General features: G+C 36.4%; 1 protein-coding gene, 1 long non-coding RNA gene and 1 pseudogene across 7 annotated transcripts; all 3 read left to right on the top strand.

The window, feature by feature from the left end:
* Nucleotides 1-5677: 5677 nt before the first annotated feature.
* On the top strand, nt 5678-9939 carry LOC114311090 (uncharacterized). Of its 6 annotated transcripts, none has more exons than XR_014347370.1 (8): nt 5713-5879; nt 6148-6238; nt 6374-6487; nt 7171-7218; nt 7863-7964; nt 8167-8247; nt 8943-8971; nt 9743-9939. It is a non-coding gene; the product is annotated as an uncharacterized LOC114311090 (long non-coding RNA). The 6 variants fall into 6 exon arrangements; XR_014347369.1 differs by having other exon boundaries at nt 5723-5879; nt 6378-6487; XR_003646375.2 differs by lacking the exon at nt 8943-8971 and having other exon boundaries at nt 5678-5879.
* Nucleotides 9940-32807: 22868 nt separating this feature from the next.
* Nucleotides 32808-33299, top strand: LOC145803943 (uncharacterized). Its single transcript, XM_082897324.1, has one exon. It carries the CDS (start codon nt 32808-32810, stop codon nt 33297-33299), a length of 492 nt encoding a protein of 163 aa, XP_082753450.1.
* Nucleotides 33300-47234: 13935 nt separating this feature from the next.
* LOC145803942 (uncharacterized) lies at nt 47235-50425 on the top strand (annotated as a pseudogene).
* The last annotated feature ends 21664 nt before the right edge of the window (nt 50426-72089 follow it).

Below are 72089 nucleotides of genomic sequence, written 5' to 3'. Positions count from 1 at the left end.
ATGCCACGTGTCCTGGTCATGACGCCGAGTTTATCTACAAAGATACCAAAATCCGAGATGAACGGATAAGCTATAAGAGTCCTAGAATGGGGGAGGACCTCAGCCTGGATAATGATAAAGCTTTTAGGGAGTTTAACTTTATCTATTGGAGAGTCCAGGATGAGTATTGGGCCAGAGTCCAAGAGAAGTTAGGCTTCTACTAAGATCAGGTCAGTGTTGACTATAAAAGAAAGGCACCCTTGTGGATCTAAGGTACGTTTCTTGTATTCTGGCTTGTGAGTTAAGCACAATTGGTTATCTTTGAGAGATATTGAGTACTGACTTGATCGTCGGAGTACCCCCGAGTAGATGAACCACCGCTGGAGTCTTATCTTTCTGTGACAGGTCATTCGGGCGCAATCTATTCTGCCGGTGCTCCCCAGCTGGGTACTTGTTTGGCAGTGTGGTCAGAAAACAGCACACACAATATTCACATCATGTAATTAACAACACAATGACAAAAATTCATTTTCAAATTAATGTGAATATAATGATAGTCAACATCCTGATGCATGAGAATTACCAAAACATAATGACAATCAACATTAATTATCAACATTAATGGAGGCATGAGAGATTGAGGGTGTTTTGGTCTTCTTATCTCAAATAGGACCTAATGGAATAGTCAAAAAGAATATGAGTTAGATAGAATAAAACTCTTAGAAAATGGGATTTTATCAAACAAGCTCTTTTTCATGTCTTGGTACAAAACAAACTCAATTGGGCCGAGCATGGCCCATCTAGTAATTTCTCATTAACTCTCATATTAAAGTTTAGATGAACTTTAACAATTTTATGAGGTTTGTGAAAGCACTCAGAAGGGGTCTTCATGGCCCTTTCAAACAATATTGATAGGTGTAAACGATTCAGTTTGGTCAGTAATGAAAGAAAGGTTAGTATCAAAATAAAATTTTTTATTTTGATTATTGAAAAATTGACATAGACAATATGATATGGTTTCATTTTGGGCAAATTACCAACGATCCCCTCAATGTTTGACAAAAATACAGATTCCCCTCTGAGGTTTGAGAAATTACAAATTGCCCTATGAGGTTTATATTTGCATAACAAATGAGTGGACAATTTGTTATGAAAATATAAATCTCAGGGGGCAATTTGTTATGCGAATATAAACCTCAGAGGGCGAGATGTAATTTCTCAAACCTCATGGGGGAATTCATATTTTAGTCAAACCTCGAGGGAGGTGTTGGTAATTTACCCTTTGATTTTATTCATTTGGTTTAGAAAAATAATTTACATGAAATTTTAAAGAATTTTTAAGAATTTTATAAAAACTTATAGAATTTCCAAATTCTAACACTATCAGCCTTTAAATATTCACTAATTTTTTCTCTACGCCCACTACAGGCATGGTAACTTTTGTGCCTCTCCAAGAAATCCTTATTTGGTTAAAAAATATGAGTTAAAAAAAAAAATCAATTAGGAATATACTAAAAATACTATTGACAAAGTGACATGACGACAATGTCATTTGCTAAAAATAAAAATTCAATAAGGAATATACTTTTAGACAATGAAATCTGTCACACTATTATAGTTTGGTTTTAGAACTTTTCATGGCTTAGCTGTTCATACTAATTACAACAAGGGAGTGATTTCTCTCCCGTTCTCATCTGGATTGGAGAGACGTTGTTTAGATCTATGGGACTCACTATACATTATATTTCAATGATCTAAATTGTTCGTTTCTTAGAATTCTTTATGTATGCTATCCATAAAAAAAATTAGATAAATCTAATAATCGTAACATATTTATTTTATTATGTTGTCACTAAATAAATAAATGGCAAGTGTATTTTTAAAAATAGACCATTCATTTTTTTAAGACAAAAACAATAAAAAAGATGTTACAATTATCAAATCGACTTAATTTTTTTTATGAATAATATATACGAAGAGTTTCAAAAAATTAATGGTTCAAATTATCAAAACAAGGCACGTAATAGATTCCATGAGTCCCAACAATTTTTGTCTAGTCCAAATGAGAATTGGAGAATCCCTTAGAACATATGTCGATTTATATATAATTCAAATTTCATAGAGAATAGTATTAATTTCCATATATATCACATTAGTTTTTATTGGCCCAGGTTCTTAACTATTGGCACATGATGTGTCATTATCACTTTTCTCTAGGGGTGTAACTTGGGCGGGCTCAACTCGAGCAACCTAAATCTAGCTCGGATTTTTTTTAGAGCTTGGACAAGATATTTTCAAATTCGGTATGAGTTTGGACAAAAATTCAGGAGCCCGAATTAAATTTGGAAAGGCTTGGGCAAAGACGTCAAACAACCTGAGCAACCCGAAACCCGAATTATACATATATAGATATATAAAAATATTAAATTTACATATAAATTATTAGCCATTACATGCTATTAAGGTAATTTAGTTATTAAATCATATTGAATATATATTATATATACAAATAACATAAAATCTTTTTTTTTTTATTTTCACTTATAAATTGTAAAAACTACAATAGCGGCATCTCTCTTACATTATATAAATTATTTGTTTTGATGGTATTAATGATTTTCTATAAAAAAAATTGTAAATAGAGTCAAATTTTAATAATTTAATAATGTAGTTGGAAAAAAAAAATTGAAATTCATTTACAATTCGGACAACTCAAGCAATTCGGATTTAACTCGGGTTGGGCTTAGGCAAGCAATCTCAAGTTACAATTCGGGCTTAGGCATGTCTCAGCACAACTTGGGTTGGGCTTGGACAACCTCCAAACCCGACCGAACCTGACAGAGTTGAACCCCTACTTTTCTCTGCCCCTATAGCTTCAAAATCAGATGTTACGTATCAGAGCCATTCATTTTTATTTTTATTTTTATTTTTTTTAATTTTGCAATTCCCTCCATTTTAGGGAATTTTTACAAGGATGGATCCAAACTATGGCAAGTAATATCGAAAAATAAATAAATACTAGAATGGTGTACTAAAATCACAAGTGGCTGATTAAAGTAAGAACCAACCATTACATTTCCTCGTTGGCCCAAAAAAAACAAAAAAAACAATTACATTTCCCCATCACAGTTCAGAAAGTTTATGGGTACCAGAAAAATATTTAAATTGATGGAACATATTTTAAAATTTTGTTGTGAGGTAATATTTTAAGTAAATCTTGACCACTGATATTAAATTCTAAATATTTTTCTGGTTTTTTTTTTCTTTTTTAGGATGGTAGGATTACTATAAAAGTGTAAATAACCCTTTAGAAAATGATGTGATATGTCGATGGGATGAATTTCACTATTTTTTTTTTTCTCATCTCTTAAATGAATTAATTCAATGGGTATATGTAAAATTTATCATAATTCAAAAAATAATGAAATACACCATTATTTTTTTGAATATTATATGAATCTAAATAATAATTAAAAAAACCATATCACACCCTGCTTGAACAAATTCGGAATAAAAAAAAATTAAAAAACAATGTTGAAATAGTTATAATAATATTCCTTTATATCACTAGAAATTTTTATAGTCTAAAAGTAACACATACTTTTTTCTTATGCTATATTTGGAGTATGAATTTAGAAAGTGAATGAGAAATGAAGGGGAAACAAAAACTTATAATTCATTCATATTTTTCACATTTTCTCCGTCTTTTTCTAAATTTATACTTAAATTTATAATTCAAAAATTATCTTAGAGAGAGTGGAAAGATTCAATAACCAGATAGGAGAAGTGAGTGAAATTAACTTTAAGCACTTAGAATTAAGCACAAGTTAATTTGAACATCTGATTATTACCCCCCCCCACACAAAAGGAGTGAAATTAATATATGTGAACAATTTATTGAACAATTTGGTATACCTATCTCAAATTAGAAGACCTTCAACACATTGCACAAAGTACAACATATATTAACAAGAACTCAGATGCCATATGATCAACTGGAATCTTTCAAATAGAAATCACCAACTATATATATTACATGAAAGTGTCATTTTCCATAATTTGAGTCATGACTCCATCTTATTCAATATTCTTATTATGAAGTAATTCAAGTATCAGAAAAGATAGTTGTACAAAATTAAAAACACAAAAAATTTACAAAAATCACTACAATAAAAAGAGTCTTTGGAGACGAAAATTAATGACAAAAATAAATTTTGTTACGAAAGACGTACTTTTTAGTGAAGAAAATGATATTTCGTCTCCAAATGTATCATTTTTAGAGAGAAAAACAAAAATTTGTCACCAATCTACATAAATAATAAAAAAAAATTAGGTGACAAAATTATTTTTCATCATTATTTTTAGTTTTTTGTCACCGAAAATTTTCTCGCTAATTTTTTTGGATAGTGCCAAAATTTTGAGACTTTTGGTGAGGAAAAAATTGGTCACCAATTACAAAATTATTAGTGACAAATATATTTTCATCACCAATAATTTTTAATATTTTGATATCATTTAGCGAGAAAATCTATTTTCGTGGTCAATTATTTTGTCTTTTGGTTAGAATAATTTTGTCACCAATTTTGGAGGGAAAATTGAGAGGCAATGAAAAACAAAATAGGCTATTATTTTTTTCCCACTATAATTACCCAAAATTTAAAAAAAGAAGAAGTCAGTGCATAAATTAATGGGTAAATTACACTGGCACCTTCTGAGGTTTATATTTATTATAGTTCCCTCCTTCACCTTTTGAAAATTACATCTCTCTCCTTAAGATTTAAAGTTTCATTATAGATTCTCCCTCAGCAATTTAATTTTTTTAAATACCAATTTTGCCCTCACTGAGTAAATTACATTGACACCTCACACATTTTAAAAATTACAATCCCGTCCCTAAGGTTTAAAGTAGCATTACCAATTGGCCCATTGGTTAGTATTAGTTGAAAAAAAATCCATTGAAAAAAAAAATTAATTGGAAAAAAAATTAATTGAAAAAAAAATGTTGTTTGTAAATTTTTTAAATTTCTCTTTAAAAACCAACGTAAATTTATTTTTTGAATTTATGTTTTTTCCTCAAATTTACAAACTGAGACAACCATTTATAAACTAAAAAATTATTAAACAAATTTTTATGACAGTTTTTAAAATTTTTGTAAATAGAAATTGAAAACTGAAAACGAAATGGTTACCAAACAGGATTCAGATGATAAAAATGTCGTAAAATTAACAAATAATTAAATAAGTTACCAACGTAAGCAATGACTTATCAAAAGATTCTTAGGCTATATATGGTTTGATTTTTAAATTTTTTTAAAAAAAATTAAAAATTAATTTGGTTAAGAAATAAGAAATAAAAAATAAAAAATAATTATCATTTTTATTGGTTACAAAAAATGACAAATTGGTTTTTTGGGAACTTGATTTTTTGGTTTTTTTCACTAAAAATAAATTGGTTATAAAATAAAATAAAAAACAAATTCAAACAAAATATTACATCAAAACCCATAATTATTTAACTTTTTCTCTCACAAACATCCCATCTAATCACAAAAAAACCCAACTATCTTTCCAAACACAAAAATTTTTTTGTCCAATAATATCTTATAACTAAAAAGCCTACAAAAAAAAAAAAAAAAACAATTTCCCAAATACCCACAAAAATTATTTTGTCCCAAAAAAATTTATTACCCCTGAAAAGAAAAAAAAAAAAAAAATCAGTTTTGTTGAGAGAGAGAGAGAGAGAGAGAGAGAGAGAAAGAAAGAGAGCGCTCTCTCTGAAGCAGATAGAAGAAACGACACAGAGGGAAGAATCCGGCTGGAACGGGAACGACGGAGAGAGACGACAGAAACGAAATCACGGCGGAGGGACTTGACGAAGAAAACTCTCTCCCTTCAACCAGGTTTGGAACCTATTTGTTCTAGGGTTAAGATATGGAGATTTGAAAAAAAAGTGTTTCTGATTTGGAGATTTCAATTGAAAAAATGAAGTTTTGATTGAGGACCTAAAAAATTAGTTTTAGGTTCTGATTGTATAAAAGAAATTATTTTGTTGAATCGAAAATTTTAGTGTGGTTGAATCTAACTGTGAGAATTTGTTTAGTTGAGGTGCCCTACATGTGAATTCTTGCTTACATAGTTTCCCCTGGCATGTACCTTTACGAGAATTAGGTTCATTGCAGAATGCCATGGAGAAAGCTATTAAAAGCAAAGTTACTAAAGCAGTTGTTCCAGCAATTGATGTCATGTTTCAAGCTTTAAGGTTAGCACTTGGCATATTTTACCATTTGAAAAAAAAAGAAAGATAGCAGAATGTGATGTTGATTTTTCTGTGTTTTGCTGATTTTGGGGAATTCTGTATTTTGTTTTGTTTCTAATTAATGAATTTGGGGCAAAGATAGTACCCCCTAAAAGAATTTTGAAGATGCTGCCTGAACTCTTTGAGCTTTGACGTTGGATTGGAAAAGAACCAGTGAAATCAATATTGTTTGAGAAAATGCGGGATACAATGGTATGCTTATTTTAGTCAGCTTTAATCTTTGGTTTGTGCATTTACTTCTAGATGTATACATTTTTTATGGTTTTGCCCTTTTTTTTAAATTTTTTATTTTAAATCAGAGAACCATACACACAATATTCTCAATTATGTTTGATGTCACATATGAGTGTATTTCTTTCTAATGGATCGGGAATGCTATTTGATATATTGACTCAGAATTTCTAGTAAATCAATATATGTGGGAGTTTTGCAGCCTCAACTCTATTTTAGTGTCCCAGCAAAGATGCCTATTCCCTTCTTAGTTTTTGGTTACTTATTAAATTACGTATGTATATACATTGCATCTCTATTTTCTTTTTCTCTTTTTTAACGAACCCTTGTCACATGGTCCTCTCATCAGTTTCATAAATCTCTGTTCATAGTCTATCATAATTGGATTGGATAGTGAACAGTTTTGGATTTTTCTTTCAGAATACAAATCTTTTCAATTTTGTTTATGGAATTAGTGAATTTATGAATTTGGGAGGTATTCAGATCGATTGTTTCATGAGAGTCTAAAGAACATCTAGATTCATGTAGTTCACCAAGCTTGCTAATAATGTTTAGGAAGACGTCTTATTTGGTTTGCTTTTAGTCTTTCTTTCTTTCTTTTTTTTCTTCCTGTACATATGGCTAATGTGCATTATTTGATGCAGGTTCCATCTTACATTGGTTCTTATTGCAACAGTATGCTGCTGGATGATGTAAGTCTGATTTTTAGTTGAGCTTTCTTCTTTTAGTAGCAAAATCAAAACATGAATTATTACTTATCAAACAAAAAATAAAAATATCCAAACATGAATGTCAAGTTTAAAACAATAAATTCGTGTTTCATGTAGCTAATTATGGAGGATTGCAGTACATATGCATTTAGGCTCTGATTGCATGAGACATAACAATCTTAGAACTTGAAATTAATGTGATGCGCATAGCAGAGCCACAGGGGCTGACAATTACAAGATAACAATCCATAATTCTATTTAGGAAATTTAATTGACTAAGATTTTGAACCACAAAAAAGAAAAGGAAACCTCCACATCATTGAGGCATAAAGACTCAAGATCAATAACCTTTTCATTATGGAATCCTATTTATTTTATGATGAATACATACGTATCAACACAGATACTAGAATCAGAAAATACTTAGTATAGCTCATTTTCATCAAAGTGCATTAGAAAATCAAAATTCATAATTCATAAATATCTCAACTTTCTCTTTCTCTCCTCATTCACTTGATTTTTTCCTTTTCTGTTTTATTTTAATTATACATTGAATCTGATTTTTGAAATGGGAAATGAGTTTGAATTTTTGAAATAGCTATTTGCAATCCATTATATTTTTATAGGTTTGCAGTGACTCTTCTTCATATCAATTTGTCAAAATGAGTTAGGGCTTTGATCATCCTCTGCATCTTCAGCTTCGCCATTGGGACCCTTTTCACCAACAGGTTGCTCTTCTTTCTCTCTTTCTCTCTTCCTCTCTCTCTCTCTCTCTCTCTCTCTCTCTCTCTATTCTTTTGGACTGTTTTTGTTTTCTCAATTGAAATTTCACCTCTTTCAAAACGGAAAAAAAAGAATAAGAATAGAGGATTAGTTTTTATTTTTTGGGTTGAGCTGATATTAAAGAAAATTTGGTTGTTGATGTCATAGATTGTGGGCTCCTCTTCCTGAATCCAATGGTCAGACCATCTCACGGCCGTGACATGATCAAGAATTGCAAAAATGCAGAAGGTTAGATTTTTAGATTGTGTTTTCTCTGTTTTCATTCTCTTCGGATTTTTATTTATTTATTTATTTTTTTGTGGGGTCAATGCAATAACACTAGCAAGTGTGCTTGGTTTGTTTTTCTAGAACTTCCTAGAACTTGAAAAATCTTTTTTGTTTTCTAATGGATGGGATGATGGATAGAATTGCATTTTGCATATAGCTACACTTGCACTGTGAGTGATTTATACCTTGAAACCAACCTAAGTAACCAACCCAAAGTTGGAGATATATCGATGTTGGCCTCTCTTTAACTTCCAGCTTTCTTTTCCAGCTATTATGAAAAGTAATGTCTCTTATATTTTTCTTTTGGTTTATGTTTTCCCAGATTATTCACATAATATGGTTGTTGCTATATTTTAGTAATGAATAACGACAAAATACTAGAGTTTAGCAATGTTGCTTCAGTAGTTACTTTGCTATTTTTTAGATTTTTCTCACAAAACATCAAATAAAAAATGTTATATATGGTGTTGCTTCAATAGTAGCTTTGCTTTTGTTAGATTGTGGCTTCACAGCATTGGTTTTTAAATGATGGTTTGCAAATCCTTAGCTGCTATATTTCATAGTTTTTGAAGCAAATTTCATGCCTTTGTCTTTGGCTCTTCATGACAGTGTTGAGTTCACTGATTTTTGCTATTCTTCTAAATAAACAAATGCAGAAAATTATCATCCATCATGCTTGCTATAGGTATGATTTATAGGTATATAATTGAACACGATAAAAACACACACACACACACATATATATATATATATGTATATATTTTGTGTGCCATATGTCATGTGTTAATGATGAAATAAAAAAATTATACCTACAAATTCATTTGATGAATGAATGTGTTAATAGTTAGGATTTGTATAGGTATGATTTGTAGGTATATAATTGAACACGATAAAAATACACACACACACACACACATATATATATATTTTGTGTGCCATGTGTCATGTGTTAATGATGAAATAAAAAAATTATACCTACAAATTTATTTGATGAATGAATGTGTTAATAGTTAGGATTTGTATAGTCAAGTTAGACAACCATGGCTTTAAATTTAACATGAAGATCCCGAGGTTTTACTTACATGAGAAAAATGGACATTTAATTCTATTGAATGTTTGGGATGGTGATGAGTTTTGCAAAGAATGTAATTACATTACATTGATATAGTATGTGAGTTAGAAATGATTAAATTGATGAAATCACGAATCCGTTTTTGTGTTGTATGCTATTGATATTGATGAACCTATTGCTTAGAGGTTTTGTCCTTGGTAACCGGTAGAGAGTTGCATTGTTGGTGATAGAATGATATGGATTTAGGTTGAAATTTTCATTTTTTCTCTTCTAGGTTGCATGTTAACATATTTAGTCAATGGTTACCTTAACCTTTTATTGTTGTTGTTGTTGTTGTTGTTTTTTTTTTTTTTTTTTTTTTTTTTTTTTTTTTTTTAATGGCAGATTGGAGATGAATGAATTTGGTAACTTGCATAGCAAGAGCTTTTTGTTGATATTACCAGACACATATCCATCATAGTGTAGTTGTACTTTTTTTTTTCCCCTTTGTTGTTGCTTTATGCAAATGAATAGGTTTTGTAATGACTTGTAATGGATATTATATTGAACATGTTATTAAAATGCACAAGTTATTTTGATTGTGTTGTGGTTTTTTATTTTACTAGAATAGATGTTATAGTTTAGATGTTATAGTTTAATTTTTAGATACTATGAGACATTTATTATTAAAATGAACAGGGATAGTTTATTGAAAAAAAAACATATTATTAGCGACAAAAAAAAAAAAAAAACGTGGCTATTAGTTTTCAAACAACAGGACGAATAATTTTGCCACTAATGATATAGTTCCAAACAAATAATTTCGTGACATTTGTTGAATATTTCATCGTTAAATTGAAATATTGGGCAATAAAATGTTTTTTGTCATTGAAGAATTTTGTTTTGTACTCATTTTAGTGTCAAATTTTTTTTTCACCTTAATCTATATCATTGGTGAGGATAAATTTCGTCAACTAAACCTCTATCTTCATATTTTGTGACGAAATATTTCGTGGCCAAATCAATTAAAATAAAATATTATCTAATTCTAGTGACGAAATTGATGTTATAGAGGACGAAAAACGCTACATTTAGAGACGAAAAATTTCGTTGCCAAAAGTGAAAAATAGGCGACAAAAAGATTTTTCTTCACCTGCTATTCTCAGCAACAATGTATAGGCGACAAATGTGGTGACAAAATTATTTCGTCGTAGGTTACTTTGGTGACGAAAATTTTATGTTTGGAGACAAAATAAATTTGCCACCAAAGACCTTTTCTGTTGTAGTGAATTATAATAAGCAATTTGACAACTATCTTGAGTGTTATGTGAGTCTGCTCATTACGTTTTAATTTTGTGCATATAACATTATTGTTTCAATAAATCTCATATTCAATTCTCATGAGACATAAACTACTTAATCTTAATATATGTGTAATTTGAAAATGATCATGCGTATCTCGAGTTTATTTGCAATTCTCCATCAATAACTAAAATAAAAAAGTCTAAAAAAAATGTTTGATAATCAAAATGCCCCCTTTTATTGGTAAGATGGTCACATGGCACCCAAGACACTTCATCTGTTCCTTACCAAACCTCTAACTAAAAATTGACCTCTAACAATTTTATATACTTCAGAACATCCATATCAATATAGGATAAGCCAAAGTTCAAAACCACTGCTCATTAAATAATAATTAACTGCATTCTAAAATGCACACATAATTGCAAACACACTATTCACACATAATATATTATATTATTTTACAAGTCAAAGTTTTTAGGTCTCTCAAGCACATGAAATGAGTTCACCATCTATTAAAAAAAAAGAACGCACATGAAATGAGTATACACTGTGTGGGTGAAAATCTGACCACACTGCCCGTTTAGTGATCAGCTGAAGAGCACAAGCAGAATAGATGGCTAAAGTAACCTGAAACAGAAAGAAAAAGCTCCGGCGGTGGTTCTTCCACCCGGGGGCACTCCGACGATCAAGTCAGTATATCTCTCAAAGATAATCAAGTACTAAACTGAATACTCAAAGTATAAGTCACATACCTTAGACCCATGGGGGTGCCTCTCTTTTATAATATACTCAATCCAAGTCCCACTAGAAGTATGACTTCTATGGATTCTAGTTCACTGTTTACTCTGGACTCTTTTAAGTGATATAGATAAACTCCTTTAGAGTTTTATCCTTATCTTGGTTCAATCCCCTTTGTGCCTTAGGACTCTTGCCCCATATCTCGGATTCCGATATCTTCGGAGATGACCTCGGCTTCTCCGAGATTACCTCGGCTTAACTACCAGGGCACGTGGCACCTCGGCTGATACGTCGGCGTCACCATGCCACGTGTTGGTATACAGAAAATATATCCCCACAACTGCCCCCTAGGTTCTATTACCTCGGCATTCTGAGGTGATGGAACCTATTCCGAAATTTTATCGCTTTTTTCCTGAGTAATGGCTCAAAAACTATTTTGCCAAGTTTATCTACTTTCAGCCGACGTGTTCTCTTCGGAGAACAAGGCTTTGATCGTATTCTCCCATGCGCATGAGCTGTCGTGCATCTCTAACTGTTTCTCTTACGTGTTTCGTCTTTATTGGAGTGTGTTAGTGACGCGCCTGAAGCTGTCTGTTCATTTCGTCTGCGTCGTCTGACGCGTGCGTTACCCTAGGCGTAATGATTGCCCTAATTTTGCCGCCGTTTCACATTTTTGACAAAAACTTTCCTTTTGCCTCTTATCTTTTCTTCACTTTTTCATTCCATCTTCTTGTTTTCTCTCTCTGAAAAGCTTATTCTTCTTCGAATCTGCCATTGCCTCATTCTTTCTTCTGGAACTGCTCTTAATCCCTCATTCTTGCAAAAGCCCTCTTTGCTGTTGCAATCAATTTCTGAGTTCGGCGAGCACAGCCTTGGCTTCATTTGTCTTGGTAAGATCTTCTTCTTTAATTTTTCCATTCTCTTTATGTGCTTTTGTCTGTCTGTTGCCATTACTGATCTTGTTCGAGGTCTTGGATTTATTTGTATCTTGAATTTGTGGCTTTTACCTTGAACTTCTACGCTTTTTCATCATTCTCTTTGCCGATGTCCTTGATTTTTTCTGTATTTCTATTGTTTCTGAAAACTATACCTCTGTTCTTGAATCTGAAACTTCATCTTTGTTTTCTCTTTTTTGTATCTGCCCCAGATCTGTGCTCTCGATTCTTATCTTCATACCTTATAGATTTGGGATTTGTTTGTAGAACCCTTAATCTTTAGGGAAACCTGAAAAACGCCCACCTTCTGAAACATATTCCTCTTAGTTTAAGCCAACATAATGGGTATGTGGAGGCATAGGGTGAATACCCCAACAAAACTTGAATACTTTAGGCAAGAATTCTCGATCCCAGCCGACGTTCATCTTAAATTGGCTGGGGATAATGATACCATCGTGCCCACAGATCATACAATGCCCTTTCCAATAGTTGCTTTTACCGAATGTGGACTTCGGCTTCCACTCGATCCCCTTTTTCGTCAAGTTCTCCATTTCTATAAGCTGAACCCTATGCAACTTACTATCAATTCCTATAGGGTAATTAACGGTATTATTGCCTTAGCTAGGCAATAAAACCTTAGAATCACCCTAGCCGACCTTCAATATTGTTATACCATGTGCCCTCTCGATCTGAAGGATAGGGGTTTTGTCTATTACCTTAAGCCGAGATCCACTCAGTACAAAATTATAGCCGACCTCCCAGACTCCAACAAGGGGGCTAGAGATGATTTTCTCATTGCTTCTGGAAATTGGGAATTTGGCCCAGATGAAGATGTCCACCTCTACCCTCTTCCTCGAACACTTACAGAGGGCAAGAGTAAGAGTCCTGAGTCAACACTTAGTTGTTTTTACTTAAGACTTTAATACTTTATTTCTGACGTCTGTTTCTTTGCAGATCTTCATCAGCCACCGAAAAATTTTCGCCAATCCTTCTTCCCAGGAACAGATCTGAAAACACTTCTTGGCCTCCCAATCCATAAACGAAAATCCCCAGTATTACTAAACTTCATCCCTACATACAAATCCACCTTACCCGACGTCCCAAGTAAAAGGAAAAAGAGCCTTTCTCCACCTACAGCCACAACCTTAACTGCTTCTACATCCCGAACAGATCAAGAATCCACATCCGACCCAGCCGATCTTCCATCAACTTCGGCCCCCTACTTAATACCAATTCCAGAACGTAAACGCCGAAGAAAACTTGTAAAAACAGCCGAAATGGTTCGTCCAAGGCCTGTCGTCCAAGATCTTCTTGCCGACATTCCAACTGACGCCGAAGCCGCACCAACGCAAACAATGCTTCTACCCAAACTGAAGAGGGTAAAAAAGGCTCAGCCTAAGGCCAAGGCTACAGATGCCGAGGCTGAGGATGCTCTACCGATTTCGAAGTTAGCTGAAAGCAAAAAATCAGCCTCTACTTCAGCCAAAAGGTCTGCTGAGGGCCAACCCTCAGGGTCTACACAAACAAAGAGGCCAAGGTCATCGTCTGCGACGACCTCGGCTTCGAAGAAGCCCGACGTCCCCTGGGCCCCTGATCTATCCCTGGAGGATAGGCCTATCATGGCTAGTGAAAGTGCTGATGAAATCAACGTTGCTGTCGCCCTTAGCACTGCTCTTCTTCTACCAAATGACTTGGAGCGAAATGCCAAGTTTAGTGAGTATGAAAATTACGCTCTGATGCTCCAACACTCTGCTCAAGTAAGTATTTCTGTCTGTACTTGTGATTCTTTCTTCCATTCTTCACTGAGAGTACTGTCTCACATTTCTGTTCTTTTTGCAGGCCATTCAGCATGCCCACTCATTTTCCATGCAAGCCTTTGAAAATCGTCAAAGGTTGGTTGATATGAAGAGGGAAGCATCTTCTATGAAGAGAGAGATCAGGTCTCTTGAAGCAAAAATGAAAAAATTGGAGGATCAAGCCGAGGCTGCAACTAAGGTTCAAACTCTTGCTCTTGAGAAGGCCGAGGCTGCTGAGGCCGTTAAAAAGGTTGCTGAGGCCGAGAAAAGAGAGGCCGAGGTTCAGAAGGCTCAAGCGGAGAAAGAACTCCAGCAAGCTCTGGCCACTAAAGAGGCCGAAATCAAAGAGGCCGATGAAAAGGCCTATGCTCAAGGTATGGCCGACGTCGCAGAGGACTACAAGCTTCAAGTCAGGCAGGCATGCAACAGGGGATTTTCCCTTGGTTGGATGTCCTTGATAAAGAAGCTTGACCTTCCTGCTGACTCGCCATTGCGTCAGGCCGACGCTATTCCGTTACCATTTCCTCCACCTCCTCCTGAAGGTGAATCAGAGTCCGAGGCCGAGGAGGAAGATGAAGAAAAAGATGATGGTGAGGCCTTGGTGAGAAAACCCAAGAGTGTTGCCGAAGTCAAGTCCCCTCCTCCTGCTGAGCTGGTTATGGACTTAACTCAAGATGAGGGGGGTGATGATGCTGAGGAAGTGCCCAGGGAGTCTGTTCAAGGGTATCTATCATCTGACCTCCTTCTGACTGAAAGAAGTCTTGACACAACATTGGCAGAGATAGATGCCGAAATACAAGCGGAGACAGTGGCCGAGGAGATTCCACCTGAATCGTCCGAGGTCCCTGTTCCTGCAGTGGCTGATACTGAAGAATCTTGAAAATGTTTTTTGTACTTTTTTTTCCTTCTTTTTTCTGTACTTTGCACTTTGTACTTTCTGGGTAATGCAGAACTCTTTTTTTTTGGCCGACGTGGCTTCTTCAATATGTAACTACAACAGTTCTTTCTTTTGAATGTTTCAATCTTGTGATATATAGTCTTGTGCTTAGAAAATTTTTGCATATTTCCTCATGTTGCTTTCTTTATGCAATCTCCTCGGGGTTTCATACCTCGGGTATAACCATGAAACTTTTACTTCGGCAAGATACTGTCCTGCAGTCTTTTCATAGATTTCAACAAGTATTAAATAGTAAGCTTAGTCCTACCTACTTGTAAATTGCTACAAATTTCAACAAGTAATGAACAATATACTTAGCCTTTATTTTAACCTGTAACTTACTGTATACCTCGGCGGGTGATCATACGTCGGCTTAACATAAACTTGTAAATTGCTACAAATTTCAACAAGTGTTAAGCATCTTCCCTTGGGTTTAAACGACCCACATATTGCTATGAGAACTTAAGCAATAACCTCGGCCTATCTTCAACTTGTAAATTGCTACAAATTTCAACAAGTGAAGATAAGGAATCAGCTTAATTCCAACTTGTAAATTGCTACAAATTTCAACAAGTGGATTAAGGCATAACATCGGCTTAACTTCAACTTGTAAATTGCTACAAATTTCAACAAGTGAAGATAAGGAATCAGCTTAATTCCAACTTGTAAATTGCTACAAATTTCAACAAGTGGATTAAGGAATAACATCGGCTTAACTTCGACTTGTAAATTGCTACAAATTTCAACAAGTGAAGATAAGGAATCAGCTTAATTCCAACTTGTAAATTGCTACAAATTTCAACAAGTGGATTAAGGCATAACATCGGCTTAACTTCGACTTGTAAATTGCTACAAATTTCAACAAGTGAAGATAAGGAATCAGCTTAATTCCAACTTGTAAATTGCTACAAATTTCAACAAGTGGATTAAGGAATAACATCGACTTAACTTCGACTTGTAAATTGTTACAAATTTCAACAAGTGAAGATAAGGAATCAGCTTAATTCCAACTTGTAAATTGCTACAAATTTCAACAAGTGGATTAAGGAATAACATCGGCTTAACTTCGACTTGTAAATTGCTACAAATTTCAACAAGTGAAGATAAGGAATCAGCTTAATTCCAACTTGTAAATTGCTACAAATTTCAACAAGTGGATTAAGGAATAACATCGGCTTAACTTCGACTTGTAAATTGCTACAAATTTCAACAAGTGAAGATAAGGAATCAGCTTAATTCCAACTTGTAAATTGCTACAAATTTCAACAAGTGGATTAAGGAATAACATCGGCTTAACTTCGACTTGTAAATTGCTACAAATTTCAACAAGTGAAGATAAGGAATCAGCTTAATTCCAACTTGTAAATTGCTACAAATTTCAACAAGTGGATTAAGGAATAACATCGGCTTAGCTTTGAGTTTGATATGTCTTCAAAAACATCCATGCATAACTTTATCAATCGATCATGTTGAAAGGATTCTGAAAAGATTTTATTGATAACATCGGCCAAACAATGATGTTTTTCTAATGATAGAAAAATTTCAAATTACAAGTATTCCAAGGTCTGGGCAATGCTTTGCCCTCATTGTCCTCAAGCCGATATGCTCCATTCCCAAGTACTGAAGTAACTCTGTAGGGTCCTTCCCAGTTTGGGCCAAGCTTGCCCTCCCTGGGATCCCTCTTGTTCCCGACGACTTTTCTTAGGACTAAGTCGCCAACTTGAAAATCTCTTGGATTGACTCTCTTGTTGTAAGCTCTGGCAAGCTGTTGTTGGTATACTGCGAGCTGAATTGCAGCATTCTCTCTTCGTTCTTCCAATAAATCCAGGTCTTGGGCTAAGAGTATGTCATTGGTGCCATTCTCTACTCCCTGGGTTCTGATCCCTGGGATGCCGATCTCCAATGGGATGACTGCTTCTGTGCCATATGCCATGGCGAATGGGGATTCTCCTGTTGATCTTCTCGGCGTAGTCCGATATGCCCAAAGTACGTTGGGCAATTCGTCCACCCACTTTCCTTTGCTGCCTGGAGCCTCTTCTTTATTCCATCCAGGATTACTTTGTTGGATGCCTCTGCTTGCCCATTGCTTTGAGGAAAACTTGGTGTTGAGAAATAATTCTTGATCTTGAATTTTGCACAAAAGTTTTTGATAAGTTTGCTGTCGAATTGTGTTCCGTTGTCGGCAACTATAGCTCTTGGAATCCCAAATCTGGTGATTATGTTTCTCCAAATAAAATTCTTGACATCCACATCTCGGATTTTGGCAAGAGGTTCTGCCTCTATCCATTTTGTGAAGTAGTCTGTTGCTACCAGCAAGTATTTTCTCTGCCCAGTTGCCTGGGGAAGTTGTCCAACCAGATCCATGCCCCATTGGGCAAACGGCCAGGGGGTGGATACTGGGTTTAGGTCGGCAGCTGGCTGATGTATCAAAGGTGCAAACTTTTGACACTGTTCACACTTCTTTACATAAGCTTCGGCATCCTTTTGCATGTAGGGCCACCAATACCCCTGGGTAATGGCCCTGTGGGCTAACGATCTGCCCCCTGCGTGGCTTCCACAAATTCCTTCATGAATCTCGTAAAGGAAATCTTCAACCTGCAAAGGATGTACGCACCTTAAAAGTGGTCCAGTGAAGGACCTCCTGTAGAGATGGCCTTCCTCTGTTAGACTGAATCTGGCCGATTTCAGCCTAATTTTATGTGCTTCTTTATGGTCTTCTGGCAGCTTTCCCTCTTTTAGGAATGCAATGATTGCATCCATCCAACTTGGTCCAAGGCCCACGCACATTGCTTCTTGTTCAATGCTTTGTTTATCTATGCTCGGGGCCGACATGTAGTCGATCATAATTGTCCTTATTTTTCCAGTTTGAATTGAGCTGGCCAAGTTGGCTAATGCGTCGGCGTGGGTGTTGTCATCTCGGCTTACTTGGAGTAATCTGCAGTTTTGGAATAGGGCTGCCAGTCGGATGACTTCCTTTGCATATGCCGACATTCTTTCGTCCCTGGCTGCAAATTCCCCTGTTGACTGGTTAACAATCAATTGTGAATCACAAAAAACAATTACCTCGTCTGCCTCTGCTGCTGCTACTAGCTTTAGCCCTGCAATTAATGCTTCATATTCTGCTTCATTATTGGAGGCTTTGAACCCCAGACGGATGGACTGTTCTACAATTTCTCCATCTGGAGATATCAGCAGTACTCCTGCTCCTGCTCCCTGGCGGTTTGAACTTCCATCGACGAATAGTCTGAATGAATCGCCGATGTAGATGCTGCATGGTCTGAGCTTCTCTTTCTCTTGCTTTTTTGTCTTTGACTGGGATTCTTTTTGCTTGTCGGGGCAATGTTCCTCTTGGCTCGACGGAGCCCGAGGTGTGATGGCTTCAGGTGTGAGTTCTGCGACGAAGTCGGCCAAAACTTGGCCCTTTATTGCTGTTCTTGGCCTAAATTCTAGGTCAAACTGGCCTAGTGTTACTGCCCATTTTGCTATTCTTCCTGTTAAGTCTCCTTGATGTAATAAGGACTTCAGTGGGTGCTCTGTTAGAACCACAATCTTGTGTGCCTGAAAGTAATGGCTCAATTTCTTTGAGGCCATTACCAAGGCTAGCATCAATTTTTCCAGTGGTAGGTACCTTGTTTCCGCGTTAGCCAGAGTTTTGCTTATGTAATAGACAGCTTTTTGCTCCCCTTTTTCCTCTCGGATTAGCACTGCACTGACTGCGTGTTCAGAGACTGCTAAGTACAAAAACAATTCCTCCCCTGGGATTGGGTTAGAAAGGACCAGGGTTGTGGTCAAGTACTTTTTTAGGTCGGCTAAGGCAGCTTCACATTCTTCCATCCACAGGAAGTCTGTGGCTTTTTTCACCAGGTTAAAGAAGGGTCTGCACTTGTCTGAGCTTCTGCTGATGAATCGGTTTAGGGCTGCGGCCCTTCCAGTGAGCACTTGAACTTGCTTTGCCGATGTTGGGCTCTGTAGTTCCAGGATGGCCTTGATTTGGTCTGGGCTGGCTTCAATGCCCTTTCTTGTTACCAGATATCCTAGGAATTTACCTGACCCAACTCCGAATGCGCACTTTGAGGCGTTGAGTCGGAGCCGATATGTTTTGAGTATGTCAAAGATCTCTTTTAGGTCGGCAAGATGACCTTTTGATTCCTTGGTCTTTACGACCATATCATCGATGTAAACTTCTACCGTTTTGCCAATCAGGTGTCTAAACATCTTTGTCACTAACCTCTGATAGGTTGCTCCTGCGTTTTTCAGCCCAAAAGGCATTACCCTGTAACAGTACAGGCCTTTCGGGGTGATGAACGCGGTCTTCTCTTCATCTGGAGGGTACATAGCAATCTGGTGGTACCCTCTGTATGCATCTAAAAAACTCATCCTTTCATGTCCCGAGGTGGCGTCTACCAGTTGGTCGATTTTGGGCAGAGGAAAGCTGTCTTTCGGGCAAGCTTTGTTGAGGCTAGTGAAGTCTACACAAACTCTCCACTTGCCATTCTTCTTTTTTACTACTACTGTGTTGGACAGCCACGTTGGGTACTGGACTTCTCGGATGGCCCTGGCTTCAAGGAGTCTGTCTACCTCTTCCTCGACTGCTTCGACGTGCATTAACGTCGGCCTTCTGGCTCGTTGAATCACAGGTTTTGCCGATCTGTCGACATTCAGACTGTGGCAAGTGACCTCGGGGTCAATGCCAGGCATTTCATAAGGTGTCCAGGCGAATGCCTCTATGTTTGCCCTTAAAAAATCTTCCAGTTCTTTTTCTTCTTCTCTGGCTAAGCCTGAGCCAAGAAGAAAAAATCGTTCTTCGTCGCCCTCCTGGACGAGGATTTTCTTTAGCGCTTCTTCGCTTTTCTCGGCTGGCTCTTTCCCAACATCTTCCAGGACTTCCATGTCCTCATCTTCAACTTCTGCTTTCTTTGGTTCCTGTACACTACAGGTGGATTTTATTGCTGCCATGGAGCAATTTTTAGCTTGTAGTTGATCCCCTCTGACTTCTTCAATCCCATTCTCTGTTGGGAACCGGAGTAGTTGATGCAATGTCGAGGGGACTGCCCCCATTGCATGTAACCACGGCCTTCCCAGGATGATGTTGTATGGCGAGGGTGTGTCAATTACCAGGAATTCCGTTCTGATCTTCTTAGTGCCGGCTTGTACTTCTAAGCTTGTTGCACCCAGTGGCCATGTCGGCGTTCCGTTAAAGCCGACCATCGGGCCGCTTGATTGTTCTAGGTCATCGGGGTGAAGGCCTAACTCTTTGTAACATCTGACATACATGATGTCACAGGAGCTGCCTTGATCTATTAGGATGCGTTTTACTTGGCACTCCCCGACCTGTAGGGATACTACCAAGGCATCATTATGCGGGTGTTGGACCAGTTCTAGGTCGGCTTCAGTAAAGGCTATTATTGGCCCTTGGCATTCTTCTGGCCGATGTCTCTTTTCCCCGACTTGATAAATATGCTGTAAATGTCTTACCCTCTGGGTTTCTCCTCTGATTTCGTTTTCATTGACCCTTGAGTGGATTACATTGACCACCCTTGGTTCTCCTGCTTGTGGTAGCTGTGCTAGGGGAAGGGGTGCTGCTGGTGCTTGGGGCAGCCTTGCCTGCTCTTCCTTTGTTCTGGCCTCATCGACCAGGTCCCTCAGAAGGCCTTGTCTTACTAGGTCCTCCAAGTGTGCTTTTAAGGCTCTGCAACCTTGAGTTGGATGCCCTTCTTCATTGTGGTAGGCACAACGTCTACCAACGTTTCTTCCCATGAATTCCCCTGGTGCTCTTGCCGGAGCCCTGAAATAAGGTTGATTTCGAATCCAATCCAAGATTTTATGGATTGGGATCCGGAATACTGTGGTTACCGCCTGTTTATTTCTTAATTCTATTTCTTGTTTGGTCGGCCCATTGTTGATTCGGCCTCGCGTTGGCGAGCCGTTTCCCTTTTCTTGTTTCACCTCTTTGTTTCCCGATGTATCTTTTTCGGCCCTGGCATATTTCTCAATTCTTGCCATGAGTTCTTCCATGCTTTTCGGCAATGTTTTTGCCAAAGACTTCCGTAGAGGGCAGTCATCTTTCAGGCCGTTCTTGAAGGATACGACTGCTACTTCCTGGTTGCATTCAGGTATTCGGTTGAACACCTCGTAGTACCTCTTCGCATAGGCCCTGAGGCCTTCTTCCTTGGTGATTCGTAGAGCCATCAAAGCATCAACCCTCAGGGGTTGCAGCTTGTTGGTCACGAATCTGGCCACAAACATCTCGGCCAAGCCTTCCCATGTCTTTATACTTCCTTTTGGTAACTTGTGGAACCAATCAGATGCAATTTCCCCAAAGGATGAGGGGAATACTTTGCAGAGCAACGGCTCGTTTCCGCTGTATAGCGCCATTGAATTTAGGTATAACCCAACATGAAAGTTTGGATCTGATTTACCGTCATAGATTTGAAACCTCGGCATACTGAATCTTTTGGGCGGTTCGAATTTGTCCAGTTCCGCTGAGAAGGCTGTCTTTGGTTTCACTGGGGAGTTTACCTCGGCTTCTCCATTCTGTTGCCTCCTCTTGAGGTAGTCCCTCAAGTCTTCTTTGCTCCTCCCTGGAGCTCGGCTGTCTTTGGATTTTAGTCTTTTTGGTACACTGCTTTCGGCCTCGTGGTGGGGTCGTTTGGATCTTTCTTCGTGGGATGTGTCAAAATGGAGTACTTGCCCCTGAACATGTCGATGTTCTTTGGGGTCTGGATTCTTCATGTGGTGTGTCCGTCGGGACTCCTCTTGCCTCGGCTTTTCCCGTCCGACTTCCCTGGAAGGCCGGTGTGAATGCCTTCCGCTTCTGGTATGCTGGGGGACCTCGGGAATTGTTCTTCTTACCTCCTTCTGAGTGTTGTTCGCTGGCATCGGCGTATCTTGCAGCGGGTATGGTGGCTGCATAACATTATTCTGTATCATGAAGTTGACGACTGACTGGAGGTCCGCCAATTTGTTTGCTAGTTCTTTTACTTCCTCATCCCTCCGTAGGCACCTGTCCCTCCATACCTGGAGGTTATCTTCATTGTAGTATTTTCCTTGGTTAGCTCTTTTTGATGTGTCGCCTTCTGGGATGACGTCGTTCTCTCTGTGACCCTGGTCACGGGCTTCTGCATTGCGGTTATCTCCTTCGATATCAAGATCAATTGGGCTGTCACTCCCAGTGGGAGCGTCCTCCCCAATATTTTGTTGTCCGTTACTGGCCATCTATTCTTCCTTCGTTCCCACAGACGGCGCCAAATTGTGTGGGTGAAAATCTGACCACACTGCCCGTTTAGTGATCAGCTGAAGAGCACAAGCAGAATAGATGGCTAAAGTAACCTGAAACAGAAAGAAAAAGCTCCGGCGGTGGTTCTTCCACCCGGGGGCACTCCGACGATCAAGTCAGTATATCTCTCAAAGATAATCAAGTACTAAACTGAATACTCAAAGTATAAGTCACATACCTTAGACCCATGGGGGTGCCTCTCTTTTATAATATACTCAATCCAAGTCCCACTAGAAGTATGACTTCTATGGATTCTAGTTCACTGTTTACTCTGGACTCTTTTAAGTGATATAGATAAACTCCTTGAGAGTTTTATCCTTATCTTGGTTCAATCCCCTTTGTGCCTTAGGACTCTTGCCCCATATCTCGGATTCCGATATCTTCGGAGATGACCTCGGCTTCTCCGAGATTACCTCGGCTTAACTACCAGGGCACGTGGCACCTCGGCTGACACGTCGGCGTCACCATGCCACGTGTTGGTATACAGAAAATATATCCCCACATACACATATAATTTGACTAATATAATGCAAATAACAACAGTGCTAGGGTCTCGACAAATTGAGGCTCAAATGCTTTGATTTTTTATTTTTTTATTTTTTTGGGTTTTTGTTTTTGTGAAAGGGTAGTTATGTGTAGGGGTGTGCTAAAAAACTAGGCATCTCACACTAACTCAGCCTATGTGGTTTGATAAGGTGAGTGAGTTGGGTTGGATTGGTTGAGTGACAAAATTGACTGATCAGTTAGGCTGCTGGTTAAAATTTATTAATTTCATATGATTTTGTACGAGTCCTTGCTATATTTTTATTTTAAATCAGGAAGACTTGGAGGAAATTCAAATGACTTTGGTATTGTTTATGTAGAAAAAACAACAACAACAACAACCAAACCAACACAACCCAACAAATAGGAAGGAAAAAAAAAATCGAGGCATTCCAGCCTCAATTTGTCGAGGCCCCAAACATTAGTCTACAAATAAATATATATATATTCAAAAAAATTGTACAAAGTAACGTAATAATTCAAAATATGAGCTCATTTGGGAAGTTGGGTTTGGGGTTTTTTTTGGTTTAAATAGTCACAAAAAAAAAAACAAAAAACAAAATAGGCTTTTTAGCGCAATAAAAAAAAAACATCACATCCAACCCATAATCATTACATTTTTTCTCTCACAAAAAAGCCAAAAAAGCCAATAAGCCTTTTCCAAATGAGGCTTTTTAACCCAGGCCAAAAAAGCAAAAATGTCAACCCACTTCCCAAACGAACCCTAAAGCTTCGTTTGGGATAAGTTTTTTGGCTTTTTTGACTTTTGTAAGAGAAAAAAATGAAACTACTATGGTTTGGATGTGACATTTTGTCTTATTGTACTAAAAAACATATTTTGTCTTTTTATGACTATTTTTACCAAAAAACCCCGTTTAGCTTATGCCAAACGAATGCTTTGATTATTATTATTATTACTGCTACTACTTTTAGAATTTTTTATTCTAGAATGTAAATAAAAAATGTCACTAAAGTTGTAAAAAAAAAAAACTAATCCCCACTTGACTTTTCTCAATAATTAAAAATTGTCTAATCCTTCGTTTTAGATGTAGGTTTGCTTTTTAGCATTTTAATTTTCTAGTTTGGGGTTAAAAAGTCTCGTTTGGAGTAAATTTTTTAGATTTTTTGATTTTTATGGGAGAAAAATTGAAATGATTATGGTTTTGGATGTGACATTTTGTTCTATTTGACTAAAATAATCAATTTTGTCCTATATGGCTAAATTAGCTCAAACGGACATGCCAAACAGAGCCTAAGGCATCAATTTCTTTAACAACAAGATCTTTATATTAAAAATAAAAAAAAATAAAATGAATTCATAGATTAAGACCTTTGAACCGTCATGACTGCCTATTTTGGCAGCATGGTTAAAAGTCAGTTTTTTTTTTATATTTTTTTTATTTTTTTAATCATATAATCTCTTTATTTGTGTCACGCCCTCAAAATAATAACATTAAACCCGTCAATATAAACATACATTTATATACAAAAGATCTACATTTCCTCAATTAATCAGAGTACTCCATTACAAAAGTATTACACGTTAACAACAAAAGTAAATGCCCTACGGGCTTACAGCTTTCCAAGTTATCACTTGGTTACAAAGGAGAGTATTAACTCGGTTACACATTAAGCCCTTGGCTTGAATTTATATGAAATACATCAAAAAGGAAAATAAGGCAACAAAAGTATGTCTTGCCCCTAGCCTCCCAAGCTATGTCCTTAGAGGCGGCATGCTACCTGTACCTGAAAATGATATCCCCATATAGGGTGAGCCACAGCCCAGCAGAGATATACTAAACCAACTATGAACAATGATTAAAAGATTAGCAACTGATAGATGGTCGATACTTACACTCCCATTTACATCTTATTTCAATTCCAAGACAACCAAACCTATGTTACAATTCACCTTTCTTTTCTTATTCAATTTTGAGTTTGAAAACAGGGTTCAGTACTCTGGCCAAAACATTTTGATGAGATTATAGTTCATCACTAGAACATTTTCAAAATTCACGGTGGATACACATTTTGGTGTTGTATCAATAACACATAAACTACTCCCATACTTCACAAACGATGATGATATACATTTTAGTGCTATATCAAATCAAACAGACTTTTCAATAGATAAGCATATGAGCTATATCACCACTACAACAGATAAGCATATGAGCTATATCACTACTACAACAGATAAGCATATGAGCTATATCAACATTCCAATAGATAAGCATATCTCACATCAATAGATAAGCATATTAGCTGTATCCACACTTCACTAGACAAGCATATGAGCTGTATCTACACTTCGCTAGACAAGCATATGAGCTGTATCTACACTTCACTAGACAAGCATATGAGCTGTATCTACACTTCACTAGACAAGCATATGAGCTGTATCTACGGAGTTCATCCCCCATCTCCTCCCAATCCTATCCGGTTTAGAGGTACATCCCTCATCTTCCCCTAAACCGCGGAGTACATCCCCCATCTCCTCCTCTACACAATGCATATAAACACAAAGGTTCTATACACAATATAACGCATGTAAACACAGAATCACATACGCAATCAATCAATACATAAAGTTAATGTATTCTACCAACCGTCTACACAAAATGCATATAAACACACTGGTCATATACACAATCACTCAATACATAAAGTTAATGTATTCTATCAACCGTCATACTCTATGACACATCCGATTGATTAGTTTTAGTTTGCCTAATCATCATGTATTGTCTACAACAATCAAAACTACCCTCCACCGGTAGCCCAAAGCAATTATTTCTAAGCAGGAAATAAATGCACAAATGGATAATATATCAACATTTTCAAATCAATTCCTCGTTTTCTTCAATTAATTATATGCATTAATTAATTTAAACCAATTAGGGCAAATTACCATAATTCACAAAACAACCCTAGGGTTCCATTTCCATCAATGTACCAACATCAATCTCATTTCTCTATGCCTAACATGCATATAGGTTTATATATTTAAAACCCCGACTTTTGTAAAATTACACAAAAGCCCAAACTTTCACCAAATTACCAAACCAACCCCAACATCTCAAAATACTAAAATTTAAAGACAAAATCCATAGAGAGGAGTAGGATATCCCTACCTCGAAGTTTGAGCCAAAAAGGAGATGAAGACTCGAAGATCAACGTGCTCCAAATCCAAACTTTTTCAGATTAAGTCGAAGCTCTCAACGCTCTCTATCTTTTTAACAAAGGCCCTAGGCTAGATTCACACTCTGGGGAGATCAAATCTTAGAGAGAGTGTAGGTTTAGAGAGAGAGAGAGTCTCGGATCTAGGGTTTGAAAGAAAAGGAAGTGAAAAACTGATGTTCAAAAACGCTACTGTCCGCTGATATAAAACACGCTCGCTCGAGCGAAGCCTTTGTCGCTCGAGCGACCAGACACAGAAAAATCTCGCTCGAGCCAAGAAGTTCTCGCTCAAGCCGAAAAGCTAGAAGTGCGCTCGAGCGAAAGAATGCTCGCTCGAGCTAACAACTCAAACCCTCAGGTCTGCCACCAGCACGCTCGAGCGACAGACTTCTCGCTCGAGCGAAGAACAAACCAGACCGCTCGAGCGAAGAAAACTCGCTCGAGCCAAGAAATGCAACTCTCAGGTCCAGAGCCAGACGCAATTGCTCGCTCGAGCGAAGCCACTCTGGCTCGATCCACCAGACACGAACTCAACTCTCGCTCGAGCGACCAACTCCTCGCTCGAGCGAAGGTCCAAAAATCTGGGCAGCAGCACTAGGCTCCCAAACGCAACCAACCTGTAACAAACCTGCCCAACACATCCTATAACTCAATATTCAAAGTAGTAACAAATGTAAACAAGACAATAATCAATTACTAACATCCACGGACACATGTCCGGATCACTGTTCAACAAGGGTAAACCCGGGATCGCTATAATTTGTTTTACATTTTATAAAAATAAAAAAAATAAAAAAAAAAACAGTTTTTAACCTCCTTCCCAAAGTATGCATAAGAATTTCAATTCCATATATCTTTAGGAAGAAATAGTTGTGGATGGTGGTGTCCAAACAATTACAATGCAATAGTTAAAATTATGTGTTAATTAAAAAAAAGTAATAACATTAAAACTCAATTTGTGAGTTAAGTAGAGTTTAAACTTATAAACCTTGTAAGTAAGAGTGTTCGCGGTTCGGTTGCGGTCAAGAAACCTTCAATCCGCCATCCGTCTGCTAGATTAGAGGATTGGAAAAAATCAATACACATTCGTCCGCCGGATTGATGGATGCAAATTGAGCGGATTAGCAGATTGGCGGATGGATGCGAATCGATTTAGTGGTTTAAACTTTTACAAATTTTGAATATAACACAATAACTTGTCAACATTTTTTTTTAAATAACAATCTAACTCAACATAACCAAAAGATTATCAAGTAAATTGTCAAATACAAATAATAAATACATATAAGAAAATCATATATTATCAAAACTATTTCATTACTTTTTTTATTATTCGAAAACTATTTAATTTGATTTTTTTTTAAAATGACAAAATTAAGCCTTATATTTTCCACACAAAAATATCAAATATCAATACTTGCCATTTGATAAAAGGATTTCCAAATTGAAAACACAACAAAACATCTAAACTTTTTTCAATTGAAAATACAAACAGACTATCTAAACAAATGGAAAACATAAAGTCTTACAAATTACTAGGGGTGCTTGCCGTTTGGTGGTTCGGTTGCGGCCAAAGGTACCTCAAATTCGCCATCCATCCAAAATTAGGCGGATTTGAAAAAATCAATCCGCAACTGTCCGCTTGTCATCATGCATCCGTCCAAAATGTGACAAATTGGTTCGGTTCAATCGATTTGGATGGATTGAAATATCCGTTGCTCATCCCTACGTGTAAGTCAAGTTGAAGGACTTTTTAAAGAATTTCAAACATTTTTCGTAATTAAAATATGTGTTAAGGGAGTGTAAAATAAAAAAGAAAAAATTGTCAATCTCCACCCCTATTTGTTCTTTTTCTTCTTCCAACACAATGCATCAATCCCTCTCTTATCCCACGTTTGCTTTACAATTCGCTATAATAGGTATTGAAACAAACTACTAACACCATTAAATGTAAAAAACTAGACACGGAGATTATTAATCAATCGCGGTCAACTAATTAGATACCACTTTAACAAATTGTTCTTATTTATTTTATTTTATTTTTTAAAATGTCATTTTTTGAAGCAAAAAAAAAAGAAGTTTAAAAATTAAGTGTTTGATTTGGCTAATTTAGACAACAATTTATTTATTTATTTATTTTTTATACAAAACTAACCATGTTTGATAAGTGCTAAAAAAGTTGCATTTTTCCTATATATTTTTTTCCTTTGATAAATTTTAATTTTTTTTATTGTTATATTATTATTGTTGTTGTTGTTGTTGTTGTTGTTGTTGTTGTTGTTGTTGTTGTCGTCGTTATTACTAATTTTGAGTGTAACACCCTCGAAATATAACATAATCCAACCATTCAATAAATCCATAAAACATAATAGAAATATCGTCTTTTCATTCATCAGAGTTCGTATTACGATGGATATTACATGTTAGCAACAAAATGAATGCCCTACGGGCTTACAACTTTCCAAGTCATCACTTAGTTATGAACAAGAAGAGTCCTAGCTCTATATATAGAAAGCCTTAGGCTTGAATATATATTTAACATCAAAACGAACAACAAAAGGGAGTCTTCAACTCCAAAACCTCCCAAGCTAAGATCTTGGAGGCGGCATATCACTTGTACCTGAAAAATGGTGTCCCAAGTAGGGTGAGCCAAATCCCAGTAGAGATATGCTAAACAACATATGAGAATTAACTAAAACATTAGCATCTGATAAATGTTTAACACTTGAAAACCAAGTTACACTCTTTCCATAACCAATCAACATTGACATCTACATTTTAATCCACTTCCATTTATTTATCCAAATCAATTCAAAATGAGACTACAACTCATATCATCAACACTTCAATCATCAATATCATTCAGATGTATATAAGATTTCGGGACTTTCACCCTGGACACTCCGGCCAACTTAATTATCAATGGAGTCCATCCCCTATCTCCTCTCAAACAATGGAGTACATTCCCTATCTCCTCCCAAACAATGGAGTACATCCCCTTTCTCCTCCCCAACAAAGATATATATGCAAAGTATTTAAACACGTTGTTATATACAATGACTAATTAAATCACATATTCAATGTATTAATCCAACCGTCATATTCAATGACATAATCCAATTGATTAGTTTCAATTTACCTAATCATCATGCATTTTCTACAACAATCATGGCTATTTTCCACCGATAGCCCAAAACAGTTATTTCTAAACAGATAAATAAATCTATCAAACAGATGATTTATCAACTTTACCATAGGTGAGTGATTTGTCAATCCAACTACACCATTTAACCACATTTTTTCCCAATCTCATAATTTCCAAACCAATTTCACATTTCCACACTTGATTTCATTATTTAAACAAATAATTTATATAATTCAAGTTAGGGCATTCTCCCCATTTTCTCAAATGTTGCCCCCAAGGCCAAATTTCACCAATTATATCCAAGCAATAACATGTTCAAGACCTCTCATACCCATAGGGAACCCAAATTAGAAAACCCATCATTTAAACATTTCAATTTCAAACCCTAACTACACCCAAAATCCCCAAATCACACCATTTATACAAAATGACCAACATCTATGTTAAAACCCATATAAGATAGTAGAATATCCCTAGTTCAAGTGTAGAAGCCCAAAGGAGAAGAGCCAAGCAAGAGATGAACCCTAAAGATGACGAAACCAACTTCTACTCGGATGAAAATGGAGATCTTGAAGAGCTCAATTTTTTTATCAAAGGAAGGAGGGTGAGGAGATCACTAGATCTAGGTCAAAATGTAGAAAGAGAGAGTATTTTAGAGAGAGAGGCTCTCAACTTAGGGTTTTGGAAAGTTTTAGAGAGAGAAAGGACAGAAAAAGTGATTTAAAAAGTCACTTTCCCTATCTGATATACGCACAGTCTGCTTGAGCGGAGAGTTTGACGCTCGAGCGTCAGGCACATAAAATTGACTCACTCGAGCGCAACAAAGGCCGCTCGAGCGCCAAGACACAATAGCAAGGCACAACCCGCTCAAGCGCAATGAGACCCGCTCGAGCATAAAATACACTCGCCCAGTATTTTACAGACTTCAGACAGTCGCTCAAGCGCCAAAGGGGCCGCTCGAGCTTAGACCTGCTCGAGCGTGAAAAACATTCCTGTAGTATTTTTGCAGACGCACAAAGTACTGAATGATTGTAAACCCCGTTCGAGTGCAAGAAGACCCGCTCGAGTCGAAGGCCAAAATTCTAGGCAACAAGGTTCTAGACCAACAACCAACCAACTTTTTCTGAACACACCCAAGATATTCCAAAACTCAAATTCAAAGATTAAGAGGAGGAAAAGACATAAACAACAACATTAAATCACAAGACCCGAGTCCGAAACACCATAAAGGTCGAGTTAGAAACCGGGATCGCTATATTGAGGATCTTTTATAGAACTTAAAAGGTAAATCAGAAAATGTCACTAAAGTTTAAAGAAATTCAAAATCCCACCTGATTTTTCTCAACATCTTTATATCAAAAATAAATAAATAAATAAAATGAACTCATAGATTAAGACCTTTGATTTGTCATTTGGATTAATTGCACTTTAAGAGTTCGTTTGGAAATTAATTATTTTAGTTAATTTTTTAATTTTTTTTAAAAAATAAAAATATGATAACTTATAATAATTTTTTAAATTTTAAATTTTTTTAATATATTAACAAACAAGGCCTAAATGATCTTTTCGCAAAAGAGAAATTTACAATGTGCACCCTTTTAAATGGTGCACATTATAAAAAAGTTATGATTTTTTATGATGAATGTTATAATTGTTTGTGATGTGTGTTATGATATTTTATAATAAACTTGCAAATAGTGAATTTATGATGTGTACCCTAAAATTAGGCATGATAACATTTTGACATTTTGTGATTTTCGTTACGGCACTTTAAGATTTTGTTATAACATTTTGGGTTTAAATTATGAAATTTTATGAAAAAATTATAAAAGACATATCATATACACGTTTTTAAGGATGCACATTGTAACATTTCCTTTTGGCAAATGGTAGCCTTGTGCTGTGTTGCTGTTTTTGATAAACTTGTGTGAACTTATAGGTAAGTCTTATGTACCAACCATTTCTCTCATTAAATATTTATTATTATTATTATTATGTGAACCATATGAAAGCTACTCCAAAAAAATAAAAATGAAAATAAAAATAATACTTATGAAAGCTGCTTTAAGAGAATTTAATGTTCTTATAATGCCGTGGTTGTGGCTGGGTTGACCCTATTTATTTCAGCCGACTGAGGAGTGTTTGTTAGCCCCTAAATGATGGTTTATTTTAATTAGAAAGTTTGTGTTAGATTGTTTAGTATAATTTTTACTTATATCTTATTAGGTGAAAATAGTTTAAATAAGTTGATTATCTAAAAACTGAATTTTTCTTATTTAAGGTGAAAATAATTTTTTTAGATACTGCACCAAACAAGACCCAAGGGAGTATTCCGGATTTATTTTTTTAGTATTTTTTTGATTTTTAGTATAAAAAAAATCATTTAAATTCGTACAAAAATTATACTTTTACATTCCACTTGACTAGAAAAATGAAAAAAAGTAAAAATAAAATTTTAAAATGTCTACTAAAGATGAAAATTTTGACTTTTTGTACTTTAAGAAATAAAATTATTTGTGTATTTTTTTCTTAAACAAAATTTAGAGTCCCGACTATCATAGGGGTGAGTTTGGCATCTAATTAAAAAAAAAAAAAAACATATTTTAGCTATAAAACAAAAAGATCATATTTTTATCATTTTTAGGTATTGCTATAATATCTTCATATATTAATTTATTGTAAATTTTAATTTGCAACGATTTCTTTATATATTAATTTGTGTAAGTAAATTTTAATATAAATTTTGTTAATGATTATACATGAAAATTAAAACTGAGATTATTTATTTAATTTTTTTTTAAAATATTTATAGAAGTTCCATGTTTGAAATTCCCCTAGATGCCATTTGGGAAAGAGATTAAAAGCTACTTTTTGGTTTTTAACTTCTTTTGAGTCAGATTACCTCTTTACTTTTTTACACGTTTTAAAAAAAAAAAAATTTAAAAACTCAAAAAATTAACTTTTAACCTACTTTCCAAAAAAACTCATAATCAATCCTTCCTTTTGGTCATAACTTGCTTGAAGAGCACTTTCCATTTTATAAAATTTGTAGTTGCAATTACTTAAAATATATAAAAATAAAAAATAAAATCAACTTAATTTTGTTTTAATAGAACCTTTTTCAAAAAAAAAAAAACTCATAAAATTTTAAAAATAATATAATAAAATAAAATAAGGCACTTTTTTTTTTTTAGCTAAAAAACCATAAATCAAATAAGTTTACGACGAGTAACCCAAAGCAATGAAAGAATAGGTTACATTTTCATATGATCTCCTCTTATAAATAGACTAAAAAATTGAACATTCTTTTTTTTTAATCACTTCACCTCTTTTTCCTTTAACACAGTATACATACAAATAAATAAATTTTTATGAAATTTACAAATTAGGTTCAATTATAAAAAAAAAGAAAAGAAAGTCATATCATATTTTGTATTTGATAACGATGGCAATAAAATCTTGTTTTTAGTCATAATTAATGCATTTGAACCTACCCATCTTTCAGATAAAGCCAAGAAACTTCTCCCCCCCTTCTCTCTCTCTCTCTCTCCCTCTCTCTAATGATATATAACCATCTCTGCATCTCTCTCTTTTTCCCCAAGAAACAAACAAACAATGGATGAGAAAGTTCTTCAATCAAAAACCCAAAACAATCACAAACCCAACAACTCTCTCGTATGGGATTGTGGAAGCTCATTCTATGACTCTTTCGAGCTCAAATCCATCGAACGCGAACTTCACTCCGCTATTTCTTCTAGAACCCTCTCCACTCCTCGCTTATCCGATCACCACCACCTGCCACCACTTCCGCCGCCACAACAGCCACCACAACCTATCTCCAAAAAACCCTCAAAATTTTCTCGGCCATTTCACAAACTTCTTCGATCCATTTTCGGCCTCAAACAAGCAAAAGTAGGATTGCAAGATCCATTTTTTGCTCTTTTCGATGGGTCGGGCCCGCTTTCGACCATTTCAGAAGTGTCGGAGAATGGCAGCGGCGACGGGATTTCGTCGGAGTTTAAATCGATGGCGGTGGCAGCGGTGATAAGAAAGTCAGCCTCTGAGCGGTTCATCGCTACCACTTCTATCGGTATTTCATGTGCTTGAAAGACCTAAAAGAATTATTTATTTTTTTTAATATTATTGTGTGTTCATATAGTGTGTTTCCAATTATGTGTGTTTTTAGAATGTTGCTAATTATTATTTGATGAGTTTTAGTTGATTATAATGGTTTTCAATTTTGGTTTGTGATATGTGAATTTTATTTATTTATTTATTTATTTTTTAAAGATTTGTGATTCTTGTTAATTATATGAGAAAAAAAAATTACATTAATTTTATACAAATTTTTACCAAAATGATACGGTAGCAACGTTATAATCATTAACAATCATTTTGGTAAATTATTTAGGGTTCGTTTGAGAAGTGGGTTGACTTTTTGGTTTTTTGGCTATTTTAGCCTGGGGCTAAAAAGTCTCGTTTGGAAAAGGCTTTTTGACTTTTTTTTGAGAGAAAGAATGTAATGATTATAAGTTGGATGTGATGTTTTGTTTTATTGGGTTAAAAAGCCTATTTTGTTTTGTTTTTTTTTTGTGTGACTATTTTAACCAAAAAAACCCCAAACCTAACTTCCCAAATGAGCTCTTATTCTGAATTATTAGGCCTACAATGCAGTTACGTTACTTTTTACAATTTTTTTGAATATATATATTTATTTGTAGACTAATGTTTGGGGCCTTGACAAATTGAGGCTGGAATGCCTCGAATTTTTTTTTTCTTTTTTCTTTTTTCTTCCTATTTGTTGGGTTGTGTTGGTTTGGTTGTTGTTATTGTTGTTGTTTTTTTTTGCATAAACAATACCAAAGTCATTTTAATTTCCTTCGAGTCTTCCTGATTTAAAATAAAAATATAGCAGGGACTCATACAAAATTATATGAAATTAATAAATTTTAACCAGCAGCCTAACTGATCAGTCAATTTTATCATTCAACCAGTCTAACTCAACTCACTCACCTTATCAAACCACACAGGCTGAGTTAGTGCGAGATGTCTAGTTTTTTAGCACACCACTACACATAACCACCCTTTCACTAAAACAAAAACCAAAAAAAAAAAAAAAAAAAAATTCAAAGCATTTGAGCCTCGATTTGTCGAGACCCCTAGCACTGCTGTTATTTGTATTATATTAATCAAATTATATGTGTAAACTCATTTCATGTGCTTGAGAGACCTAAAAACTTTGACTTGTGAAATAATATAATATATTATGTGTGAATAGTGTGTTTGCAATTATGTGTGCATTTTAGAATGTAGTTAATTATTATTTAATGAGTAGTGGTTTTGAACTTTGGCTTATCCTATATTGATATGGATGTTCTGAAGTATATAAAATTTTTAGTTAGAGGTTTGGTAAGGAATAGATGAAGTGTCTTGGGTGTCATGTGAACCATCTTACCAATAAAAGGGGGCATTTTGATTATCAAACATTTTTTTAAAACTTTTTTATTTTAGTTATTGATGGAGAATTGCAAATAAACTCGAGATACGCATGATCAATTTCAAATTACACATATATTAAGATTAAGTAGTTTATGTCTCATGAGAATTGTACATGAGATTTATTGAAACAATAATGTTATATGCGCAAAATTAAAACATAAAATGGTGAACAGACTCACATAACACTCAAGATAGTTGTCAAATTGCTTATTATAATTTTAGTAAATTTTTTGTGTTTTTAATTTTGTACGACTATCTTTTCTGCTATTTGAATTACTTCACAATAAGAATATTGAATAAGATGGAGTCATGACTCAAATTATAGAAAATGACACTTCCGTCTAATATATATATAGTTAGTGATTTCTATTTGAAAGATTCCAGTTGATCATATGGCATCTGAGTTCTTGTTAATATATGTTGTAGTTTGTGTAATGTGTTGAAGGTCTTCTAATTTGAGATAGGTATACCAAATTGTTCAATAAATTGTTCACATATATCAATTTCACTCTTTTTGTGTGTGGGGGGTAATAATCAGATGTTTAAATTTACTTGTTTTTAATTCTAAGTGCTTGAAGTTAATTTCACTCACTTCTCCTATATGGTTATTGAATCTTTCCACTCTCTCTAAAGATAATTTTTGGATTATAAATTTAAGTATAGATTTAGACAAAGATGGAGAAAATGTGAAAAATATGAATGAATTATAAGTTTTTATTTCCCCTTCATTTCTCATTCACTTTCTAAATTCATACTCCAAATATAGCGTTCAAGTGATATAAAGGAATATTATTATCACGATTTCAACATTGTTTTTTAATTTTTTTTTTCTGAATTTTTTCAAGCACGGTGTGATATGTTTTTTTTTAATTATTATTTAGATTCATATAATATTCAAAAAAATAATGGTGTGTTTCATTATTTTTTGAATTATGATAAATTTTACATATACTCATTGAATTAATTCATTTAAGAGATGAGAAAAAAAATAGTGAAATTCATCCCATGGACATATCACATCATTTTCTAAAGGGTTATTTACATTTTTAGTACCCATAAACTTTTTGAACTGTGATGGGGAAATGTAATTTTTTTTTTTTTTGGCCAACGAGGAAATGTAATGGTTGGTTCTTACTTTAATCAGCCACTTGTGATTTTAGTACATCATTTCTAGTATTTTTTTTCCCCATATTTGTAACGCCCCGAAATAATTCAACATGAACTACCCACATTAATTAACGATCATTCATCAGTCCTAATAATCCTTCCATCTTCACATACTTAATAAATGGGTTTATACAAAAGTTTCACTTGCGGATATATATTTAACGATAAAAGAACACATGAATCTATAGCATGTGAGGCATCTAGTCTCAAAACAATAAAATGCCCTTAAGGGCTTCCATCTTCCAAGGTAATAGCCCGGTTACACAAAATGGTTTCTCAGACCCATACACCCTTAGCCCTTGGCTTTACAAAATTTACAACAAAATAAGAGAGCTATTTACTCTTCACAAAAATATCCACGCCCTCAGTTCGGCGGGATCACCACATCTTTACCTGCACCAAATCTTATAGCGGTGAGTATAAAGCCCAGCAGAGAATTCTCACAAAGTATATACAGTTATGCAAAATTTCTCAACATCATATGCAAATGGGTTACCATGCCATGCCATTAATAAGAAGAATATCATTTTAATGCACCACTTGAAAGTCACCATGTTTCAATGATGTTATGCAATCTCATCAATTTCAAACTTCCAATTCTTTTAATCAAAGGGGAGAGGGAGGGGGGAGGGGGGGGGGGCAAATACAACACTGGTAATCCCTAGGCTGGTGTCTGCAAGTAGATTCTACAAGTACTACCAAACTGTCATTTTTATCGGTATTAACCAGAAGGCTCGATACCTATCCACACAGGTTTCTGGTCTTTCACTATGGACACTCAGGCCAACTTATCAAATTCATTTACACCCCTAACCGGATTTACCAACGTATTTACCCCTCACACATTTCCACAATTCATATTACAATGTAATCTTTCTCAATGTAAACGTTTTTTTCCAACTCATGTCAAGATGTACAATAATGATAATAAACCAATTGAAAACATGATGCAATAATTACTGTTTCATAGTATTTCCCTATTTTCAAAATATCTCTACAACAATAACAATTAATCCCATCTCTCATTTCTTCTTTTCAAAACTAATTCACAAATTGCCCATGTGCCACCCATTTATAGTAACAACTCCCACCATGTGCAAACCACAACAAGTTAGTCTCTTCAAGGTAATATAAGATGTCTTCGACATAAACCCTAAGGTTTTATAACTTTAACATTTCATGGTACATAATCATTCCTCACTTTCCAACAACACATGTTCAAGTAATTTAACAAATATGTTATAATAACATCTCATTTCTCATACCTTTAATAGATTTCCATTTTTGTCAAACTTGTTATGAGATTTACTCTCAATCATCTTCATGACACAAAATAATAAAGGATTTCATAAAATATTTTCTTATTTTCCAAAATCCCCAAAATCTAGGGTTCTTCATCATGTACAAAATACTTTTTCCATTTCTTGGTGAAAACCCTAATCAAAACATCTTTCTTAGATTAACAAGATGAAACCCTCAAAGATTGACCAAAAATTTTGAAAGTTTAAAACCACTTTTTGAAGAATCTCTACATTTTTAAAATCACAAGGTCGAAATCATCAAAACTAGAAGGAAACTCTTAAAGCATCAACAAAATAGCAAAACTTGTATATATAACTCAAGAATGTCCCTACCTCAAGGTCTTTGAGAAGATGGAGAAGAGAAACCCTAGTTTAGATGGATGATCTTTCAACCCTCACTACACCAAGAGAAGCCCTAGTTCTTGATCTTCAAGATTTAGAGGAAGATGATGATGATCTTGGCCCAAACATTGCAAGAATCAAAGAGTTTTAATGCTTGAGGAAGGTTTCTAGAGAGAAGGGGGGAGAAAAATAGGGTTTAAAGTGAGAGAGGAATGTGCAAAATATGGTATACATTCGGACCAAAAAGGGGGAAAAACAGAGTTTCGGTTGCCCAGCTGGCCGTACGTGCGGCGCCCCTTCCCGCACGTACGGCGGCCCCAACCGCTCGAGCGCCTCCACTGCTCGTGCGGCTCATTTCCCCCGCTCGTGCGTTTTAGATAGTGTGCAAACTCATGAGATTCAACCCCCACCGCTCGTGCGGCCCTTCTCCATACGTGCGGCCTAGGGCCCCACACGTGCGGCCCTAGCCCAGCAGCCCTGAAAATTTTGGCTCGACTCTCGGCATTCCGGACACAGCCCCATCCTCCGAAACAAGAGAGATTCAACACCGAATGAAATAAGAACTAAAAAAAACATTTCCGGACGTTTCGAACCCAATGAAGATAAAAGGGAAACGAAGCGAAGTGAAGAAAGAAAGAAAGAAAAAGGAAAAAGACCCGGTCGTCATAATATTACTTGCCATAATTTGGATCCATCATTGTAAAAATTCTCTAAAATGGAGCGAACTGCAAAATTTGAAAAAAATATAAATAAAAATGAACGGCTCTGATATGTAACATTTGATTTTGAAGTTGTAGGGGCAGAGAAAATGATAACGACATGTCATGTGCCAATAGTTAAGAACCCGGGCCAATAAAAACTAATGTGATATATATGGAAATTAATACTATTCTCTATGAAATTTGAATTATAAATAAATTGACATATGTTCTAAGGGATTCTCCAATTCTCATTTGGACTAGACAAAAATTGTTGGGACTCATGGAATCTATTACGTGCCTTGTTTTGATAATTTGAACCATTAATTTTTTGAAATTCTTCGTATATATTATTCATAAAAAAAAAATTAAGTCGATTTGATAATTGTAACATCTTTTTTTATCATTTTTGTCTTAAAAAAATGAATGGTCTATTTTCAAAAACACACTTGCCATTTATTTATTTAGTGACAACATAATAAAATAAATATGTTATGATTATTGGATTTATCTTCTTTTTTTTTTTTTATGGATAACATACACAAAGAATTCTAAGAAACGAACAATTTAGATCACTGAAATATAACCTATAGTGAGTCCTATAGGTCTAAAATTAGTACGAACAGCTAAGCCATGAAAAGTTCTAAAACCAAACTATAATATAGTGACAGATTTCACTGTCTAAAAGTATATTCCTTATTGAATTTTTATCTTTAGCAAATGACATTGTCTTCATGTCACTTTGTCAATAGTTATCTTTAGCATATTCCTTATTGATTTTTTTTTTTTAACTCATATTTTTTAACCAAATAAGGATTTCTTGGTGAGGCACAAAAGTTACCATGCATGTAATGCTTGTAGAGAAAAAAATTAGTGAATAGGCTGACAATGTTTGGATTTTAAAATTCTATAAGTTTTTATGAAATTCTTTAAAATTTCATGTAAATTATTTTTCTAAACCAAATGAATAAAATCAAACCGTAACATATCGTCTTTGTCGATTCTTCAATCATCAAAATTTAAAATTTTAATTTGATACTAACCTTTCTTTCATTATTGACCGAACTGAATCATTTACACCCACCAATACTGTTTGAAAGGCCCATGAAGACCCCTTCTGAGTGCTTTCACAAACCTCATAAAATTGTTGAAGTTCATCTAAACTTTAATATGAGAGTTAATGAGAAATTACTAAATGGGCCATGCTCGGCCCAATTGAGTTTGTTCTGTACCAAGACATGAAAATGAGCTTTTTTGATAAATCCCCTTTTCTAAGAGTTTTATTCTATCTAACCCATATTCTTTTAACTATTCCATTAGGTCCTATTTGAGGTAAGAAGACCAAAACACCCTCAATCTCTCATGCCCCCATTAATGTTGATTGTCATTATGTTTTGGTAGTTCCCATGCATCAGGATGTTGACTGCCGTTATATTCACACTAATTTGAAAATGAATTTTTGTCATTGTGTTGTTAATTACTTTATATGAATATTTATAATAAAACATACGAATGTAAATGTTCACATGAATTCTGGAATATATATAAAGACACCATGATCTTGGTGATTGTGAAAGTTCACATTAGGGCAAAAAAATGGGCAATATTAAGTAGAAATATATACTTTTCATTGATAATCTTTGTTAGGTTTTATTCTTGGCAATCCCGTTTGACAAAACACCTTTCAGTTGTACTTGTTTTCGTACTTTTATTTCAGTGAGGCTATGAGTTTATTAGATGCGAATCCAACCCGAATCGTGCCTTGTAGAGAAGTTTGTGGTGTTTAATACTTTCAAGATTGCCATTTTGCTGATTATGAAGGGGATCGAGCTGCCCGGTCAGCTCGCGGGGGTCGAGGGGGCAGCGCCCCTTGGCGGGTTTGGGGCAGCGCCCAGGCGGGGTCGAGGGGCAGCGCCCCCAAAGCAAAATGCAAAAATGCATTCGAAGTTGCATGTCCACCCTTGCTCGCTCGAGCGAAGGAGTGCTCGCTCGAGCGAAAGCTGCGTCTGTGTAAAAACCTGAAAGAGATGAATGTATGCTCGAGCGAAGGGTGCGTGGCTCGAGCTAAGCCACTTATGGAAAACACGCGTTTTTGGTTCCTCGCTCGAGCAAGAGAGTCTTTGCTCGAGCGAGCTTCGCAGTCCCAAATTTCTATAAGTATTTATTTCAGTTTAAAACTAGGAGTACTTCTCCAGATCTTCTTCTTGGATATTAAGGTTTATATTTGGGGATATTTTGCTAGTTTTCTTTGATGTTTTGATTGAGTATTCAACTCATGGTTTAAGGAGTATACATCAAAGGATTATTTGTTTGTTCTACACAAAAGAGAGAGTTGTTCTTCGGTGGATTTTGAAGAATTCAAGCCTGAAGCTTTGGTGGATTCTGGAGTGGCTCATCGTCAAGATAATTCCGAGGAGAAGACGGGGTTGGAAGAGGCACATAGGGGTTGGTTCAATTTGGACGTGGATTTGCTAGGTAATTGAGAGTATACCTGTATAATTCCTTTATGTCTTTTTAGTGGATTGTTTTGTGGCTTTTGCCCGTGGTTTTTTTTATCACAATTGGAGTTGTCCAATTGTGATTTTTCCACGTAAAATTGTTGTGTCAATTTGTCTTGATTGTTTGATTGGGATTGTTGTTTACTGCTTAAAATTGATACATAATCACAAATCAACATCTAGGAGATTTCTAGATTTTTCAATTGGTAGCAGAGCAGGTCATTCTATTTTTAAAAAAAAGTCTTTTAGAATGAGATCTTGTTTGATTTGTGATAATGGATTCAATTCGTGAGGGAAATTCAATGGTTCGACCACCCCTACTTAACGGATCCAATTATTCATTTTGGAAAGCTCGGATGAGATTGTTTTTAAAATCTATTGATGAAAAAGTTTGGCAATCTGTCATGTATGGGTGGATTGAACCGACGATTACCATTGATGGAATGACCTTCCCCAAACCAATTGATAAGTGGGACACAATTGATTACCAAAATAGTAGCTGGAATAATAAAGCTATCAATTCTCTCTTTTGTGCTGTCACACCTGAAGAGTTTGGTCGTATTTGCAATTGTGAAGTCGCAAAAGAGGCTTGGGATATTTTACAAACTATTCATGAGGGCACTCCTTTTGTTAAACGCTCAAAACTTCAAAGGCTCACGTCTAGCTTTGAAAACCTTTCAATGAAAGATAGTGAGACGTTTGATGAATTTTATGCGAAGTTGAGTGACATTGTAAATTCCAGCTTCAATTTAGGTGAAAAAAAATATCAGAATCCAAAGTTGTGGGAAAAATTTTGAGATCCTTGCCCTATCGGTTCCAACCAAAAGTTACGGCGATTGAGGAGGCTCAAGATGTTGACAACCTCAAGCTGGATCACTTGGTTGGAAATCTCCAAACTTATGAGGCACATAGGAATTTTAAAAAGAAACAAAAAGATCTTATTGCTTTTAGTAGTGCTCATAGAGTTGGAGAGGGTTCTGATGAGGATTGTGAGATAGATTCCAAGATTACGGCTGCTTTTGTTAAATAATTTAAAAAATCTTTTTTGAAAAAGAATTCAAATCTTTTGGAATCTACTCATACTCATAAATCTAAAGGCAAAGATAAACTCAAAATTAATTCTATAGCCAAGAAGGGGAAATGAAAGATACAAGGGAACTCTGAAAGAGTCTAATGCTATGAATGCCAAGGATTTGGCCACTTTACTTCAGAATGCCCCACTTGTTTGAGGAAGAAGAAAGCCCTCGCTATCACTTGGGATGATGAATCAGAATCTGATAAAGATGAAAGTGACAATGAAGATTAAGGTGAAGAGGGACATAAACAATTCCTTACTTTCATGGTGGCTTCCGAAACTGAAGGACGAACAGAGTATCTGAAGAGGTCGGTCGAGAATGCCACTGATGATGAATCCTCGGAGAGTGATGATGAAGAGCTTGAGCAAGCTTATGAAAAGTTGTATAAGGAATCTCTTAACTTATTCAAACTGAATGACAAACTTACTACGAAACTCAAAGCATGTGAAAGTGAGAATGTCAAATTAAAGAAAGAGATTTCTGAGGCTAGGAATGATGCCCTTAAGATTTCTAATGATCGACAAGCTCTTTGTGCAAAACTCTTGACTTGTGAGATAGAGAGGAATGAGCTACAGCAAATCTATTCAACATATGAAGAAAAGATTGAAACTCTCGAGATGTCTCAAGTTGCTTTGGAAGAACTAATGATCAAGAAAGAGGAAGAACTCAAGTGTGCTATGACTACCATTGGTCTTTGGAACAGAGGATCAAAGACTTCGGACAATATCATTGGGTCTCAACAAATTTGTTCTGACTAGAGTGGCATTGGCTTTGGTGGTAAGAAAGAGCAAAAACAGAGTGCTTCCACATCTCATGATACAAGAACTCAAGGAAAGGGAGAACAAAAAATTCAACATGAGAATGGACTTCTCAAACTTCCTAGAGTTGATAAGACCAAAGAAAAGAAGGTACACTCTGTTTTTATTTGTCATCATTGTGATATGCATGGTCATATTCACCTTTATTGTTATAAGTTGCATGAGAGTGTCTCATAGAGATGGAAGAAATTCCAACATCTCGTGGGGTAGGAGACACTTCATTGGTAGTAATGAGGTTAAAGGTCATATTAGACCTCGTTATTTTGATCAACTTGAGACCAAACTTAGAGCGAGTTTGTATTTGCCAAGACCTAGAAATAGGAAGTTGGAAACCAAGTTGAGACGGGTTCCCATGGAAGGGGAAGGGAACCATAATGTCAAGACACCACCCAAGAACCGTCATTCTCACAACTTTGTTCATACTAAAACGGTTTGGGTGAGAAAAATTGACTTGTGTTAATTTGTTTATTAGTTTTAATTTTTGGGTTTTTGTATGTTTGTTTTTAGTCATTTAATGTGTGCATGTTCGTTTTCTGTCTTGCTTTGTTTAGGAAAAAAAAACCAAAAAGATTTTCTTAGTATGGTTTTGCAAGCTTAAAATTTTTTAGTGGTCCTTGGTGCATAATGGAATTGATAAGAACATCCATTACATGTTAATATGCGTGTGCTTTCTGTGGTCATTACTCATTTTGGAGTGTGTGTTTTTTTTATTAGTATGTCTCATTCTCTACACACTCTTGGATTAGCAAATATCGGAGTCTTCCGCCTTAGTGATTATTTTTTTTCTATGGACTTCTGGCATTGTATCTTTTGCTTTTCTAGAGGAATTGACCTATAGTAGCATATCATGGGTGATGTTGAGTCTCTTAAACCACCTTCCATCTTTTTGCATCTCCACGGCTTTCTCCTCTGTTCTTTGTAGTCCAGCCATGAGGAAAATGCTACCTCAGAGTCACCGACCAGGCCATCCTTATTATATCCATGCTTCTCTGGTTCGGTTTCCATACTCTTGAGCGTGTCAGTCACCAATGAGTGTGCAAAAGAGAGAAAAAATGTGCAAAAGAAAGAAACAAAAAAAAAAATGTGCAAAAGAAAGAAAAGAAAAAGATGTGAAAAAAAAATGAAAAAAATAAAGGATTCATTGATTGAGGGGGAGCCTCCGCTTTTACTTACCAAATACCCCTTGATTCCTAATGGTTTGACTTTCCTTAGTTATGCTTAGATTCTCTTGCCGGAGGTTCAGCTATCAAATCACTACTAGGATTTGAATCTTGTGTTTGTCGAACTCCAAGAGTCACACACACACTTTTATCATAGGATCTATGCTTTTCACATAATGCATCACTTTGTTTCATGAGGAATCTTCTATAGACTGTGTACATTGTGTTTTCAAGTAATTGTGTTTCTTGGATAAATCTTGTGTGTTCTAAGGTACAAATATGAGATTTCTTGCTTGCTCCACCATATTATTTTTGTCGTTTTCTTCTTGTTCACTGTTTTCAGTGTTTGTGGGGTTTGGTTTATCATTGTAAGAGTTTGTTAGAATGAACACTTTGATTATTTCCTTCTTGCATGCTTTAGTTGTTTGAGCTTCCTTTGTCAATTCGTGACAAAAAGGGAGAAAAAGTTGTTTTTCATATGTCTTAGGATTTCATGTATTTATGTCATGTGTCAGGTGCATGTGTCTTAGTTTTCATCTATTCATACTACATGTTCTTAAAATCTCCAAATGTTTTCCATCTCATACTTCAAGATAATCTTGTCATATGTTATTGCTTTTTCATATACTCTTGTGGGACTAATAGTTGTTTTGGAGATTGTGGCACTAATAACTGTTTTGCAGATCATGACCTTGAAAAAGAAGTTGGCTTTTGTTGGCTGTAATGGGTTGGGGTGTTTAGGATTTTATTTGTTTAGATGTGTTTTGTCACGGCATTGCCAAAGGGGGAGATTGTTAGGTTTTATTCTTGGCAATCCCGTTTGACAAAACTCCTTTCAGTTGTACTTGTTTTCGTACTTTTATTTCAGTGAGGTTATGAGTTTATTAGATGCGAATCCAACCCGAATCATGCCTTGCAGAGAAGTTTGTGGTGTTTAATACTTTCAAGATTGCCACTTCGCTGATTATGACGGAAATCAAGTTGCCCGGTCAGCTCACGGGAGTCGAGGTGGTAGCACCCCTTGGCGGGTTCGGGGCAGCACCCTGGCAGGGTCGAGGGGCAGCGCCCCCGAAGCAAAATGCAAAAATGCATTCGAAGTTGCATGGTCGCCCTTGCTCACTCGAGCGAAGGAATGCTCGCTCGAGCGAAGGCTGCATTTGTGTAAAAACCTGAAAGAGATGAATGTACGCTCGAGCGAAGGGTGCGTGGCTCGAGCGAAGCCACTTATGGAAGACACGCGTTTTTGGTTCCTCGCTCGAGAAAGAGAGTCTTCGCTCGAGTGAGCTTCGCAGTCCCAGATTCTATAAGTATTTGTTTCAGTCCAAAACTAGGATTACTTCTCCTGATCTTCTTCTTGGATATTAAGGTTTATATCTGGGGATATTTTGCTAGTTTTCTTTGATGTTTTGATTGAGTATTCAACTCATGGTTTAAAGAGTATACATCAAAGGATTATTTGTTTGTTCTACACAAAAGAGAGAGTTGTTTTTTGGTGAATTCTGAAGAATTCAAGCCTGAAGCTTTGGTGGATTCTGGAGTGACTCATCGTCAAGACAATTCCGAGGAGAAGACGGGGTTGGAAGAGGCACATAGGGGTTGGTTCAATTTGGGTGTGGATTCGCTAGGTAATTGAGAGTATACCTGTGTAATTCCTTTATGTCTTTTTAATGGATTGTTTTGTGGCTTTTGCCCGTGGTTTTTTTTTTTTATCACAATTGGAGGTGTCCAATTGTGATTTTTCTACGTAAAATCGTTATGTCGATTTGTCTCGATTGTTTGATTGGGATTGTTGTTTACTACTTAAAATTGATACATAATCACAAATCAACATCTAGGGAATTTCTAGATTTTTCAATCTTCATATTATATCCACATACAAATGTTAATGTTCACAATGTTATATCAATATGATCATGCTGACATGTGTGAAAGTTTGCATTGGGGCAAAAAAATGGACAATATTAAGTAGGAATGCATGTTTTTTAATGGTAATCTTCATATTATATTCACATACAAATGTTAATGTCCACAATGGTAATGTCGAGGTTCACATTAACAACCCCTGTTTTGAATATAAGAATCATGTTAATGTTCACATTGTAGCTTACAAAGTATAAAAATATGACAACATCAACAATGCATTAACTACATACCACTATCTTTTTGGGTAATCAAATATGATGTGAATAAGAATGTACATATGATGTGAATGTTCACATCACAACACTAGCTACACACATAGACAATAATATATCAAACCACCATTTCATTATTTTTTGAAAAACAAAAAACAAAAAAACAAAGGGTTCACATCCTTTGAACATCATCAACACCAATAGCAACCACAATCACAAAAAGGGAAAAAAAATATGTTATCACTGCTTAAAAATAATAATGTTCACATGTTGTGAACGTTCACATCACTACATTATATGAGAGAGAATTTTCCAGAAAGGTGTTGTGAACATTCATATCAGATAAGAGAGAAAGTACAAAAATATGACAGTATCAATGCATTAACCACACACCACTTTTTTTTTGGGTAATCAAACATGATGTGAATAAGAATGTACAGATGATGTGAATGTTCATATCACTACATTAGATAAGAGAGAATTTTTCAAAAAGGTGTTGTAAACGTTCTCATCAAATGAGAGAGAATTCTCAGGGCGTTGAGGCCATTAAAGAACTTTCGGAAAATGTGTCCATTTTATAAGATTACCAATTTTTCAAATAAGTTTGATGAAAAAGTAGCTTTTTTAGGAACGTTAAATATCAACATTAAAGTTTGATGAACTGCACCGAACAAAACCCAACGGAGTATTTCGGATTTATTAGTATTTTTTTGATTTTTAGTAAAAAAAAATCATTTAAATTCATACAAAAAGTATACTTTTACATTCCACTTGACTAGAAAAATGAAAAAAAGTAAAAATAAAATTTTAAAATGTCTACTAAAGATGAAAATTTTGACTTTTTGTACTTTAAGAAATAAAATTATTTAAGTATTTTTTTCTTAAACAAAATTTAGAGTTCCGACTATTATAGGGGTGAGTTTGGCATCCAATTTAAAAAAAAAAAACACACACACACACACACACATTTTAGCTATAAAACAAAAAGATCATATTTTTATCGTTTTTAGTTATTGCTATAATATCTTCATATATTAATTTAGGAAAAATTATCCAAAAATTCCATTTGGGAAAATGTTGCTCTATTTAATCCTGGAAGTTTTCTTTCAAACCAATTAGTCCTTTTATTTATGGTATATTGTGGAGTTTACTTGTTTACCCTTGAGTGTTATTTTGGTTATGATTTTTTCCTAATGTTTGGGTGGGTTGGTTATGGTATGGTGTTAATTTTTCCATAAAGCCAAGAAACTTCTGCTCTCTCTCTAGCCAAGAAACTTCTCCTCTCTCAAACTTTAAAGATATATAACCATCTCTACATCTTTGTTTTTTCTCAAGAAACAAACAAACAATGGATCAGAAAGTTCTTCAATCAGAAACCCAAAACAATCATAAACCCAACAACTCTTTCGTAATGGATTGTGGAAGCTCACTCAACAACTCTTTCGAGCTCAAATCCATCGAACGCCAACTTCACTCTGCCATTTCTTCTAGAATCCTCTCCATTCCTCGCTTATCCGATCACCACTACCTGCCACCGCAACAACCACCACAACCCATCTCCAGAAAATCCTCAAAATTTTCTTACTCATTTCACAAACTTCTTCGATCCATTTTTAGCCCCAAACAAGCGAAAGCAGGATCGCAAGACCTATTTTTTGCTGTTTTCGATGGGTCAGGCTCGCTTTTGACCATTCTAGAAGTGCCGGCTAGTGGTGGTGGCGGCGGAATTTCATCGGAGTGTAAGTCAATGGCGGCGGCAGTGGTGATAAGAAAGTCAGCCTTTGAGCAGTTCACCCCCACCACTTCAAACAGTATTTCATGTGCTTGAAAGACCCAAAAAAAAAAAAAATTATATTATTCTGTGTTCATGTAGTATGTTCCCAATTATGTGTGTTTTTAGAATGTTGTTGATTATTATTTAATGAGTTTTAGTCGATTATAATGGTTTTCAGCTTTGGTTTGTGATATGTGAATCTTTTTTTGTTTTTTTAAGATTTGTGAATCTTGGTAATTATATGAAAAAAAAAATTACATTAATTTTATACAAATTTTTACCAAAGTTGATTTTTTTTTTCTTTAACCAGAATGATACGATAGCAACATTATAATAATTAACAATCATTTTGGTAAATTATTTATTTTCAATTACTAGGCCCACAATGCAGTTACGTTACTTTGTATAATTTTTTTGAATATATATTTATTTGTATTATATTACTCAAATTATTTGTATTATATTAGTCAAATTATATTTATTTGTATTATATTAGTCAAATTTTTACTTTGTACAATTATCATTTCATGTGCGTTTTTTCAGAACTAAACCTTTCTCTTTCTCTCTCTCTCTCTCTCTCTCTCACACACACACACACATAGCAACCATTGTAGTAGAACCATCATCAAATGAGATCAACATTTTGGCCTCAGTGAGCTCTCAACCCTCTCTGACTCCGATTACGCCACCATTAGAGGACTCTGCTGGAAAAGAAAACCATGAGAGCCTCCTACAGCCTCAATACGCCAATAAAACTAAGAAAGCAGGGATAAAAGCGAAACAACAACAACAACAAAATCAATCTTTTGAGAAGGAGTTGCAAGAAATGCAAGAAAAGCTTCAACAGTTGAGGATCGAGAAGGTGCAAACTGAGGTGCTATTGAAGTCAAGAGAGGAGACTTTGACGATGAAAGAGAAGGAGCTTGAAACAAGGGGGAAAGAGCGAGAAAAGCTTCAAATGGAGCTCAAGAAGTTGCAGAAAATGAAAGAGTTCAAACCCCTCATGGTCCCCCCCCCCCTCCCTCCTTTTTTTCCCCTCTTCAATACGATGTTTGGTTGCCAAGAAAATGTAGGAAAAATGAAGGAACTTTAGAAAGGGTAATTTTCCTACATTTTCTCAGAAACTGAACCCAGATTAATGTTTTAGAGTTGATGATTCTTGGTTTAGTTTTTCCTCTAAATTTTTCTATATTTTCTCAAAAACAGAACAGAGAGAAAGAGCTAGAAAAGAAAGACAAGAACAAGAAAGGTTGCCCTCAAATGAAAAGGTCACCTCCACCTTATATCCTATGGCTCAAAGATTAATGGAGGAAGAGAAGGAAATAAAAGGATTCGCTGAAACCGAAACAACCAATTTCTACGTTTTTTGCGTTCACAACTGAAGCCATGAAGATGTTGGAGGAAGAGTAGTATCTTCAGTTGAAAACAAAGTAAATTCAGTAATTTTCTCTATATTTCTCTTTCCCCCCCCCCCTTGTTCTTCTTCTTCTTCTTCTTCTTCTCTCTCTCTCTCTCTCTCTCTAATATTTGTCTCATTGAATTTCTACAGAAAAGAAAAGGATTCGTTGAAACAGAAGCAACCAATGTCTACGTTTTTCATGTTCACAAATGAGCGAAGAGCAACTCTGCTTGCAGAGAGAAAGAGTGTCTTAGAGGTAATTGAAGAGGCCTCACGTTTAGTTTCTTGAATTATTGTTATTGATCATATGCTAATTTGTAAAATTAGCATCATTTGACAGGTTATGAAGATCACAGGTGAAGAATGGAAGAACATGATAGAGAAACAGAAGAAGCCTTATAAAAAGGTTCAATTAACTCTGTCTTTCTCTTTCAATTTCTCTCTCTATGTGTCTCTGCAATAGCAATTTCATATTTTGGGAACTTGCAGATTGCAAAGCAAAACAAGGAAAAGTATTTGGAAGAAATGGAGGCTTACAAGCAGAGGAAGGAGGAAGAGTCTCCCAATCTCAAAAAGAAGAGGATGAGATGATGAAAATTCACAAGCAATATGCCTTGCAATTGCTCAAGAAGAACGAGAAAACCAATAACATAATCGAGGTTTGGCCTTATAACAATGAATTATCGATACCTTCTTATGAAGCTTGGCTTTTGAGACCGCTAAATTATGTATGTTCTTGTTATAGAAAAAAAAAAAGAGAATCGCCAGAAGAAGAAGAAGATTGCTGATCCTAACAAACCGAAGAAGCCTGCATCCTCATTCTTTCTATTCAGGTTAGTCATTTTAAAATATGTTATAAGCGCCTATATATATACCTAATAAGATTAAAAGTAAATACCTAAAATTTTGGTCATTTTATTTTTATTCACAATGATGTTGGAATTGCTAGTAGTCACGAATTAGCCATATGGAGGTGAATCAAAGAATTAGCAGACATTAACAGTAACAAAATGTAATGAAATTTGCTTTATATTTTCTTATACTATGTTATTTTTGTTGATAATATAGCAAAGAGGCAAGGAAGAACTTGTTGGAAGAGAGGCCGGAAATTAACAACTCTACCCTTAATGCCCTCATTTCAGTGAAATGGAAGGTGTGAAATTTAACTATCTGTTTGGGTAATTCTTTTTTTGAAAATGTAAAAAGAAGTACTAAAACTTTTGGTTTTGTACTTGTAGGAATTTAGTGAAGACGATAAGCAAACCTGGAATAAAAAAGCAGCATGAGCCAAGGAGCCAAGATGGAATTGGAAGAGTACAACAAATCTGCAACAATGGAGGAGGAAAACAACAACAACCCACAATAGTAACAAGCAAGCTTGAATATTGATGAAAGAGGCCCTACTTCTGTCAATGTGTTCAAAACTATTTCTTTTCGTGTTAACATCTATTAACTATTATGACCACCCGGGCATCTTAACATCGTTGATTTTTACATTTTTTTTTTTTGGCCATTTGAATGTTGAATCTGTAGTTCGAGATTGAATTAGTATGATGATTCAAAGTAGTTTGCAAAATCAACGAAGTTATGTTTTTCAAACATTCCAACTTGTGTGTTGAATTAATTTGATGATTCAAATCTGTAAATCAAGTATAATGCAGCGGGTAAAAATTTCAAATCGTACCTTAGGTGATAGAACCGAAGCGAAGAACCTTGTGGGTAAATCACGTGTTTCACAAACCACGAACAATGAACACCCAACAGTGGAGTGATACCACAGTATGAGTATCACCCACATGAGTCATAGTGCAAAAAGCTTGATCGTTATTTTAATGGGAGAGAGTTAGAGAGTATGGGAAAAAATCATTCGTTATTTGATACATCCCATATCCCATATATCGTATCAGATATATAGGATGAGTATCCCATCTATCCATATTAGTTAATATGATAGATATAGATATCAAGAGTGGGTTATCCAAATAGGATTCAAATTCAAATTCAAATTACATGGATAAGTTTAATGGATCATGGGTCATGCCATATGGGCACCCAAATTCGGGTCCAATACTGGCCCAATTTCTAACATCTCCCACTCACACATGAGTTTACATGACACTGCCACATCTCTATCTTAATCTTCAAAAAAAAAAAAAAAATGAACAATCTCATACTAGCCAATGAACCGTACGACCGCTGAGAACACTTGCATGTGGGAGCTCTATACTAGAAACTCAATATGAGTTAGCATAGAGACATCAACCCAAAATGAATAGAAATAGTGTCTCATTACCCAGACCCATCTAGCTACATCGGTCCAAAAACATCTCTAACCCCTCAAAGAGCATGTTTGACCCTCCTAAGTCCCGCATTATATTCATATCCAATCAGCATCCCATAGAGAGCGATGTGAGTTGTCGACAATGAATATAGAGTAGAGATGTAGAACTAGATGATCTTCCCTTCACCCTCATATCATTTAATTTGAAATTGACCGCTTTCCTAGTAATGTCCCTTAAAGCCAAATCATACATGACCGCAGACAACATACCAAAGTAGTTGAACATCAACTCCTCATCTTATGACATAGTCAAAGGTCACAAAAGCACAAAGTGAAATCATTTAGGAAAAAATGACTTTTAGGACTCACACAGCGAAGAAGCAGGGATTTATTCTCTCACCTCGATAACGGGTCGATAAGCACATGCAGTATGAATGCATGTTATAGTGGAGTAACTCTTCCAAAGAGTGATGTTAAACTCACACACCATACAGATCTTAGTCTAGTCGATCTTAAGCGCACAAGTTGTTTCCTAGCGTCTAACTCGAATTCTCTATTTGCTCGCCTCTTACGCATCAAATGAGATCTCACATCTGGCTATCCATAACAGGCACATCATGGAAAAGTGGGTACTCTCATATCCATGATCGATCTCTAACAAGACCTTATCTTGGCTCCAACCAAGGTGACATAGCTAGTGGATAATTTTAGCTTCTCTATTGGCTCCAAATACAATAAGCCACTAGTCTCGTCCTTGCTCGCTACCTAGCACTAAGGGCGATTTCTCGTGTGAGTGAGCCAATCTTGCCTGCTAACATCAATTTATTTATTTTATGTATGCTAATTCACAAACCATTGCGAAAAGTAGTAAACATAAATGTGTAATAGAAACAAATATGAATACTAATGGCATAAATATTCCAAAAAATATGAGTTCAACTGAATACACACACACACATATATATCACCACCTATGTAGTCCTAAAGCCCTAACATGAGTAAGATAAACATCTCTAGCAATGGGCTTAGTCAAAGGCTCCATAACCATGGGACTCGTAGGGATGTGCTCCAGGATTACTTCTTTCTGCGCCACAATGTCTCTGATAAAGTTGAACCTCACATCAATGTGTTTGGTTCTCCCGTGGTACTTAGGATCCTTAGCGTAAGCGAGTGCAGCCATGCTGTCACAATGGATAGTCACAGGGTCTGAAGTATGTGTGACAATATCCAAATGCTGAAGGAATCTCCTCAACCAAACGGCTTCCTAAACGGCAGATAAACAAGCCACAAACTCAGCGTCCATAGTCGATAAGGTGATACAGGATTGCTTCTTACTGCTCCAAGAAATAGCACCATCGCTAAGCATGAAAGCATATCTTGAAGTAGACTTACACTCATCTAAGTCTCCTCCACAGTCAGCATCACAATAGCCAACTAGACATAGATCTGAACTTTGGTAGCAAGGTGTGTAATCTGCAGTCCTTCTAAGATATCGTAATATCCTCTTAACTGCTTTCCAATGAGCTGGTCCTAGGTTGGATTGGTAACGACTCACCAATCCGACTGCATAACAAATGTCAGGGCGTGTACACATCATAGCATACATCAAGCCTCCAACAGCATTTGCGTAGGGAACACGGGCCATCTTTTCGTTCTCTTCTGGAGTCTTAGGACCCATATCAAGGCTTAGGCTCTCGCCTTTTGCAACAGGAGTGTCAATGGGTTTGCAGCTCTGCATCTGGAATTGCTCTAGGATAGTCTTAATGTAAGTCTCTTGAGACAAACTGAGAAGTCTCTTAGAGCGATCCCTAAGGGTCTTAACACCAAGCACATAACTTGCTTCACCCATGTCTTTCATCTCAAATGTAGAGAACAACCACCTTTTAGTGGCGACAATCATCTCCTTGTCATTTCCAGCCAATAATATGTCATTCATATATAATGACAATATCAGAAAAATGTCCTTGGACCGCTTAACATACACAGTGATCTTCATCGATCATCATAAACCCATTAGAAACAATGGTTCGATGAAATCTCAGATTCCACTATATGGATGATTGCTTTAAGTCCTTAATAGATGGTTGAAGCTTGCAAACTTTGCGCTTTTGACCTACTACCACAAAGCCTTCTAGTTGATCCATATAGATCTCTTCATCGAATTCTCCATTGAGAAATGCAGTCTTAACGTCCATCTGATATAGCTCTAAGTCCAACTGAGCTACTATGGCCAGAATTAGGCGAATAGAGGCAAACCTCACAACTGGTGAAAAAGTTTCCTCATAGTCCACACCCTCTCGTTGGATATAACCTTTCACCACTAGGCGAGCCTTATACCTTTTAATGGAACCATCCGTCTTGCGCTTGATTTTGAGAACCCATTTGTTCCCAATAGTTATGCGCGCTAGCGGCAAATCAACCAAGTCCTAGACATGATTTTTCTTCATAGACTCTATTTCTTCATCCATTGCAGCACTCCATTCTTTACGAGCAGGGGATGAGAGTGCATCTTTGAGATTCTCAGGCTCCATCTCATCACTCAGAGCAATCATGAATGCTTCCTCTTCAATCTCAAAATGACAACGGGGTGTAGCTCCACGTTTGCTTCTATGTAATTGAGAATCCTGAGAATCCTCATCTATTGGATCTAATCCATATAGACAGGTAGATCGCTCCCACTGTCCCTAGGAGCTTTAGGGATTATCTCCTTATTCTCTACTAGGCTACTAGGTGCGCCTTCAAGTAGATCCTCCATCTCATAGAGTTCTACATCTCTAGTTACCTCACCTCTGCTAGGGAAATCCTCCTCTAGGAAATCTATATCTCATGACTCAATTTCAATCACACTTCCATCTGGATGCTCCCCAATAAACACATAGCCCTTAGAATACTCACTATAGCGAATGAAGATACACTTCTTTCCTTTAGGGCCCAATTTCCCAAACTTATGAGAAGCGTTGTGTGTGTAAGTTGTTGAACCCCTAGGCCGCAAATTGCCCATATCAGGATTTTTGCCAGTTTTCATCTCATATGGGGTGGAAGGAATTGATTTGGAGGGCACACGGTTAAGGATGTAGGCAGCAGTCAACAAAGCATCTCCCCGATAAGAAATGGGAAGATTAGCTTGCGCTATCATAGATTTAACCATGTAAAGCAATGTGCGATTCCTTCTCTCCGCTACACCATTTTGCTGCGGAGTCTCAGGAATTGTCAATTGCCTGCTAACTCTTTTTTCCTCACAGAGCACTTTAAATTGCTCAGATAGATACTCACGTCCCTAGTCAGTCCTTAGAGCCTTAATCCTCTTGTCTAATTGATTCTCAACCTCATTAACATACCGTCTAAAGCAATCCAATGCTTCTGACTTGTGAGAAATCAAATAGACATGGCCAAAACGCGTGCAATCATCTATAAATGTGATGAAATAAGGGGCTCCATGCCTTGCTCTCACATTCATTGGTCTACATATATCAGAATTAATAAGTTGTAATGGGATAAATGCCCTTTTGACTTTCCCAAATGGTTTCCTTGTTGCCTTTCCAGCAAGACTGTGCTCACAAGTAGGCAAAGTGACTCTAGCGAGTGGGCCTAAAAGACCTTCTCTAGCCAATCTAGTCATCCTATCTTGCCTTATGTGGCCTAATCTAGCATGCCATCTCATAGAATCATTATCACAAAAAGATGCAATATTAGAAACAGAGCCATTGACATTTTTATTAAAACTAGAATCATCCACATCCAAAACTAAAAAACCATAAAAAATTGTTCCCAAATAAATGCTAAGACCGTTATTCTGGAAACAAAATCGAAAACCAAGGCTCATCATGCTAATAACTGAAACAAAGTTTCGCTGAATATCCGGAGCATAAAGAAAATCATGAAGATACAAGGTGCGCCCTCGTCGCATTTCCAACTTGTGTGTGCCAATGCCAAGCACCTTCACACTGGACTCGTTCCCCATGTAAAATTTTCTGCTCCCAACAGGTACTCGGTGATACTTAACGAACCCTACTCTGTCCTTCGCGATGTGGTCTGTTGCTTCGGAGTCTACAATCCAAAAATGAGGAGAATGAGCAATTAATGCTTGACTAGAAACAAAGCATTGAATGCGAGAAATTAAGTAAGGGAGTACCTTCTTCTGCTCAGGGCAATCCTGAGCAAAGTGTCCTTCTTTGTTACAGTTAAAGCATGTCAATTTAGCCTTTACCTTCTTGCCACCTCTTTTGTCTCTACGCTTGAAATTTCTAGCACCATTGGGCTTTAGCGCAACTGTTTCTTGCTTCTTAGGAGCACCTTTTGCTTTTCCACGCTTGAACTGAGGAGTCCTAGGTGAGCTTGACTCAACCACCATAGCAAAACTATCAGTCTTAGCCTCTTCAAGGCGCTCAGCCTCTAGCTCCAAATGATGCGATATGTCTTCGAATGTTTTCACACTCTCATTATACATCTTGTTCTGCTTCATCTACTCTCAAGAATTTGGTAGAGAGCGCATCACAACTTGTACTTGCTGTTCTTGAGTCAAATTATGCCCAACAACCGCAAGCTCACGTATCATGGCTGACATGACCCTCAAATGCTGCTTCATCGAGTGATGCGGCCTTTTCTGATAGGAGTCAAACTTCATAGTCATCCCACGTAGCTTTGCTAAAGAGGTAATACCAGACTTTTTCTTGAGAGCTTCCCACATTTCAAATGTAGTCGGGCAATGATCAAACTCACTAATCAAGTCATTGTGCATGTTGTCCAACATATTAAATCGCGCACACCGATCTTTGTTACGCTAAGTCTGAAAGACTTCAAGATCACGACGATGTTGAGCTGTATTTCCCTACTCAAGCTCAACCATCACTTGTTCAAGTGTGGTCAACACTTCTTTCTCATTGAGGAGGTATTGGATCTTACGGCGCCATATGTCATGATTGTCGCATCCAATTTCTCTCCCTTAGTTAAGTCTGCCATCACTGTCTTAGCAGCCATTTCTACATACAGAGTAAACAAATGCCTAGGGGATATTAATGATAGCAACACAAAAATTATTTTGCAGCAAAAGAATCTAAATTAAATAATGATAATATTACACATGTCTCAAGATCAAAAATTTGCTATGCTCGTATCATCTCTTGCGCCTCTAGTAACAATTATCAAAATTTAATTTAATTCCATGCCCAAAAAAAAGAAAAAAAGAAAAATCAACCTCCCACTACTTATGGCATGTACAAAGCATGATAAATTCCATACAATAGCATCTTAATGTAAATTTACAATTAACTCATGCTATATTCATTTAATAATGAAATTTAAATAAATAAATAAAAACTAATCATGCTTCTCTAATCATAACATATTACAAACCCAAAAATAAAATAAAATAATATGCTGTGTTTAATATTCAGATTATGCCATAATAAAAAGTATATCATTCTTAAATTTTCTGGAATTTTATTGAAATTTTCTGGAATTTTAAATAACTAATAAACACACAAAATCAGAAATAAATATTCTAGAATCTGGTAAACTGCAACAATTATACCAGTAAATAGTAGACCATTACAGTAGTCTACAATAAAAATTTCAGCCCCAGAAACTTAGACATGCAACACCAGAAGCATTTTAAAGCATAAATAATGAATTATTATCTTAGGAAAAATATTTTTTAATTTCATAAAATTTTAAAAATTTTACAGAAGATAAAAATTTTAATTCTAAGTCCAACAATACCAACCATATTCAAAACAAAGCTATAACGAATTATTTATGACCATTTAACGCGATTCAGAATTTAAAAAAAAAAAAGCCGGCGCAGAATACGGCGCGGCGCAGCTTGGCGCATGCGTAGCGCGGACGTCATGTGCGTGCGGGCTGTGGCTGGCGCGTGGCGCGCACGTGGTGCGTGCTAACGTCGTCAGATGGCGCGTGCGGATCACGCGCCGCCTTCTAGGTAATTTTCTGCTCCAATTTTGGTACTGTCAGACTCCATTTTTCAAAATAAAAATATTTGTGGTCTCAAAAATGACATTTAATAAACATAAATGATGAGGTGTATTGCACACTCTCTCTAATGAGAGTGGAAGTGTAGAAACCCTGCACTTCATCTTCCTCCTCAAGCCATCAAAAATTCAAAACGAACCCAAATTAGGGTGTAGACACCCCATTTTGACCGGTCCTAAGACTTGGGTGCTTTCTTTTGATTACCTGATGATGACAATTAGAATGTGTTTCTCACAAAATCCTCAGTAAGAGAGATAGAATTTGAACTTTAATCCCAACCTTCACCATTATGGCCAAATTGTTTTAAAATACTAAATTTTCATTAGTTTAGTATTTTTGTGATTTTGCATAATTTTATGTGTTTGTTCATATTTTTGGTGTTTTTATATAAATTGGTATAAATTATATATTTTATATATATATATAAAAGAAAATAATTAAAAAAATTATATTCATGTTGGTCAGCCCTCGGCTGTTGACATCAATCTCAGCAAACATATATATATATATATATATAATCTTTATATACTTTATATTATTATATCATATATATATAAATATATATTATATAGATTTATATTATTATATTATATATTTGTTGCCTATACAAAGCAACCAAATGGAGAGATTTCAGAGGCCAAAGAAATTGATTCAAGAGGCAGAAAAAAAACAATGATTCAAGAGAGTTAGAAAGGGTCAGAGAGAAAAAAGAGAAAACATTTCAATCTTGAGCCAACACATATCATAAACTCCAAAATTTCGAATTAAGGATTTAAGAACACACTTCCTACACTTGAGGGTGATCAAGAAGGAGTTTGTGAACTAATGAGTTCATCCTTTCCTTGGAAGGTGAATTTCATAAACCTTTCATTTTCTTACATTTCGTACTTATTTTGCTCTTTTGCTTTGATTTTTTGTTATTTGTATATTGTTGTAATCTAATTGAAAGTGATGAATTGATGTCCCATATATGTTGTTTTTAGCATGAGAAAGAGACCTTCCATGCTAAATGGTTTAATCTCTTCGGAGGTTCATTACCAGGGCATTACATCTCTCTCATGCCAAGAACAACTCCTTGTTTGACGCTTCTTGTATCGCCCTAAAAATAAACCCATAAATTATACATTCATGATACAAGAAAGAGATATCATATTCCATACATCAGAGTTTTAAGTACAAAAGTAATACATGTTGACAACAAAAGTAAATGCCCTATGGGCTTATAACTTTCCAAGTCAACACTTGGGTTCAACAAAAGAAGAGTTCTAACTCTTTATACAAAATAAGCCCTTGGCTTGATTTACATGTAATACAAAAAAAAAAAATAACAACAAAAGATCTTTCAGCCTCTAAGCCTCCCAAGCTACGTCCTTGGAGGTGGCATATCACCAGCACCTGAAAATAATGTCCCATAAAGGGTGAGCCAACGCCCAGTAGAGATATACTAAACCAAACATGAGAAATAACTAAGACATTAGCATTCGATAAACGGTTAACACTTGTAAACCAAATTACAACACATCCCAGTTCCATGACAAATACGTCCATGTTTCATTCCACTTGCCTTTACTTATCCAATTCAAATTCATAAACATGGCTCGTTATCTAGCCAAACAATTAAATGAGACTACAACTCATATTAAAACACTTCCATTTTTCCATAATTCAAATGAGACAACAACTCATATTAAAACACTTCCAATACTTCAATTATCTACGTTATGCAAACGTAATCAAGATTTCGAGACTTTCACCCTGGACACTCCGACCAACTTAGTTATCAATGAAGCCCATCCCCTATCTTCTTCCAAACAGGTTTGAGAGTACATCCCCTATCTCATCCCAAACAAGATACATATGCAATGTATTTAAACACTTATCATATACAATGATCAAGCAAAGCACATATTCAATGTGTTATTCCATCCGTCATATTCAATGACATACTCAATTGATTAGTTTTAATTCACCTAATCATCATGTAGTGTCTACAACAATCAGGACTATCTTCCACCGATAGCCCAGAACAATTATTTCTAAACAGATAATAAATTCATCAAATAGATAAATTATCAACATTTTCATAGATGAGTGATTAATCAATCTGACTACACCATTCAATCTCATAGTTTCCCAATTTCATGATTTTCAACTCAATTTCACATTTCCATAACTTTCCTAAATTAATTATACAAATTAATTATTTGCTTTCAATTAGGGCTTTTCCCTAATTTTTCAAATATTGCACCTAAGGCCAAATTTCATCAATCATATACAATAGCTTCATTTTAGGGACCACTCATACACTTGGAACCCCAAAATTAGAAACCCCCTCTTTGATGATTTCAATTTCAAAACCCTAACTTTTCCAAGTTACCCAAACAATACAATCTATACAAAACACATAATATCTATGTCAAAACTCATAGAAAGGAGTAGGTTATCCCTACCTCAAGTGAAAAGACCAAAAGGAGATGATGAAGAAACTCGAAGGTGCTCCAAACCCACAACTTTTAGGATCAAAATGGAGGTCTTGAAAAGCTCTATCACTTTAACGAAGGCACAAGGTTTGGGTCTCACTAAACCAAGATCAAAATGTAGAGAGAGAGAGGGAGTTCTAGAGAGAGGAGCTCTCAAATTAGGGTTTTGAAGAGCTAGAGAGAGAGAGAGTGGGTCGAAAAAGTGATTCAAAATTGCTTCTCTCAGACTGATATACATCACAGTCCGCTCGAGTGTGGAACGCTCCACTCGAGCGCCAGACATAGACTCCCGCTCAAGCATGAAAAGCGTCGCTCGAGCGTGAAATGCACACTTCCAGAAGTTCTGCAGACGAAGGCCCACGCTTGAGCGTCCGATGTCCTGCAGGAAAAAATACTGAAGGTTGAATAATCCCGCTCGAGCGTCAGACTGCCCGCTCGAGCGGAGGAGCAAAAGCAAAAGGACCTGCTCAAGCGTGAAAAGCCCCGCTTGAGCGTGAAGGCCACAATCTAGGCATGAACTACTTGTTCCAAAACACAACCAACCTGTTTCAAACCTATCCAACACAACCCAAAACTCGAATACAAAGAGTAAAGGATGGAAATGCGCTACAGACAACAACGATCAACCACGGAACCGAGTCTAGAATACAATAAACAATGAAGGGAAAATCGGGATTGCTATAACCTCCCCCCCTTAAAGAATTTTGTCCCTGAAATTAGATAAATAAGTTTCAAAATTGTGTTTTCTTAATTCTCAACAAGATTATAATTCGACATTCAACATCCTGACCCATTACCAGTCATTCCACCTCTTTTCAAGAGGACAACTTACAAATACAACTCCGACATGCATTATCAACATGCATTTCTTTGAAATTCACCAATTTCAACACATATATGTCATAATTCAATAACATATTCAATGTTAACGATATATTTGCATTTCTAAAGCATAATTAACATATACAATGTTAAAGTAAACTTTCATTTCCGAACCATATTCAATGGTTATAACATTTCCATAATCTAAAACATATACAATGTTTCTAGAATTCATTCACAGAACAAAATTCCCAATACATGATTAAACATTAACAAAAGTCTAGATATTTCTCTCGGACCTCCAATTCACGTTCCCAAGTGGCTTCCTCCACTTCGTGATGTTTCCACAAAACTTTCAACAAGGGTATCGTCTTGCCTCGCAAGACTTGATCCCGCCTATCCAAGACCCACACCAGTCTCTCCTCATACGAGGCATGCTCATCTACCTCTAACTCGGTCCAATCCAATACATGTGACGGATCCGGCTCGTACTTCCGAAGCATACTAACATGAAACACGTCATGCACCCCGGTCAACTGCGGCGGTAAAGCTAAATGATATGCAACCTCCCCAACCCGCTCAAGGATCTCAAAGGGGCCAATAAACCGAGGGGACAACTTCCCATTCTTCCCGAACCTCATCAAACACCGTCTAGGTGATATTTTCAGAAAGACGTGATCACCCACCTCAAATGCCAAAGGCCTCCTTCTACGGTTGGCATAGCTCTTTTGGCGACTCTGGGCTGTAACAAGCCTCTTACGGATACGCTTACCTTTTTTCGTCGTTTCTCGCACCAACTCTGGGCCCAACAAAGGTGCGTCACCCACCTCGGCCCAACACACTGGAGACCTACATGGTCGGCCATATAAGGCCTCAAACGGTGCCATTCCAATGCTCGATTGGAAACTGTTGTTGTACACGAATTCCACTAAGGGCAAGTGCCTTTCCCCCGAACCACTAAAGTCAAGGACACAGCCTCGAAACATATCCTCAAGGATCTGAATTGTACGCTCGGACTACCCGTCAGTCTGAGGATGGTAAGCCATGCTAAAGGTCAAATTAGTGCCCAAGGCACTCTGGAAACTCTGCCACAACCTAGCAGTAAAGCGTGGATCTCTATTTGAGACGATCGACACTAGGACTCTGTGCAACCTCACTATGTCCCGAATATACAAGTCGGTAAGATGATCTACCAAATCTCTCACGCGCATAGGAACAAAGTGCGCCGACTTAGTCAACCGATCTACAACCACCCAAATAGCATCACTACCCCGTTGTGTCCTCGAAAGACCTACAACGAAGTCCATCGTGACATGCTCTCACTTCCACTCGGCAATAGGCAAGGGTTGCAATAAACTCACTGGCCTCTGATGCTCGGCCTTCACTTGCTGACGAGTAAGACACTTAGATACAAAAACTGCCACATCTTTCTTCATACCCTGCCACCAAAACTGGCGACCCAAATCACGATACATCTTAGTGCCTCCTGGACGCACCGCAAGGCGTGAATGGTGAAACTTTCGGAGTACTTCCTCTCAGTAAGACTCCAGCACAAACAGACGGTCTCGGTACTTCACACTCAAGTCAGGATACACAGTCAAACCCTTCTCAACCTTCCCACTGGAGATCTTTTCCCGGAGGGATTCTACCGCGAGGTCATTTCTCTATGCCTCTAACACTCGATTCACAAGTGTAGGATGCGCAACCACAGAAACACAAGGCTGTAGACTCAACAGATTCGCCTAGAAGCAAATCAAACTCGCCAAGTGCATCCAACATTTCCCACTCCCGGATGGCTATATAAGCTACATCACTAATGGATTTCCTACTAAGGGCATCGGCCACAACATTGGCCTTCCCCGGATGATAATGCAACTCGAAGTCGTAATCCTCAATGAACTCCATCCACCTCATTTGCCTCGAGTTCAAGTCTTTCTATGTAAACAGATATTTCGAACTTTTATGATCCGAGAACACCTCGAACCTCTCACCATACAGGTAGTGCCTCCAAATCTTCAAGGCAAAAATCACAATTGCTAACTCTAGGTCATGTGTAGGGTAGTTCTTCTCATGCATTTTCAACTGTCGCGAGCCATAGGCTACCACTTTCCCCTCTTGCATCAACACACAACCCAAACCCTTTCGTGAAGCATCACAACACACTGCATAGCCCAAACCTCTCTTCGAAATAATCAAAACTGGAGCGGTGGTGAGTCTAACTTTAAGTTCTTGGAACGAATTTTCACAAGTCTCAGTCCACACAAACTTGACCCCTTTTCGTGTCAATCTAGTCAACGGCGAAGCTAGCCTGGAGAAATCTTTCACAAACCTGCGGTAATAACCTGCCAATCCCAAAAAACTGCGGATCTCAAAAACACTCTTAGGCTGTGCCCAATCCTGCACTGCCTCTATCTTGGATGTATCAATGGACACCCCTTTCCGGAGACTACATGGCCTAAGAACTTAACCTCTCTTAGCCAGAACTCACACTTCCCAAACTTAGCATACAGTTTATGGGCTCTAAGTAACTTAAGCACCACTCGCAAGTGTTCCTCGTGCTCCTCCTCAGAAGGTGAATAAATCAGAATGTTGTCCACAAAGACGACTACAAAGTGATCTAAGAACTCCCGGAAGATCCGGTTCATCAAGTCCATAAACACATCTGGTGCATTGGAGAGCCCAAAAGGCATCACCAGAAACTCATAATGGCCATACCGCGTACAGAATGCCGTCTTCGGGATATCCTCCTCCCTGACCCTTAACTGATGGTAACCTGATCTCAAGTCTATTTTAGAGAAACAACGAGACCCTTTCAACTGGTCAAACAAATCATCTATACGAGGCATAGGGTACTTGTTCTTAACCGTAGCCCGATTCAATTTTCGGTAATCAACACAAAGTCTCAAAGCCCCATCTTTCTTTTTACCAAAGAGGGCCGGTGCTCCCCACGGTGAAGTACTAGGGCGGATAAAGCCCTTATCTAGCAACTCCTGGAGTTGAATCTTCAACTCACTGAACTTGGCTGGGGCAAAACGATACGGTGCTATGGAAATTGGTGTCGTGCCAGACACTAAATAAATGGAGAATTCAACCTCTCGATGGGGTGGTAAACTAACAAGATCCTTTGGAAAGACGTCCGAGTACTCACAAATCACTCTGGGCAACTCAGTCCTGGTCTCATCACACTCACTACTCATACAGCTAACGAGAAGGCAACTAAGCTCACTCTGCTCTCGCGGATCATACACCGATGGTAAGACTCTACCAACCCGATTCCCCAAGAAATGAAAACAATCCCCGCTCAAGGTACATACAGTAACCCTCTAGCGGTAGTAATCAATAACAGCCCGGTATGACGATAATCAGTCCATACCCAAAATCACATCAAAACTCGACATAGCCATTACTACAAAAGAAAATGGAAGCCGACGGTTGGCGACCTCTATATCACAACCTTTACACCCTTGTTTCAAAATCAATTCACCCCCAACAGGTGATACAACATAAATAGGAAATGCTAACTGCGCCAACTCCAAACCCAAAACAAATGCAAATGCAGTAGATATAAAGGAATGGGATGCACCCGTATCAATCAACACATTAGCAACTGAGTTGCAAAACAAAAAGGTACCTCTCACAATAGATGGAGCCGGTACAAGATCCTACGCGGTAACAGCATACACGCGCCCTGTAGGCCCTTGATCTACCTGCTCACCTCTCGAAGCAAAAGACTGCTGCACAGACTGAGCCGAAAAGGTTCCCTGATTGGCCCTTGAGGCCTGAACTGACTGAGCTGGCTAAAGACTCTGCCTCGACCCAGATGCACTAGATGTGCCACTCAATTGCAAGCAGAACCTCTTCAGGTGGCCCGCCTGACCATACTGGTAACAAGAGAGCGGCTGGCCTCTGCCCTGACTCTAGCTCTGAGGATGAGCAGAAGATGAAGCTGCTCTCTGTCCTCCTCTCTTCTGCAGGAAAGCTGGAGACTTGTGGCCCAGCTGACCACATTTGTAACAAGTAAAGCCTCCCTGACTACCTCTTCCAGAACCTGAACTCGGCACTGGAAAGGTAGATCTCGCAAACGCACCCTAGGACTGCTGAGGGTTAGAACCCCTCTGTCTTCTACCATCCCCCTGGCCATCTTGGCTCCTCTTGGAGCCCCTCATCCTATCCTCCTTCTTATGCATAATAATCTCAAGGTGAGCCGCAGCATCCACAAGGCGCCCATACTCCCGAGTCATGGACCCAGCAACCCTAAGCTTGAGCCTGGTCCTCAACTTCTTTTCAAACTCAAGACAACGACGTTCCTCAAACGCCACTAACTCAGGTGCAAACCTCGATAAACTAGTAAATACAACCTCAAACTCGGCCACTGGTGTATTCAGTTGCTTGAGCTGACAGAACTGTTCCCTTAACTTCCCCCTAACAGAGAGAGGAATAAACTTCTCCTGGAAGGCATCAACGAAAGCCTCCCAAGTCCCTCCAATACGACCTCAAACAAACTTCTACCACTGACCTGCGTCTCCCTTCAACTACAAGGACGCCAAGGTCACCCTCAAAGCTCCGTCTTCGATGCCTAGCATCTCAAACGTCGTCATCATCTGCTCAAGCCATTCATCGGCTTTAAGTGGCTCTTTAGGATCACCCACAAACTCGTCCGGATTCGACTGAAAAAACTCCCTCTTCAAAAAAGAAGGCCCTGCCTCAACAACATGGGCTTGGACTTGATTCTTAGCTCTGAGAATGTCCATGGATTTCCTCTGCCATCTCGCGGGCTAAGGCACCCATGGCCTGCTGACCTACTGGCTCGGCCACATTGGCCTGACCAAACCCCTCCTGCTGCGCCGGAATCTCATCCGGTATAGGCATCTCTTGCCTCCTAGGCCTACCACGCCTACCACCACGTCCTCGTCCTGACATCCTAATAAAAGTAACGAGAACATTAGCACATTCACAAATGTGCCGAAGCTATTTCACTCGCGTCGTAATACATTGGACAACAGTAATTCACTCCACGTAAGCACATAATCACATAAGCACTTACGAATTTCATTTCCGGAAATGATAGTCCCATAGCGTTGCTAGAGTTCCAGTTAGAAACAGCATTGATCAAGTGCTTTTCCAACAGGACTCCCAAAAACCTAAGGATCCAATCAACATCCTAGAAACTAAATTCCATGCCCATTTAGTCACATAGGCATGTTATCAAATAAACACATAGCATTACATTTAAGTCTCTAACAAGCGTGACAAACCCATTGTGGTACTAACACTTCCAACGTACCCAAAGTATTCAAACCCAGTACGCTCTGATACCAAGTTGTAACGCCCTAAAAATAAACCCATAAATTATACATTCATGATACAAGAAAGAGATATCATATTCCATACATCAGAGTTTTAAGTACAAAAGTATTACATGTTAACAACAAAAGTAAATGCCCTACGGGCTTACAACTTTCCAAGTCAACACTTGGGTTCAACAAAAGAAGAGTTCTAACTCTTTATACAAAATAAGCCCTTGGCTTGATTTACATGTAATACAAAAAAAATAACAACAAAAGATCTTTCAGCCTCTAAGCCTCCCAAGCTACGTCCTTGGAGGTGGCATATCACCAGCACTTGAAAATGATGTCCCATAAAGGGTGAGCCAATGCCCAGTAGAGATATACTAAACCAAACATGAGAAATAACTAAGACATTAGCATTTGATAAATGGTTAACACTTGTAAACCAAATTACAACACATCCCAGTTCCATGACAAATACGTCCATGTTTCATTCCACTTGCCTTTACTTATCCAGTTCAAATTCATAAACATGGCTCGTTATCAAGCCAAACAATTAAATGAGACTACAACTCATATTAAAACACTTCCATTTTTCCACAATTCAAATGAGACTACAACTCATATTAAAACACTTCCAATACTTCAATTATCTACGTTATGCAAACGTAATCAAGATTTCGGGACTTTCACCTTGGATACTCCGGCCAACTTAGTTATCAATGGAGTCCATCTCCTATCTCCTCTCAAACCATGAAGTACATCCCCTATCTCCTCCCAAACAAGATACATATGCAATGTATTTAAACACTTATCATATACAATGATCAAGCAAAAGACATATTCAATGTGTTATTCCATCTGTCATATTCAATGGCATACTCAATTGATTAGTTTTAATTCACCTAATCATCATGCCGTGTCTACAACAATCAAGACTATCCTCCACCGATAGCCCAGAACAATTATTTCTAAACAGATAATAAATTCATCAAACAGATAAATTATTAACATTTTCATAGGTGAGTGATTAATCAATCTAACTATACCATTCAATCTCATAGTTTCCAAATTTCATGATTTTCAACTCAATTTCACATTTCCATAACTTTTCCAAATTAATTATTTGCTTTCAATTAGGGTTTTTCCCCATTTTTTCAAATATTGCACCTAAGGCCAAATTTCATCAATCATATACAATAGCTTCATTTTAGGGACCACTCATACACTTGGAACCCCAAAATTAGAAAACCCCTCTTTGATGATTTCAATTTCAAAACCCTAACTTTTCCAAGTTACCCAAACAATACAATCTATACAAAACACATAATATCTATGTCAAAACTCATAGAAAGGAGTAGGTTATCCCTACCTCAAGTGAAAAGACCAAAAGAAGATGATGAAGAAACTCGAAGGTGCTCCAAACCCACAACTTTTCGGATCAAAATGGAGGTCTTGAAAAGCTCTATCACTTTAACGAAGGCACAAGGTTTGGGTCTCACTAAACCAAGATCAAAATGTAGAGAGAGAGAGGGAGTTCTAGAGAGAGGAGCTCTCAAATTAGGGTTTTGAAGAGCTAGAGAGAGAATGGGTCGAAAAAGTGATTCAAAATGGCTTCTCTCAGATTGATATACATCACATTCCGCTCAAGTGTGGAACGCTCCACTCAAGCGTCAGACATAGACTCCCGCTCGAGCGTGAAAAACGTCGCTCGAGCGTGGAATGCACACTTCCAGAAGTTCTGCAGACGATGGTCCCCGCTCGAGCGTGAAAGTGGACGCTCGAGCGTCCGATGTCCTACAGGAAAAAATACTGAAGGTTGAATAATCCTGCTCGAGCATCAGACTGCCTGCTGAGCGAAGGAGCAAAAGCAAAAGGACCCGCTCAAGCGTGAAAAGCCCCGCTCGAGCGTGAAGGCCAAAATCTAGGCATGTACTACTTGTTCCAAAACACAATCAACCTGTTTCAAACCTGCCCAGCACAACTCAAAACTTGAATACAAAGAGTAAAGGATGGAAATACGATACAGACAACAACGATCAACCACGAAACCGAGTCCGGAATACAATAAACAATGAAGGGATAACCCACTCTTGATATCTATATCTATCAGTTGATACAATAGATATAGATATCAAGAATGGGTTATCCAAATAGGATTCAAATTCAAATTCAAATTACATGGATAAGTTTAATGGGTCATGGGTTATGCCACATGGGCGCCCAAATTCAGGTCCAATACCCGTCCCAATTTCTAACAAAATCAAAGTAGTTCCCAAATCAATGAAATTGTTTTCCAAACATTCCAACTTGTAAAAGAATCTTCCAAGGAATGTTCAGACTACTACACAACAAAAGCCAAGACAATTCTTTTCATGTTAACATCTGTTAACTACTACCTTCCAAGGAATGTTCAAACTATATAACAAAAGCTAAATCAAATCTTTCCTATGCTTTCGGTCATTTGCATATATCTAAAGAGTTATCAAGATTAAAGTTGCAGATTTGCTTTGTTCAATCTGATGCCAAACAAGAAAATCTCACAGCTAAAAACTCATCATTTAGGCTTATAAATTTAGATTTTTTAGTAAGTATATGGACACAGCCATATAAAAATATGGGTTCCACACTCTGATAATATGCATAGCAAGATTATGTCATTTTTCATCGTTTTAGTTGTTCGTTTTTTCACTATTTTCTCTAGTATTTTAAATTTGAAATTAACTTTTTAATGTTGCTTTAGAAATTCACTATTTTGAATTTTCTCTAGTATTTCCACTATTTTGAAATTAACTCATTTCTTATGACTCTTGAAATTGGTGAATTGTGTGGTGAATTTATGAATCTAAATGATGTGAGTTTTTTTATTCCACGTATCTTTAGGAAGAAATAGTTGTGGATGTAGTGGTGGGTGTCCAAACAATTATCATGTAGAGCATTTTTAATGGAGTAGTTAAAATTGTGGGTTAATTAATAAAAAATAATAAAAGTAAAACTCAATTTTGTGTGTTAAGAGCATCTGGAACATTTATTCTTTTTTGTTTTCATCAAATTTGAGTAAAAACTTCATTTGATATCGAGCGTTCTAATAAAAAAATTTCATTTTTCATCAAACTACCGGTCGATCGGGAGGATGTCTGGCTCGTGGGCTGGTTAGTGTAAATTTACGGAAACTCTTAAGGCAATCATCTAGTATATGATTCTAACGGCTATCTATAATAACAATTTAAATTTGATGATTAAATTTGATGAAACAAAAGAGGAACGTTGGAAAAGTTCTATGTAGAGTTAAAACTTAGATCTGGTGGGTCAAGTTGAAAGCCACTTTTTAGGAATTTCAAATATTTTTCGTAATAAAAATGTGTTATGTGGGTATAAAATTAAAAAAAGAAAAAAGAAAAAAAAAGAGAAAAAAAAATTGTTAATGGCATCCCTCTTTCTCACGTTTGTTATAATAGGTGGTATTGAAACAAACTGTTGACGACATTAAATGTAAAAAAATAAATGCAATTAATCGATATAACAAAGTGTTGACTTATTTAGTTTATTTTATTTTTTAAATTTCATTTTTTTTTGGAAATTTCAACTGGCATCCATTTTTCTCATGTTCACTATAATAGGTATCGAAACAAACTGCTGACCCCATTAAATGTTAAAAAAAATAAATGTAATTAATCGATATAACAAATTGTTGACTTATTTATTTTATTTTTTTAAATGTTATTTTTTTGAAGCAAAAATTAAAAATTAAAAATCATCCATTTGAGAATTAACTAGTTTAGTTGGATTTTTTTACTTTTTATGGAAGGATGGGCAAAAATAAAGAGAATGATATGACAACTTGTACTGCTCTTTGGCAAAAAACCGAAGTTCAAAACTATGGGTTATTTTGGAAAAATAAGTTTAAGAGCAATTTTTTTTAAGGTTCCTATTATTAAGATTTTATAGCATAAAAGACATGTAATATTTTTATCGTGATTAGGGTCCCTCAACATTTTTTCAGAGAAATTTCGACTCAGAGAAATTTCAAACCAGAGAAATTTTTTGCTCAATTTATTTGATTTTCTGTGTTTTGAAATTTCTCTGGGGGTTGAATTTTCTCTAATTTGCTTACAAATTTCTCTGTGATTTGCTCACAATTTTCTTTGTGTATTCGACTAATTTTCTCTGATTTGCTCATAATTTTCTCTATGTTTTAGCCAAACCAGAGAAAATTATGTCTTTTCATAGAGAAAATTTACACAGTCTAGAGAAAATTCAACCTGATTTGCTCACAATAACCAAACACAGTTCAAAAATCATTATCAAATGAAATAAGCAAAGTCGTAAAGAACAATTCGAGAAAATAATTAATCTTCATACCGATTTCAATGCCAAGGCCTTGTATCCCGGAGACAATGATGTTTGAGACAAAAAGTCACAGCATAGTCTCACGTCCATACACAACAAGTTGACGACTGTGAAGATCCTCGTCAATCTTCGGTAGATTTCCATCTCCCAAAGCCATCTCCAACACTATGCTACTGCTGGTGCTACTGTGGTTACTGTTGTTGATGTTCCTTATGATGCTGGCGTTGTTTTTCACATTGCCACTCTCATTTCCGTTGTTCGTGGTAGCGGAAGCCAAGCTACCGATTTGATGCTTCTTGATTAGAGCTCAAATGGGTGAAGCAAAGAGAAAGAGCCAGGTAAGAGAGTGACCACGAGGGAGAGAAAGAGAGAGTTGAGTGGGTTAGTGGTACAAAAATGGATGAGGAACTTTAGACACTATAAAATAATATTATGGATCTCTTCCATGACTAAAAATAAGAGAGTGACCTTAGACTAATTTTCCTTAAGTTAAAAGTTGACTTTTTAGTTTTTTTTTTTTTTTTTTATATAAAATGTGTGAAATGTAAAGAAGTGATGTGATCCAAAATGAGTTAAAAGTTAAAAAGTGATTTTTTACCCACTTGCCAAAACAAGCCATGTTTGACAAGTGCTAAAAAAAAGTCATTTTTTCCGTATGTTTTTTCCTTTGGGTTTGTTTGGGATGTTGGTTGGCTTTTTGGCTTTTTTAGCCTACGGCTGAAAAGCCTCGTTTGGGATAGGCTTTTTGGCTTTTTTTGACTTTTGTGAGAGAAAAAATGAAATTATCATGATTTGAATGTGACATTTTGTTTTATTGAGTTGAAAAATCTATTTTGTCTTTTTAAGACTATTTTAGCCAAAAAGCTCCCGTTTAGCTTATGCTAAACGAATGCTTTGATTATTATTATTATTATTACTACTACTACTTTTAGATTTTTTATTCTAGAATGTAAATCAAAACATGTCACTAAAGTTGTAAAAAAAAAAAAAAAAACTAATCCTCACTTGACTTTTCTCAATAACAAAAAATTGTCTAAGCCTTCGTTTCGGATGTGGGTTGGCTTTTTAACCTTTTAACTTTTTAGTCCGGGGTTAAAAAGCCTCGTTTGGAATAGGCTTTTTGGCTTTTTTAATTTTTATGAGAGAAAAATTGAAATGATTATGGTTTTGGATGTGACATTTTATTTTATTTGGCTAAAATAACCAATTTTGTCATATATGGCTAAATTAGCCCAAACGGACATGCCAAATAGAACCTATGGCGTCAATTTCTTTAACAACAAGATCTTTATATTAAAAAAAAATGAATTCATAGATTAAGACCTTTGAACTATCATGACTGCCTATTTTGGCAGCATGGTTAAAAGTCAAAGTCCATATACGGTATCATATTAATAGAGAGAAATATGGATTGTTTTGGCAACCCAGTTGAAACGAGTTTTTAGCTTTTAATTCATTTTGGATCACATCACCTCTCATATTTTTTACACATAAAAAGATAAAATAATCAAAAAAAAAATAAAAAATAAAAAAACCAACTTTTAACTAATTTCTCAAAACACCCTTATTGATAGCACATATGGCGCTATCTACCTCACTCTTGAAAATTTTAGGAAAAATTAGTCTAGGGTCCCTCTCCCACTTTTCGTAATGGAAGAGATCCACAAAATTATTTTTTGATGTCTAAGGTCCCTAAACATATATCAGAGAAATTTGACTCTTTGCCCACGATTTCTGCGCCTTCTTCGAACATTCCATCACCGAGTTCACTTCTTCTTGTGTACAAGCTACTCACTCTCAGTCCAATCCAATTCCAATTCA

This window comes from Camellia sinensis, chromosome 12 (genome assembly GCF_055761805.1).
Source record: "Camellia sinensis isolate YWXY chromosome 12, ASM5576180v1, whole genome shotgun sequence".
NCBI lineage: Eukaryota > Viridiplantae > Streptophyta > Magnoliopsida > Ericales > Theaceae > Camellia > Camellia sinensis.
Note: the sequence above shows the minus strand (reverse complement) of the source record. Positions and strands in the feature narration are given on the sequence as shown.

Excerpts from the sequence above, each read along its gene's own strand:
- LOC145803943 (XM_082897324.1), top strand. The coding sequence starts at position 32,808 with ATGGATGAGAAAGTTCTTCAATCAAAAACCCAAAACAATCACAAACCC.